The sequence below is a fragment of the Pinus tabuliformis genome, chromosome 4_2, assembly GCF_031772625.1.
Source record: "Pinus tabuliformis cultivar Carrire ecotype Pingquan chromosome 4_2, CPIR1, whole genome shotgun sequence".
NCBI lineage: Eukaryota > Viridiplantae > Streptophyta > Pinopsida > Pinales > Pinaceae > Pinus > Pinus tabuliformis.
Window position 1 is genome coordinate 449,629,786 of NC_142304.1, and position 72,089 is coordinate 449,701,874.

A 72,089-nucleotide genomic window follows, 5' to 3' on the forward strand; every position below is an offset into this window, starting at 1 on the left:
ATTTTCCAAATCAATTAGTTTATTCATTTTTTCTTTGATGGTTTTGATGTTTAATTTATTTCCCACACTACATAGGACCAAATTATTATTTAGTTGTTCTTTAACTCTTCTATTTTATTTCTCAATATACATTTTTCTTCAACAATTAATTATAATCGACCTCACATTTTTTATCATTGAATTTCAAACTGACACACACTACTTTCTATGTACTTAATATCATTATATCAATTTTTTTTTTAATAATAATATTATTAATTATATTATTGCATGAATAATTTTATTATTTAGATAACCATTATAAATTTATTATTGGTTGATAATGGTATTAATGAAATTGAACTTTCAATCCATATTACTCTAGGGTAAAATAATAATAATAAAAAAAGAAAAATAATATGAATAATAGAAAAAATAATTGTGTTCTCATGTCTAGTATGGTAGAGATGTTGTCTTGTAATGTCCTGTGGTTTTTGAGTTCTAATTTTATCAGACTTTATGATATTGAGTTATAGTATTCATGTGGAATATAGTCTAGTTAAAAGGTGGAATTAAACCAACTTTAGATCTAGACTAGTGTAGCAATAATTATGATTTTATCTATTTAAATTTAAATTAAAAACTTAAATATAAAATAGTAGATAAGTAAATTAAATTTAAAAGATAATGTTTAAGATAAATAAATGGTATAAATCATTTTGTTTTTCTTCACATTTGAAAAATAAATTATTTATTAGAAAAATATTAATAAAAGTGATAGTATAATTAATTATATAATTTATTAAATATACTTGGAAAGATATAATTCCTACTTGTCTTTGTTGTGATTCCTTCTATGTTGAGGAATTTGTTCCTAATATTTGGGACTTTGTTGAGGTCTAGTTGGTTGATAGATTCTCTCCAACTAGCTATCTCTTTAGGTTGGTGTGTGGCTGAGATATTCACTCAACCAAGAGACTGTATGTCCAAGATCAACTAACCATCTCGAGACATAGCTCTATGTATTTATATTGTATCATTATTTTCGTGTGAATACAATTTCGAGTGCATTTAGAAAATCTTTGTTGTTATTTGTTGGCCCTCATTTTTTATCTAATTTTGCTTAATTAAATACAATTAGTTTCCATGTTATCCATCCATTTACCATCCATATACACCCTATTTTAACCAATTTATGCATATTCGGGCATATAAATTAAGTTTTGCAATTGTTAGATGTTTTTACAAAAATTGGATTTTAAGTGCATTTTTGGACACAACTAGAAATTCCCATCATGGCTTCGTCGATGTCATACTTGCAGGACACCTGGGCATGAGCTGAGAACATTTATAAAAATCTTGGGAACTAATAATGGACGTGTTCCTGTTGGTGCAGTCAAACCGAGCTTAAACAGGCTCGGTCAAAGCTGGTCAAACAAGACGAGTCATTCAGGAAATCCCTAGGAAATAGGCCAAAATTAGTGATTTTTGGGGATTTTCCAAATTTTGGGTAACTGAATGGATGGATTTGACCATGATAGATGGTATTAGGATAGATAAGGTTGTTAGAGATTTTTTAGTCAAGTTTGTTTATTATTTATCTATTCAAGCCAAGGCTATTGAAGGCTTAAGCATGTAGAATTTATGTAATATGATTTTGAGACTCTTTGAAGACTGAAAGTTAATTGAAGAACCTATTTCGTTTAAATTTTATTTTCATGCTTAGTTTATTTACTGAAGTTGTTGTAGGTGAGACTTATTCAAGTGTGCAAGGCAAGGGTGGAGGGCTCCCACACCAAGCTGAGTGCACTTCTTGGTTAAATTTTCATAGTTTTCATAAATTAGTTCTTGTTTCAAATGTATTTATATGTGTTATGATTCTTGAATGAATATTGATTTAATTTTAATCTACATATGAAGCAACACATAGGAATTTAAGTTAAATTCCCCTTATATTTGATCTTGAAATAAAACTGAATTTCATTCTCCTTTTCTTATTTGAAGTTATGTCTACATTTCTCGTTTGAAGCAATGGTGATTATGGAATTGTGAAGAAGGACAACCTAGTCCTCCTTAGTTAGGAGTGTCTTCTTTTACATCTTCTGCATCATAAACAATTGTTAATTAGTTATTTTGGATTTCTCTTCATGGAAATAGTATTCTAGGGAAGGAAAACCAAGTTCTCCTAAGGTAGGACCTCATCCCACATATTATTTAAGTGAATTAGAAATTACTTAATTAGAGTTTATATTTGTAATATGAGTTTCTTTTATTCTTTCTATTTCATCTTCTAAAATTGACTACCATTGGAATCCATAGACATTGGACATGCTTCTAATCTTACAAGCTCAGATTGAAAATTAAATATTTGCGTTAATTTACACAGTAAATTGACCCAACAGTATAAGAGCCTGTAAGGGCCTGGGTCTTGGCCCCTTCTAGACTGAGATAAATAGAGATTTTGATGAGTATTTTGTTTATTTGCTCTTCTTTTTTTTTCAATCCTTTGTTGCTACTACATGGCTTATTGGAGGTGGTCAAATTTTCTTGGAGACTCAGATCAATATTTCATTGCATGTAGCTGGTGTGAATCTATTCATATTTTAGAGGAGATTGGAGCATAATGGTTGTGGGAAAGGTATCAATTCACTATCATTTTCAACCACAGGAGGAGTTGTTGTGAGAAACCAAGGTTTATGACCTCGAGATTGCGTGAGTTGAAAGTTTTAAGAGTCCTATGACTGGTAGAGCTATGCTTTTGGCATGTTAACCCCCTTAGAAACATTCAGCCTTGAATATCTTGAATGAAGAAAAGGACTTGTAGACGAAGTTTTAACATAGGTGTTTTGTTTTCAGCAAGGAAAATAAGCGCAGCTATAGAGTGGTCGCTCGAATTTTTCTTCTTTCCAATGTCAAATAGGATTCGATGAGGCACATTCACCAATGTTGTTTCGACTCTCAAGTAGCATGAATGATAATTGTAATATTTGTAAACCTCAGCCCTGTAGATTATCCATTTTGTGAAACATTCTGACGTTCCATGTGCCTAGAAAACATTTTATTAAAATAGATGGTCATTGAGAAAGAACGCATCAGAGGTATAAGACATTCATCAGTTGAGACTGGCCATCCTGCAACATTAGAGTTGACCAACCTCCTAGTGCTAAAGGATACCATCATGTTGAAAGGAAATTCGAAAACATAACTCAAGGGTGAGATATATGACTTTAATAGTTTAATGACATTGGTAAATGCATTGGAAGGGTAATAACTTCATAAGATGTCTCATAGATCACACAATGAAACGAAATGGTTTTGTTTATATTCCATCCACACATGCTATGGAAACTTATTATATATGGAATGTGATTACCCTAACTTTGGTGTATTTAATTACACAAATTCAATAGAAGTAATGTAAGGAGTTGAGGATTATGACCGGCATGATTTCATGTAAAAGAGAATTATTTTCTAAATGCACTCAAAACTGTATTATTCGCATCAAATAATGATACAATATAAATAGGGGAAATTGTGTCTTGAGATAGCTAACATATATTGGAAATACAATCTCTTGGTTGAGTGAATATATCAACCGCACACCAATCTAGGAAGCTAACTAGTTGGAGAGAATCTCTCAACCAACTAGGCCTCAAAAAACTCCCAAATCCTAGGAATAGACTCCTGTACATAGAATGAATCACAAGAAAGACAAGTAGGAATTATGTTTTTCCTTGTACCCCCCTTTAATGACTACCTGTCTCGATCTCAATCAACAAAGTATAATTGTGGTCCTAGTGTTTACAAACATGATAAAAAATAATGTGTCGACATCCACAAAGGAACAATCATCTACTAAAATGCATGAGTAACAAACACTATGACTACCATTTTACTAGGATGTCCTTCGTGTACATGGTTCAATCAACCATTATCTGCATACCTATAGCTATACCTCGAAATCTCCCTCCATCATCGTCATCATGGGTTTCTTAGATTACCCGTAACCATGCTCTAGGTTTTATCAGCTTACCCTAAACCATGCCGAGGGTTTTATGATCTGACCCTAAACCATGGCTACATAAATCCCTGTCCACTTCACTCTCACACGTAGTTTCTATCTTACCACAAACCAGCAATTCGAAGTGGTTTATGGCTTACCAGAAACCTATACTTACACACACTATCACAAAGGGTTTCTAGCTTACAACAAACCTGTACTTACATAGTGGTCCCTAGCTTACCACAAACCTGCATTTACAAAGTGGTTTCGAGATTACCTTGAACTTTACGGGGGCACACATGCCTCATCAAGCTAAGAAAACAACTTAAAGTACATAATATTATAAACCTTTCAAGGACCACTACAAAAAATCATAGACTTTCTTACAGTAAATATGTGTGACTCATAATACAACATGCTTGTGAGTCTGTCCCACAAACTCAGACTAACTCACTCAAACTTTCACTTATTTGTTCATCATCATTTAAACTTTGATGTAGCTCCAACCACCATCCTCCAATTCCATCTTCATTGTCATGTATTTATCCTTTATGGTAGTCAATAACTCCGTCAAAGAAATTTGTCTATCGTTGGAATGACTAATTCTAGTAGAGACACGAAATCGCGACAATAGTTGGCAAGACTCTTGCCACTACATCATTTCATCTAGAATTACATCAATGACATAGCACTTTCTAGAAAGTTTAAAAAATGGAAAAATAATTCTCTTTTACATGACATCATCTCGGTCATAGTCCTCAACTCCTTACATTACTTCTGTTGCATTTGTGTAATTAAATACACCAAATTTATCGCAATCATTTTCCATGGATAATATGTTTCCATATCATGTGTGGATGGAACATAAACAAAACCATTTCATTTCATTGTTTGATTTATGGGAAAACTTATGAAGTCTTCTTGTTAGCCTCATGAGGCATGTGTACCCCCTTAAAGTTCATGGTAATCTTAAAACCAATTTGCAGGGTAGGTTTGTGGTAAGCCAGAAACCATGTGTGAGAGTGAAGTGGGCATGGATTTCTATAGGCATGGTTTAATGTCAGCTAACAAAACCATGGACATGGTTTAGGGTAAGCTGATGAAACCCAGAGCATTGTTATGGGTTATATGAAAAAACCCATGATGAAGATGATGGAGGGGGATTTACAGGAGTAAATACAAGTATGCAGATATAGTGGTTGGTTGAACCATGCACACTAAGGACTTCCTAGTAGAGTTCTGGTTGGTAGTCATGCATTCTGGGAGATGGTTGTTCCTTTATATGGACATCACCATATTAGTTTTTTATCATCTATGTAAAGAAAAATACCATGGTTAGAATTTTATGATTGAGATTGAGATGAGTAGTCATTAAAGGGGTGACTAGGAAAAATATAATTCCTACCTGTGTTTGTTGTGATTCATTCTATTGTGCAGAGTCTATTCCTAATGTTTTGGAGTTTGTTGAGGTCTAGTTGGTTGAGAGTTTCTCTCCAACTAGTTAGCCTTCTATATTGGTGTGTTGTTGAGATATTCACTCAAACAAGAGATTGTATGTCCAAGATAGACTAGCTACCTTGAGACATAACATGATGTATTTATATCGTATTATTATTTTCATGTGAATACAATTTTGAGTACATATAGAAAATATTTGTAATATTAATTTTAATTTCCTCATCACATGTAGCACTATAATAACTAATTAAATTAACTATAAAACTATTTTAATTTCATAGTTCTTATAAATGCTTCAATGACATAGTTGTTCAAGCACAAAACTTTTTTAAATTGAAATACATTAAATATATACCCATATGTTGTTCATAATCAAAACACTTTAGAAATGAGATATGATTAATATATAACATTATTGATATTATATTCATGATTTGAAAATACAAGTAAAATTTTATACTTTTACAAATTTTAAGGGTAAGGAATATATAGTTTGATTGAGTATTTTTGTATTAACTTAAGAATTGATATTAAATTTCATGTATTGTCATAAAATGAAATAAATTTATCTGATTAAATTTTTACATATGAAATAAAAGATAGAGTAACTTTTATTTGATTGAGGTTATTATTATATTTTTAGATGTAAACTTATGATATAGCATTGATTCCAAATGATGTTATTTTACTTTTAGGCTTTGAAGAATGATATGGGGTTGATTATAATTACTATTACTATACCATTATGTGTATACGTATGCCACTTCTCTTAAGTATTCATGTAATATCCCTATCGTAAACTTCCATAGAAACTCATTGTGACAAACCAAGAATAGTTGCGAATGGTTGGCCAAGAAGAACTGTTGTGAATAGGTTTCTCACTCCTCTTCATATAACTAGGATTTGGGGAGAGGAGTAAGTCTCAAAGTTTAGACTATAGACGTACGATGCATCCCTATATATACAATTTTGAAAATTAAATGGAATGAGGATATTTAGATGTGTGTGACTTAGAAAAATCTTATTTAGATGTGTGTTGCATGTATATGACATGGAATTTAGCATGGATTTCATTGAATCCATGCAATCTGTAAACAATTTTAGGCTCATCAGAGCACTGGGTCATGGCGACATGAGGACCATGTATCTAGAAATACATGCGACCAACGGGAAGCTTGTGGCCATGAAGGTAATGAGAAAGGAGCTTATGCAAAAGAAGAGGAGCCACAATATGGTGTGGATTGAAGAGGAGATTTCACAAAAGCAGGATTATCCCTTATTTCCCAAGTTTTTCACAATGTTTGAGTTGGAAAACCATTGTTTCCTGCTCATGAGTTACTTCTCCAGAGGGGACCTAAATATGCTTAGGAAAAGGTAGAAGAATAGGAGGTTCTTCAATTCTATAGCAAGGCTAGGAAGATGAAATCCATGGTAAGAAGGTGTGTGCTAGAGGGAGGTTGGTGTACACTGAAGTGAACTAAGATCAGTCAGGAATGCCAAATTTTTGAGTTATGTGTTACATATTTTTTTCTCTTCAATAATTCTTGTGCAGAAAAGATAAGTTCATCGTGGCTTTTTCTCAAAAAATTTACTTTGTCTATGGACATAAAAGATAAGTAATAATGCTATTCTATTGAAAATATAACAATTGTAAACCTTGCATATAAAAAAAAGGAATTCACAATATTTTCTTGAAGATAATATGTATTTACATATGCATAAGATAATAGGTATTATTCATTTCATTTCCTGCAAATAAACATGTGTGTGCATACATGAAAAAATAGATATTATGATTTCTTGAAAAGAAACGTGTTTTTTCGTGCATGAAGTAATAGTTACTATGCTTTTTTTATTTCTTGGAAAATAAATATGTGTTTTTGCATGCATGGAATGAATGACTATCATGTTAGAATTCTTGAAAATAATATGTGATTATTTTTATATAGTCTCTTGAAAAGAACATGTTCTTATACTCACATAAATAAGAGTTACTTTGCTAAGTTCTTGGAAAAAAGATATGTGTTGATATACAAAAAACAATAGTTAGCGTGTTAATTTTTGTTGAAGAAAATATGTGTTTATATACATTAAATATTAGCTATTGTGTTAGTTTTCATGAAAATAAGAAATTATTGTATGCACAAAAGAATGGCTAATGTATTAGATTTCTTCAAAAAGAATTTGTGTTCATATGCAAAGGAATCATATCTATGGTGTTAGCTTCACTTGGAAAAGAATATGTGTTTATAAGCATCAAGATATTAGTGGTTAGACCAATTTATTTTGGAAAATAATGTGTTCTTGTGTAAATAAAATAAGATTACATATGATGCATATCTTTTGGGAAGTTTTTCCCTTTTCTTGTGTGAAGAAATAGTTGTAACCATGGCATTTCTTTAAATGCCATCCTAGTGAATATTATAGTATTATTATGCTCCAGTGGGTAGAGGTAAAATGTATTTAATCATTTTCTTATAATGCATGTGAAGAGTGGATGAATAAGTATGCATTGGTGATCTTTATACAAATTACCTTATGCATGTGGGAATTTGAATGATTAGGCATGGTTCATAACCATACACACGCATGGGTAAATAGACATGTTTGGGTAGTTATGTAAATTTGATTAATGTATGTGAAGTGTTAATAAAGAGGCAAGTCTGAATACTTTGTATATTTTTTAATTATGCATTGAAAATGTGCTTGAAGCATAACTAGTAAAGATATATTGTTTGGATGTTAGAGTTTGCTGACAATGGAAATTGTAGGAAAGGATTATAACTCATGTGAAGGATGGATTATATTTAACATTATGGCAGGTAAGGAACTAGTGCTCCATGAAAATTGAAGGAATTTCAACTACATGATAATCCACTAATGGGAAGAACCAGACCACAAAGACATAGTTTCTAAGAATTGTGGGTAAATGATATCATGATTAGTGTAATAGCTTCTAGCTAGTTATGTTGTATTTAAGATGATATTTCTTTGTAATATTTTATGAAAATAGGCAATCTATGGACTCCCTTATAGCCATTTAGTGAGGGGTGAACAAACTCACAAGATGTTTAATAAATTTAAATGTTTGTTGGTTTTTCCCTAAGATTTTTTCATGGTATATCAATGTAAGTTTATGACAAGAAGCTTATGTTAATATACTTTAACAATGGTTATTATGTTATGTAACTTACTATTCCATTTCTAAAGTTACTCAATGTAATGATGATTGTTTTATCTAGTGGTCAATTAAGGAATATGTAATAGTGAATTCATATTATTACATATTGGTAAATTCCATAAAAAAATTCTAATCCTATTTAATTTTACATGAGGTTTACTAGGGGATGTAACAAGGGGTATCAAAGCAAAAGGTTGTAGCAGTGCCGCCTTTTAGAAATCTGTAAGAAGAATGTAAGTAGAGGTATGACGCTAGTGAGAATCAGTTCAAGTATGATTCTAACAAATTACATAATGGTATAAGAATTAGACTACATTTGACATGATAAACACGATGCATCTTCATAACCGCATTAATGACTAGTAAGTGATAATCTTTTCTTTAAATTTTTTCTCATGACATATAAATTTTATGTGGATAAAAGACAATAATAATTTGTTGCAGTTATGAGAAACCTTGAGCACTCACCAGTGACAGTAAGGATTAACTACCAATTTTTGCATGCATACTATTACAATAATGATTATGGTGCATTTAAAGAATATGACTAAAGTTACAATGCATTGCATATAAAGAATGAATTCATCAATGTAAAAGTAGATGTTTTCCTTGAAGAAGACAATAAAATATTTTAAAAAGGCATTGAAAGAACCCCTTTGGATGTTAAAAATGAAAAATGATTCAAGTGGTAATAGTTGACTATAATGAATAATTGATGATTGAGTCATACCATGGATTTTGATTGAATTTAAGATGGTTGGTAGCATTGATTATTTTTGGCATGTTGAACTATTAAACTTATACGATGAATCAACTTGATTCAAGATTATCACAAGTTGTAAACAAAGTTACTGTGGTAGTTTACTTCATCTTGTTGGTCTATTGGTGACAATACATTATTCATTTTGGGCTTGTTTGAATTGTTTCTATAATTATTCTCAACACTTACACATTAATCAATGTTTTATATGAATAAAGATTTTCATATTCTTTTATGCATAATAGTATTGTATGCAAGAAATTACAATGATTAGGAATGTGAATATTGATTTAGAAATGCATACATATGAAACTAAGCTCTTAAAGGTTACAAATAACTTGGATCATGATATAATAGTGTTGTTAAAGCAACTAATTTATTGTTATGTCGGGACTTGTGGCTTTGCAAATAAACATGCACAAATGCTAGTTGGCAAGATGAGAACAACCAAGAATATTTGATAGTATTATAATATGCTGAAATGCATGAGATAAATTATGTATGTTCTATCAATTTAATGACATAACTAGTAGTAATCAGATGTTGTTGATTACCTTGTTTGTCCAAACTACACAACTTTACATATTGATGATTCCATGATGATGTTAGGTGGTATGCATATTATATTTAACAAATATGTTAATTACATATTTTAGAAATCCATCTAATGCGTGTGAATACTACGGTGAAATTACATTAAATCAAATAAATTATGTCTATTGTGTTGTGGACAGGTTGTGTCTTCATTATTATTGGTAAAAGAAATCTAGATGGCATTTTAATCCATTAGCATTACTAATTTGTTTAATTAAGAAAAGTCTGTGTGATTGACTTGAATTTGTAATGTTTCATAATGATTTCTTATTAGATGCATATGCATAAATGAAAGGTCATTTTGTAAGAGCTGGAACTATGGGAATATGAATGATTAACTATTGTTTTAGAAAAAAAAATCATGAAAGTTATGTTTAAAATTTTTGTGGATGTAGCATTTGGAAGATGTATCCTTATGTGTTATGCTTACATTTAACACATGAAAGTGGTTTATGGAAAGTAATAGGACCAATACCTTTCTACATCACTAAAATATTTAGAACATAGATGCATGTGAAAGTGAGATGCATCTTGAATGTATTTGAAAAAAAATTGTGCATACAAATATTTTGTAGAAGGTATGGTTATATTAAAAATACTTGTGACTAATGTTGCTAATGTAATTAAGCAGGGTGGCTTAATGCAACATAAGAACATGAGAAAGGTAAAATGTTGCAATGTGATTTGAAACTACAAATGAGAAGGCATAATGCTATGATATGCAAGAAACGGTTGAACTTGACCCAGCTCCGGAAGATATTCTCTCGGTCTGGGGAAAGGAGGTCACGGAGAAAAATATTGATGAGTTTTTTGGGCATTCTGTCAGCCATGCGTCCGCATTGTTCTCGGGTGGAGGTTCGTGGCGCTCAAATACTGCTAAAGGGTTACTGGACGAGAGTTTGGAGCTCGCAAGCGGCTTCGAAATTGGAGGCAGGGTTTCGGAGGAAGCAAACCCTCATGCAAGGCCAGGCTCGCTGAAAGACAAGAATACTGCCTCACCAGACAGTAAGTCCTTTTCCCCTTCAAAAATTTTCGTTTCGTCAGGTGGCCTTGAGGATATTATCAATTTTTCCCAAAATAAAGGGGTGTGGAGGTCTGTGGGGGGTGTTCAGTGTGCTGGGAAAGAATTGGGTGATAGGAACAGCCATCCGACTGTAAATAGACCCCTTTTTTCAAAGGAATCCTTGCAGAGTATTTCAAGGGCGGAGGGGGCTTTAGCGGGTTTCAGAAAGACATCGAATCCGGGGGTATTTGCTAACCCTCTTGATTCTGGAAAGGCGGAGGCAGGCGGTTTTTCGGCAGCAGGAGAAGCGGGGAGTCCGGTGGAAGGATTGATTGAAACCCCTTCCGGCAATGAGTTTCAGAGAGACGCGGAAGATGAAAGCGGCCATCAAAGGGATGCAGGAAATACGAACCCTGACTCAGGAGGCAGAGAATCAGAGCCGGAATCAGAAAAGGTAGGGGAAAAAAGGAAGAAGGCCAAACCGTTGAAAAAAAGCGGGTCACAAACTTGGTTCTAGGCATGGACGTCCAGGTTGAGGATGCTCTGGAAGTGGCAGAGTGTACCCTCGTGGGTAGAGCGAGAGGGAGGTATGTATCTGGTAAATTCTTAAAGCAGTGGGCAGAGAGTCAGTGGCTGGAGACCCCGGCAAATTCTTTCAGGACCGCCACGTTGGTAAAGGGTTGGTTCATGGTAAAATTCGACAGTAAGGAAGCAATGGAATGGGTCGAAGGGAGAAACTGGGCGTTCGGGAATCGGCCTGTCTTCTTTAAAAGATGGTCTCCTCTGTTCGATGCTTCAAAGGAGAAGGTAGACGAAATCCCCGTATGGGTTAGGGCTCCAAATTTACCTCCTTTCTTATGGGTGGATTCAGTCTTTATGTCTATTGGAAACCATTTGGGCACTTATCTGGATGCTGATAGATCCTTCCTTCATACTTTTGAAAGAGCGGTGGCGAGGATTCTTGTAAGGCTTAATCCGAAGGAAGGACTTGCAGAATCGGTCACGTTGCAGTATAAGGATTATGTTTACGAGCAGACCTTGGATTATGAACTCCTTCCCTTCAGATGCCACCGTTGTCATGAGTACGGGCATTTGGCAAGGGACTGCCCATTGGGAAAAAGAAGAAGGAAGACGAAGAGTAAAGAAGAGGAATGGGAGGGTTTTCTGGGGAAAACCGAGGAACCGGTGGAGGCGAACAGCACAGAAGCAGAACATCAGAAAGTAGAACATGATCCCCAGTCGGAAGAGGGCGTGCTGCGGGAGGAAGGGATTCCGGCTCGTGATGCAGATGACCAGTCCCTCAAGGAAAATACCTTGGATGTTCCGGCCGTCCCTCCTGAGGACGTTCCAACCGGTATGCAGTCTTCTCCACTCAATTTCTCTTTAAATTCCGAATCATTTATCGGTGGTATATCTTCGGATTTCCCTATGGCATCAAATTATGATGATACTCTGCAAAACATTGAATCCCTTTCAGAAGCTATTCCTTCTTTAAAACTGAACTGTGAGGATATCCCTAAGATGAGTCAGGATATGGGTAGTTCTTCTCCTGTCCGTCACTATAACCTCAGATCTCACAATAAGAGACCTGCATGCTCTCATGATGTCCTGGAAACGGTGGGTGGTCTTAGTACTGAGACGTCTAAGGGTCTCTTAAAGAAAGGTAGAGGGCGGAAATCTTATTTATCTAAAGCCCAAGTTAAGGCAAAATTTGATGTGGCTGATGGAAAACAAATGTCGATCCCTGGGGCGCTTAGAGCAGCTAAAACCCCTGAGACGGTTATCAAATGATCTGTCTTTCTTGGAATTGTAGGGGTTTAGCTAGTAAACCCAAAAAACTAGCTCTGAAAGATTTAATCTCTCGTCATAACCCGGATATAGTCTTCCTCCAGGAAACTCTGGGCAAAAGTGCTGAAGTCGAATCCACTCTTCGCTCTTTTTTTCCGGGTTGGGTATTCACAGCACTAGATGCTTCTGGTCACTCTGGCGGTCTTGCTATTGGTTTTAAGGAAGGAAGATTTAAGGTTTTAAATTTCTGGGGTCTGCCCCATGTTCTAGGTATGGAGATCCTTTCACCTGAGTTTGATCAGCCTTTTCTGTTTATCAATGTGTATGGACCCTGTCAGGGTAGGGTCACTTTTTGGAATGACTTTCTATCAAAAGAACTGTTAAAAAACAAAAATCTGATAATAGGGGGAGATTTAAATTTCTCTTTGGGGACCGCTGAAGCTTGGGGGCCCTCTGCGAGGGAAGACCCTTTGTCAGATTTTTTCTCAAAAGCTCTTCAGACTCATAATCTGATTGATGTAAATATCATAAAGGCTAAACCGACTTGGAGAAACAGAAGAACGGGAGAGGAGAGAATTGCAAAGAGATTGGATCGCTTTCTCATCAATGAATCGTTGGCTTCATATATTCCTCTGTTCAGACAATGGGTGGGTGAAGGGGGAAATTCGGACCATTTTCCCATATTCCTTGAATTCTCAAAGCCCCCTCCAAAGCCGGCTTCACCATTCAAATTCAATGCCACTTGGCTTCAGGAGGAGTCTTTTCATCAGCTTTTCAGGAATACCTGGAGGCATCCGGGCCCTAATCCTCCGGAAAACAAAGGAGCTCACTTTATGGAGAATTTAAAAAGGCTTAAGAGAGCAACCATTGAATGGGCCTCAGCCAGAAGGCGAAAACAAAATGAGGAGCTGGTCAAAATTGACGAGGCCCTAAGTGTGTTAGAAGATCCTGAAGCTGATGCTTATGTATCCCAGGAGTCGAAAGAAAGAATCCTGGCTTTAGAAAAAAGTAGAGCAAAGATTCTGCTGGACAGAGAAGAGGAGTGGAGGTTGAAAAGTAGGGCTATTTGGTTGAAAGCGGGGGATGAAAATACAAAATTTTTCCATAATTATGCAAAGGGCCGGAAAAATGCAAATACTATATGGAAGTTGAAGGACCCTGAAGGAAGGGAGTTTTCTTCTTTTGAGGCTGTATCTACCTTGGGAAAGAACCACTTTCAATCCCTTTTTGCTGACCCTGGGGGGATCTCATTAGCTGAAATTATCAGAACAGCCCAAGCTTTCCCTCGGTTCGTGGAGGGGGAGGAAGCCGAAAATCTCTTTAGGGAAGTGAATAAGGAGGAAGTAGAATGTATTATAAAATCAATGCCAAAAGACAAAAGCCCGGGACCGGATGGCTGGACCATAGAGCTGTTTTCTCACTTTTTTGAATTTATTGGTGAAGAGCTTACAGAAGTTGTGGAGGAGTCAAGGAAGAAAGGAGAAATCTATGGCCCTTTTAATTCAACTTTCATTGCCCTCATCCCGAAAAAAGAGGACCCGGAATCTTTTGAAGATTTCAGACCTATTTCTCTTTGCAATACCATATACAAGATTATAGCAAAAATCATTGCGGTTCGCCTGAAACCTATTCTATCTGTATGTATTTCCAGCGAACAATTTGGTTTCCTGGACGGTCGGCAAATTCATGAAGCTATAGGGGTGGCCCAGGAAACCATCCACAGTATCAGACAAGCAAAAAAGAAAGGGGCGGTGCTAAAAATTGATCTTTCCAAAGCCTATGACAGGATCAGCTGGTCGTATCTCAGACTATTATTGACTCACCTTGGTTTTAAGGTGGAGTTTATAAATTGGATCATGGGGTGCATTTCAAATGTAAGTTTTGCTGTTTTGATAAATGGGGCTGCCTCCCAATTTTTCAAAAGCCAACGAGGTTTGAGACAAGGATGCCCTCTTTCTCCTTTACTCTTCCTCCTGGCTGCTGAAGGACTCAGTAGATTGATTTCAAAAGCCAAGAGATCAGGTTTGATCACAGGTTTGGAAGTTGCTGTAAATCTTTTCATAACTCATCTCCTATTTGTTGATGATATATTGCTATTCACAAATGGGAATATAAATGAAATAAAAGAGCTTAAAGACATTCTTGATCTGTTTCTGAAAGCTACAGGGCTTCAAATCAATCCCAGGAAGTCTCATTTAATCATGGAAGGCTTCAACAGGCAAGAGGAGACTTTGATCACATCCTACTTGCCTTTTGAAATCTGCAATATGGAACGGCCTTTCAAGTATCTTGGGTTTTGGCTAAAACCGTCTTCATACCGAAAGCAGGATTGGAATTGGTTGGTGGCAAAAATTGAACAAAGGATATCCCATTGGAGCTTCAAGTGGTTATCAAGGGCTGGAAGACTGACTCTGGTAAATTCTGTTCTTCAGGCCATTCCGGTTTTTTGGGCTGCTCTGACTTGGATTCCCAAAGGGATCCTTCATAAAATCAAGCAGATATGTAGCAGATTTCTGTGGTCTGGATCTAAGGAGGACTCAGTGCTTCCCTGGGTAGCTTGGGATAAGATTGCTAGACCAAAGGAGTGGGGAGGTTGGGGAGTTAAGCATCTCGTTGATTTCAGTCAATCTTTGGCAGCAAAATCAGGATGGCGAATTATAAATGCGGAGAATCTTTGGACTAGAGTTGTCAAAAGAAAATATATTGATCCAGTTCCGCTTGAAGACTGGATTAGGAGTCCAAACAAAAAAGGTAGAAACTGCTCTGTTATTTGGAAGGCCACTACAGAGGCTTTTAAAATAATTGAACAAGGTTTAGCATGGCAGGTGGGGAATGGAGAAAATTTGCGGATTGGCAAGGATCCATGGGTAGGGTGCAACGACCTTTTTGCCTTATCTCCTGGTCTTCTCGCTCATCTAGACGCAAAAGGAATCAAAAGTTTAAATCAGATAGCAAACATGGAGCTATCTTCCATCTGGGGACAGGCATGGAAATCAGAAGAGGACCTGGGCATTGATCCCACTTGGAGAATCGAGTGGCGGGCTTTCATTCAGGAACTCAAACGATCAAATGTCAGATTAAAGGACAAACCAGACTCCCTGGTTTGGGCTCATGCTGAGTCAGGTCACTACTCCCCAAAGGCTGGTTATAATTTCCTGATGAAGAGAAAGGGTTGGGATCCTCCTACTTGGTGGGCAAAGCTTTTGTTTAAACTGAAGTGCCCCAAAAAAGCCATAATATTTCTCTGGTGTGCCTTAAAAAACAAGATTCCTTATTGGGAAATTCTTCAAGCTCGCTTCAAGCAGGGACCGAGTAGATGCCCATTATGATTTGCAGACTCTGAATCCATCCCTCACTTATTTTTGGTCTGCTCCTTTACAAGACAAGTCTGGGATGAAACAAAAAAGCTATTGAACATTAACGTAAGATGGGAAGGGGAAGATCTCTCTTCTGCTTGGGAATACTGGTGGACCCACTATCCTGAGAAGAACCTGAGGAACCTCCCTCCTATACTTTGTTGGGGCATTTGGATTGCCCGGAACCGAAGCATCTTTAAAGATAAAGCCACTCCAGCGGAAGTAATTGCAATACAAAGTTCAGCCATTCTTGCCAGCATTCCTGAGCCGGAAGGTCCCTCAACCTTGAACCAGCGGAAGGAAATCCTTATCAGAGAAGGCATCCCCTGGGCTTTCTTTGACGGGGCAGCTCAAAACAACTCTACTGGAGCTGGAATTATTATTCATCTAAGCCCCTTACACTCGCTAAAAGCCTCAGTGGGTCTTGGGATGGGCACAAACAATTTTGCAGAATTATCAGCCTTAAAACTTCTCCTTTGCTGGCTCATTCATAGAAATATCCTCACAGTTCAGATTTTTGGAGACTCTTTAAATGTTGTAAACTGGGTCAATGGGAAATATAGATGCCAGAATTATATGTTGATGCCACTATGAGAAGAAATTCAAAATCTAAAGTTTTATTTTAATGTTTTCTCCATTGAACATATTTACAGGGACAAAAATGAAGAGGCAGACAGGTATTCTAAAGCAGGTTTACAACAGGTTTTGGGTTCGTGGAGGATAACAGAGCAGTTTCAGGACCAGATCCGTGTGTCGGATCTCCCCCCTTACTCATAATATTTTTTTTTGAATATGTATGTAAATGCTCCAGGTACAAATGGACTTTTATTTGGTACTGGCAGCACATGAAAGCTTGTGTCCTTTCCTTTTTCTGTTCATCTCTTTTCAATATGAAGAAGCACGAGAGACATACTTGTTATTATGCATACTCAAAGGGTTGTTTTCCTTTAAAAAAGGAGACCCAGATACACTGAGACAGATTTGCTTATATTTTTTGGTATGGCTGTTCAGGCCGAGTTCAGGAGAACTTTTAGTTTTTGGTAAAGACATGTTTGATGGCATCACAGAGGAGGATTGTTATCTCTCTGCCTCAAGCAGAATTCTGCTGAATGTTCACTCATCTGATTGTAACTTTTTTATTTTACTAATAGAAAAGTTCGGCTTTTTTCTTCGGAAAAAAAGTCATGTACATTACAATGGGAAAATGTGCTAAAATAGAATTTCACATGTCAGACAATTATGGGATAGTTGTGAAAATGACAAGGAGGGTATGGCTTAAAGGTGGTTGTCTGCCCATATTTCCTCTTCCTATAGATAAATGACCTCAATTAAGGAAAAGAGTTGTCCAAGATGATAAGAAGGGACAAAACATAAAGAAATTTTATTAGTTTTGGAGTTGTTGAAGGAGGCCCAAAGAGTGAGTTGTTGAGCTATAAATTCCTCATAAAAAAGACACTGCTGGAGAAATAGGGAGGAATCTACCAAGAGTAATCTTGTATTGGACCTTGTGTGGTCAATTAAATTCTTGAGCTAGTTGGCTAGTGGAATTCTAGACTAAACCCTTTGTGGTCATTGAAATCCTAAGTTTGACCTAGTGTGGAAAAAGAGCCCTAGGTGGATTTGGTATGGTCTTTGTGAGAGAACTATTCTGGATGAGAAATTGGCTCACTTTGGTTGTGGAAACCAGTTCCCATTAGTTTGATGCAACATTTTTTTCCTACTATAGTTCTCATAGCACAAAAAGTTTACTAATCATATAAGAAATGTGTTAAAAATAAATTTCTATATGATTGTGTAAGAATTTTATGTACATGTTGACAATAAAGGAGCCTAGTGATCATAAAGGAATTACTGGAAGTGTAAATTCCTTTACTGTATTGCAAATCCTTCGAATGTCTTTAGCAATGGATAAGATAGTATGCACTTGTTGTAGGGATTAATCATTTTGATGATTAGAGAGCTTGGTGCTCTTTGAGTACTTGTACAAGTAGTATGATTAAAATATCATTTGACATTCTATTAATAATTAATGATTAGAAATACTATGATTATTGTGATTATATTGAATTTGGTCATACATTATAGGGTGTTTTCCATGGAGGTTATGAAACCACCCTAAGTTCTTGTTGTTAGGTTGTCAAACCACTCTTAGAGTGCTTGCTACAACAGATAAATCACATGTAATTAAAATTACTATGTAAAGTGACCATGATTTCTAGGAGTAATTCATAAGTAATAATAAGTTAGTATAAAAAATATGTTCTATTTCTATGGAAATTGATTAATGGCTAAGTGATTGAAAATGAAAATTGAATATTTTTGTAGTTGTAAATGCTTTTGATTATTGATAAAATGTAATTTTTATTCCTTATTGATATTTATTGAACATAAAATCCTTCATTTTGAAGGGGAAGGATTCCCTTTTGGTTGTTTAAATTGCCATATCATGAATACAATTTAATGATAAGCGTGGAGGATGGTATTGTATTTAGGGGGGGCGTATGTAATATCCCTACTATAAAGTTTCATATAAACTCATTATGAATATATTATTAATTTAGTAATAAATACATGGACATGCCAAGAATAGTTGAAAACAGTTTTCCACCAAGAAATGTTGCAAATGAGTTTCTCTCTCATCTTCATAGAGTTGAGATGTGGGGAGAGGAGAAACTCTCAGAATTTGGACGGCAAACCTATTATGCATATCTAAATATACCAAAAATTCAACGAAATGATGGAGATTTAGATGTGTGTGACTTAGAAGATGAAAATTTAGATGTTTGTTGCATGTATATCGCATGGAGTTGTCATTTAATTTGCATGGTATATAAACGAGTTGAGCCACATCAGATAGCTAGGTCATGGAAACATGAGTACCATCTATCTAGCAATGCATGTGACTAGTGGGAATCTTGTGGCCATGAAGGTAATGATAAAGGAGCTTATGCAGAAGAAGAGTAGCCCCAAGACAACATGGATGGAAGAGGAGATTTCACAAAGGTTGGATTATCCCTTCTTGACCAAGATTTTCATAAATTTTGAGTCATAAATCTACTCTTTCCTTCTCATGAGTTACTACTCTAGAGGGGACCTCAATATGCTCATCAAAAGACAGAAGAACATGAGTTTCTTTGAGTCTGTTGCTAGACTAGGTACAAGACATCTGTGGTAAGGAGGTGTATGTTTGACGAAGGTTGGTGTATTCCAAAATGAGCTAAGGATGGACAAAAGGTTAGTCAATAATGTCAAATTTTTTAGGTATGTGCTACGTATGTCAAACTCTTCAATAATTCTTGGGTGCAGAAAAGATAAATTCATCGTGACTTTTTCTTGGAAAATTTGCATTGTTTATTAACATAAAAGATAAGTAATAATGTTATTCTCTTGAAAAGAGAACACACGTAAACCCTGCATATATGTAACATACCTCCCGAGCCTACCCTGATATTTAGCTGCTAGGCTCACAACTTTAAATTAATTTTCATCAATAAGCTAAAATTTTATCATTTTCAACTCTATATTCAGTCCATCATTATATAAACATTGATGTTTATACAACTGTATTCATATTTTATGAAGTTCATCACACCAAAAGTGGGTCCACGATGTGTACTTGTATGTCAGGTTGACTATTAAGAATAATTTATATTTGAAGAAGGGGTTTAATCCTATCATGCAAACATTTGAATACTTGATAACCACACGCAAGTTTAAATGAACATTTATCAAATTCTAGGTTATGAATCATGTTCATCATCATACATGCATAGTAAAAATGTTTGGGGAACCATCTGTTATGTAATATGCCAATATAGTCATTGGATACACTTACTATGGCACGCATCGTATAGATAATCATGAATCAATAATTATACACATAGAATCATTATCCAATAACTGTTCTGCATGCCTTAATGTCTCATGCATAAACATCCAAGTTAAGCCAGAGAAATCACCTAAGTTTTCAAAATCATGACAACATGTAAGTTATTAACTCACATTTTATCCTCCTTTACTGAACTTTAATTGGACCTCATTAATGTACAATAATTTTCATATGCATCAATTATAAATAATGTACTAAAAAACATTAACATAAAAGAAGTCTACTGATGTATAATGGTCACGTACATCAATACTAACAGCTAACTATCACAGTTTCATCACAAACTCTACACTTGGATTCAGTAAAAGTTGCAATCATTCTCATAAATACATGTGTCACAACTCCTATACTTCTGAGATGAATTAGTAAACCATTTCAAGAGTAAGAAATAAATATAGAGGCAAGAAACCCACATACAGTACATTCCATGCCTGTGAATCATACTAAAACATCACTTGGAGAGCAGAGCACCACCACCCAACAATAAATCACCTCTGATTCCCCCCAAGCCAAGGTTCTTGTCCTGGATCAACTGCCTCCAATTATCTATGCAATGGGTATTTAATACCCTCTTTCATGATATATTTTTCATTAGCGGCCTCCCACTTTTATGGATTTTTATCCATTTGCCTAGATCTTTTTAAGAAAATCTCGCCTTTATCTCCCGTGAGTATTTTCCTCATAAAATCTTTCCTTTATTATGTTTTTCTCGATGGATATTTATCTCCAACCCATCCAATATTATCTAGAATCACATCTAGAAGCTTATCATGAAAGATTTATCCTATCCCATCCCTTAATGGGATTTGGCAAGAATCTCATCTCTTGGTGTCTCACTTTTCCAAGTGATCAATTTATTAATTATTTGATAATGTATTTGGTTTTCATTTTAAACATCACACCTAGCTTTCCTCAACTTAGGTTTGCAATAATTTAACGCATAAGGGAGGGGTGTTACATACCCCCCCTTAAATTTTACATTGTCCTCTGTGTATTACTGCATCCTCGTTCACAGGTAGTTGTTTGTAAGTCTACAACTTCTATGGCCTTTCGATCTAATGAAAATCTATCGATATACTTATCTGTTTATAAGGAGTTCTCCTAGCACATCTCCTTCCATAACTACTTTTAACATTTTTTTCAAACAATTTGTAAGAAATTTTAGATGCAAAAATTCAACTAGGTTTACCATAATCAATATCATAATTTGATACATAATACTACTAAAGTAGATATGGCTTATATTTCCCGTTATTCATTTTATTTGAAGAATGCATGATCTTGCCCTACATTCTCACAAGCCTTTGTGTTCTTGCTGAACCTTTCTTCCTATAGCTCCTCTACATATAGCAAGTCAGTTAGCATATTTTCCACATCAATACGCATAAAAAATTATAACAGCTTCGCTCACATATAATGATAATAACCATATATACTCATCATAATCATATGTATGTCAAACTGAAAATAAAAAATTTTCACTTATCCTTGAACCACTTTTTAATTTCTTTCTTTTGTGCAACCTCCAGGTCATTTTCCCTACCAGACACGCACACAGTGTCGTCATGCATACCTACACACAAAGTGTATTACACCCATATCTATACATATCATGTTTTAATCATTCCATACAAATATCCATATTAGTACCATATGTATTTCTTATATATAGTAAAATCGATACTATTTCATATTCTACCAATGTCCATCACATCACATGCATGAAATACACTTATCCATATGTTTTTAGTCATGTTAGAAGTATGCCAAACATTCCTTTATCTATTTATGGTAAGTAGAAAAAAGTGTGTTCAGTTTCTTCCTAAGGACTTTCATGGACCTATTCCATTTCTATAATAGTCATCATTCACACTATAATAGTATCGTAACAATCATCATGCCCATCAGAACAAATTTTGTTAATTCCATACTATAATATTCATTCTTCCAAAACTTTGTTCGTTATGATAAGTTTCATGCAGTCTAAACATTATGGTTAAATAGTGTGCACATGCATACAACTCCCATGTAGGAGATATAGGTGAAAGTTATAATATTCACAACTTCACACCCTTCAACTTTGTATTCAAGGGTGTGACCCCATGGTACGTTAACATCTGTGTTTAACAATAAATCACTCTTAAGACTAAGAGATCAGTTATCTTACTTGATGTAGGTGTTATTTTAATGCTAAAATTTTGTGTTTAGATAATTATGAGTGGTAATTATATAAAACCTTTTTTCTTTACCCAATTTCTACTTACTAATTTAGAGGCATTTCCCAAAGAAGCATCAAGACTTGCTTCTAGTTTTCCATTATGTATGTACAATGGATGTGATTTTGAGGTCAGTCCATTGACCTCCTTATTATATCATTAAGTATGTATACAATAGGTTGTATCATTTTTTCACACCTGCCCGAAAATCTCATTTCTGAGTTAGGTTAGATTAACATGCTCTTTATGACTCTTGCTATACTCAACCAAAATCCCATAGATTCCAACCTATGCATGTTAAATTAACTATGCATAATTTTATGATAAGGTTTTATTTCCTTCATTAAGGTGATCATTTTCTTATTAAAATGATTCATTTATTGGAAACCCATATCCAAGGCTAATTACATCATGACTTGCATGTGCACTAATTAATACAGTCATATTAAATTTGAAAGATAGTTTTTAAGGTATTTAGTCCTTTACATCTCCCATCCCTTATTATGATATTTTTAGTGTAACTTCATTTCCTTAAGTTATGTTCTCATAATTTGATTTCATATATGGATAGGATAAGATGAATTATCGCTATATTGCGTTGACGAGTTGATATTTTATTTAGACTTTGCCCATTTATTGTATTGACCCTATCATCAAATCTATCAGCTAATTTCTTAATAAACTAATTAGATTTGATCTTGTTCCATTATGGTTTTCGAGGAAGCCCCTCTCCCATACAATACAACTATCCAACAACTTGTATGTTACCATTAGAGTAATGCTTTGCTCATATATTCATTTAATTATTGTTAAGATTTCATAGTTTAATCTTTTACTTCTTATCCAAAACCAATTTCACCCCAAATTATAGTGTAACTTCTTCTTTGATTTTATCATTGTTTAAGCTATGTGAATTTATGATTCCTTCACATATTAAGGCCCAATTTTTATGGAAGAAATGATAGTTCATTTATCTGTTACTCTTGTTTCACTTCTTAACTAAGTTTTCAGATTAATCAGAAAGGAAAACCAAACCTTGTCCCTATCCATATTTATTCACCCTTTTCATCTCCTTACTAACTTCCTTCTACCAAAAAACAACTATGATAGAAATTTTTGAAAACTAGCATGAGCATATATGTTTATCCCACCACTCAGGAAAAGTTTCTTCGATCTAGATCTGTAGACACTTACCAAGCTTCATGACTTATCTTTTCATAAAGCGTTAGTTGACTTAGCTTCATGGCTTATTCCACAAACGCTATTGCAACTAAGCCCATGACATCGATGTACACATTGATTCCATTATCACAAACATTCATGATTGCAAAATAGAAAATCCTATTTCATAAATTATGCACCACAAGTAATAAAGTCTCATCTTGTGAACGGAGGATTATAAACTAAGGGAGGTGTGTGGGGTTAATGATGGTTTACATGCCCCAAAAACAATACACACGTTGATGTTGGAATAACACTGTTTTTTCTAGAGCTTTCTACTCATTTGAAGGCAGCTATGGGCTACTTTAATTACATATTTTTGATGCGATTTGAATGGAAGACACCTTACTGTAATTATTATGGTGCTACCTGTCCCCTTCATAGGAATCCTCATAGTGTGCATGGGAATGGTGTATCGACGAGATCATCCATCACTCTATTTAATATAGTGGGTATGGATTCCACCCTCCTAGAGAATAATAATTTGAAAAGTCATTATCTACAGTCACAGTTACAGGCAGAGGAATAGATGCTTTATGGGGAACCTTCTCTGCCTTTGACAGTTTCGATCTAGTGGATCCACCAAATATATGCAGGATACTGAAAGTTTGGTTGATCTAGCTTGGTTTGAAACAAACCATTGGAGCCTACTCAGTGAAGGAGTGGCGACGATCCTACAGTGAGCAGCTTGAGCGTGATGCCCTTTGGTGTGTTTTACATTTTGTGCAAGGTCGAGAGTTAAAAGGAAAAACTTTTCTAACTCTCACTTCACATCCATTAAGATTGTGAGTCATGCTTGTGCATTGAGGAATAGAGCACGTAGTTAAAAATTGGGATAAACATTATCTCCAGGTTTTTTTTCTAAGTTCATTGCATGGATAAGGCTGAATGTCGATAACTCTAAGCATTCCCACTCTTCTGGCTCATCTATGTTTTTTGTAGGGATAAGATGGATAACTTAATCCCACTGAGGGGGTCGATAATCATTATCCAAACATCTTCATCTCAATGTAAGCAGAAGGAAAGAAACAAAGTTTTTTAGCTTTTCCTCAATATTTCCATGGAAATAGTATCATTGGCATGTGGCTAACTCACCTACCTACAACAGGCACCCATAGTGTTGCGGCCATTTTTCTGTGACTTTCTATATGTATTGCTACTTTTATTTACAAAATATGATCTGTAGCTACCTCAAACGACATTTATTCTAATCCTACAAAAAAACACTACTTTTTTTTATAGTGCATGGGAAGTAAAACACCCCATCATGGATGATGGCCAGTGCATCCAACCCAATCCACAAGGAAGGAGTACACATCATCTATTTCTGTTGATTTTAACTCTTAACTCTCCTATTGGCCAAGATAAACACCACTACTCAAACTTTGAGCTGTGAAGCCTGGATGAAGCCCACTTCATCCTCATCTCACACTTAAGTGTATTTGCATCAAGCCATTATGAGAGCTTCCGCCTGTCAACATCCAAGGTTTTGTTTATATGTGGCTATCTTTCATATTTCCTTTTTGAAAGGGTGATGGGAAAAAGTATGCAGTACCTTGACTCGGTCAATTCCCAGTATAATATAATGAATCTCAATGCAAAATAGTTATTCATGGAGAGTCCTTACTAATAGTTCTAGGTGGTTTCTCATTTGCATAACCCTCATTTTCACCCGAACAACACTTTTTGAAAGTGATATTTCAGTTAGATGATTTTGTTGTTTTGACCCACCATAATTAAATAACGAACAACCCCATACTGAACATGCATATCTCATTATGCCCAAATCAGATTTTATCTCGACAGTTCAGCATTAGGGATAAGGCCAATTATATGTGACTTAATATAACATAATATTTTATATGGAGCATATACGAATGTCAGTGCTTCCATCAAGACCTTCATAAGACCAAATCCCTATTAACTACAAATGGGTTTGGTTAATACTTATAGAATTTCAGATACCCTGGTGATTAAACCAAACCTCACTTAAGCCTTGATATGTCACATGTCATTCGAGTAGGCATAGGGCATACCAAAATTAAATAATTTTCCTTTTTTTTGTGTACATCTAAAGTGTAAGGGGCACAAATGAACTTACAATATATCACAACATTGTAAATGTCGTATAAAGGGATAGTAGCTTTTTCATTTAGATTCTTAAGGGATCCTTTGACAAATATTAGAAAAAATTCAATTTTGGGGAATGAGAGTATAACAAGAAAACATGTATGTTTTTAATTTTCTATTAACACTCTGTTTTCACATTAGCTCCTGCCCATTTTGAAAATCTCACAGAAGATGAGAATTACTTTCGTCCATAGTTGAATCAAATTTTACCACTATAATTTTACCATAACAATGCTTGATTCAGTTATTCAGTTATTAGATTTCTGAAAATTGGAATGACGACAAGGTTGAGAAAAAAAATGAATGATATAGTTTCCCTTAACACTCCTTCATTTTCACATATGTAATTAGTTATCTGGTAGCTTAACAGCCAAATTTAACATCTCTCTCTTCATTAAAATATTGTTGTTTAGCTCATAATTTTCCCTTAGTTGTGAGAATCACTTTAATATTTACATGATGCAGAGTTCAGGACAGAGGTGGATTGGTCCATAGGCCTTAGTGTTTGAACCTATTCTTTGATACCATTTGTAATGTACCTCTTGAACATAACCTTACATTTAGCTGCTAGGCTGTCACCTTTAAATTAATTTTCCTCAATAAGTTGAAATTTTGTCATTGTCAACTTTGGTCCATCATTATATAAACACTGATGTTTATACAATCGTAGTCATATTTTATCAAGTTCATGACACCAAAAGTGGGTCCACGATGTGGACTTGTATGTCAGGTTGAATATTAAGCATAATTTATATTTCGAGAAGGGATTTAATCCTATCATGCAAACATCCCAATACTTGATAACCCCACACAAGTTTTAATGAACATTTATCAAAGTCTAGGTTATGAATCATGTTCATCATCATACATGCATAGTCAAAAGGTTTAGGGAACCATCTGTTATGCAATATGCCAATATAGTCATTGGATACACTTACTATGGCACACATGGTATAGATAATCATGAATCAGTAATTGTACACCTAGAATCATTATCCCATAACCATTTTGCATGCCTTAATGGATCATGCATAAACATTTCCAAGTTAAGCCAGAGAAATCACCTAATCTTTTTAAACGGTGACAACATGTAAATTATTAACTCACATTTTATGTTCCTTTACTGAACTTTACTTGGACCTCATTAATGTACAATAATTTTCATATGCATCCATTATAAATCATCTACTAAAAACCATTAACACAAAATAAGTCTACTCATGTATAATGGTCATGTGCATCAATATTAATAGCTAACTATCACAGTTTCATCACTAACTCTACACTTGGATGCAGTAAAAATCATAACCATTCTCATAAATACCTGTAACAAAATTTCTATACTTATGATCTGAATGATTAAACCATTTCAAGAGTAATAAATAAATATAGACATAAGAAACCCACGTACAGTACATTCCACGCCTGTGAAACCAACTAAAACATCACTTGGAGAGTGGAGCACCACCACCCAACCATGAATCACGTATGATTCTCCCCGAGTTGAGGTTCTTTCCATGGATCAACTGCCTCCAATTCATCTATGCAATGGGTATTTAATACCCTATTTTATCCATTTTCCTAGGTCTTTTTTGGAAAAGCTCGCCTTTATCTCCCACGAGGCTTTTCCTCATAAAATCTTGCCTTTATCTCCCACAAATATTTTATTTTTTTATCGATGGATATTTATCTCCAATCCATCCAAGCTTATCTAGAATCACATCTAGAAGCTTATCATGAAAGATTTATCCTATCCCATTCCTCAATGGGATTTTGCAAGAATCTCATCTTTTGATGTGTCTTTTTTCATGTGATAAAATTATTAATTATTTAATAATGTATTTGCTTTTCATTTTACACATCACACCTAGCTTTCCTCAGCTTAGTTTCACAATAAATTAACACACAAGGGAGGGGTGTTACAATATAAAAAATTAAGAAAGTCATGATGTTTTCTTGAGAATAATATGTATTTACTTAGACATAAGAGAATATCTATTATGAATTTTATTTCTTGAAAAGAAACATGTGATTTCATGAATTAAAGAATATCCATTATGCATTTAATTTCTTGAAAAGAAACATGTGCTTCCATGCATGAAGGAATAGCTACTATGCTTTTGATTTTTTGGAAAATAAATATGTGCTTTTTCATGCATGGAAAGAATGATTATTTTGTTAGATTTCTTGAAAAGAATATGTAATTATTTTTATATGGTCTCTCAAAGAAAACATGTTCTTATATGAATATAAATAAGAGTTACTTTGTTAAGTTCTTAGAAAAAAATATGCGTTGAGGTGCAATAAAAAATAATTAACATGTTGGTTTTTCTCGAAGAAAATATGTGTTTATTTACATAAAATATTAGTTATTGTGTTACTTTTCTTGAAAAGACAAGTGTTTTTGTGCACAAAAGAACGAATAATGTATTATATTTCTTGAGAAAAAATTTGTTCTCATATGGAAAGGAATCATAGCTATGGCATTAGCCTCCCTTGGAAAAGCATATGTGTTTACAAGCATCAAGATATTAGTGGTTAGACTAATTTCTTTTGGAAAATAATGTGTTCTTATGTAAAGAAGATAAGATTAGTTATGATGTATACCTTTTGAGAAGATTTTTTCTCTTCTTGGGTGAAAAAATAGTGGTAAACATGGAATTTATTTTAAATACTATCTTAGTGAATATTTTAGCATTACTGTACTCACATGTGTAGAGGTAAAATGTATTTACCACTTTTCTTATAATGCATGTGAAGAGTGGATTAATGAGTATACTTTGGTGACCTTTATACAATTTACCTTATGCATGTTGGAATTTGAATGGTTAGGCATGGTTCATAACCATACACATGCATGGATAAATAGACACTTTTGGGTGGTTATGTACCTTTGATTAACATATGTGTAGTGTTTATAAAGAGACAAGTCTCAATACTTTGTATGTGTTTTAAATTATGCACATGAAAGATGTTGGAAGCATAATTAATAAATATTTATTGTTTGGGTGTCAGAGATTGCTAATTGTGGAATTTACAGGAAATGTTTGTAACTCATGCAGAGGAAGGATTATTTTAACATTATGTCAAGTGAAGAACTAGTGGTCCATGTATATTGAAAAAATGTCAACTACAGGATAATCCATTGATGTGATGAACCAGACCATAAAGACATAGTGTCCAAAAATTGTGGGTAAATGATATTATGATTAATGTAATAGCTCCTAGCTAGTTATGATGTAGCTATGATGTATTTAAGATGATATTTCTTTGTAATATTTAATTAAAATGGTCAAATTATGGAATCCCTTACAACCATTGAGTGAGTGGTGAACACCCTCATGAGGCATTTAATAAAATTAATTGTTTGTTGGTTTTTACTTATGAGGTTTCAAGGGTATATTAGTGTTCAATGATGTGTTTTCCTATTATTCCATTATAATAATGTTGCTTTCTTTAGTTACATTATCAAATAATTGGTTAACTAGCCTAATTAAATGAACGACAAAAATGTTGTAAGTCCACAACAGGATGCTTATGTTAATATACTACAACAATGGTTGTTATGTTATGAACTTATTATTACACTTCTAATGTTAGTTAATGCAATGATGATGGTTTTATATAATGGTTAGTTAAGGAATATGGAATAGTGGATTCGAATTATTACATATTGGTAAATTTTGTAAAAAAAATCTAATCCTATGTAATTTTACACAAGGTTTACCTGAGCATGTTATACTTGAATAATGAAGGGGATTTGAACTTGAAGATAGTACTTCATATCACAGTGATACCCAATCTATTGTCACATACCCAGATTGGTCTAATTTGTTTTTCTCTATATACTTATCTATTTGTACGTATAATCATGCCTTCAATCACAAGGCTATCATAAGGTATCCTTAATATAGTTCTTCTCTTGTTTCAACAGTGTCAACCCACTAACCTTATGCAAAGGTATCCACTCCAAATTATTATGAATTTATATTATCCTTATTATTTAGTTCTCAAGTTTGATATACGTTGCATAGATTCCATATGACTATCCTTGTTAACATAGATATCTTACACACTAGAAAGGCGAGGTTATTTTGATCTTGGTGCAATGGTGTTAACCTTCATTTTTTATTAGAAGGTAGTGGATTTTATTGAGTACAAGTGTGTTTGGACAAATAAGAGCGATGGTTTATTAGCTTTTATGAAGCAAACTAATGTAGGTCATATCGCCATAGCCCATGTGATCTTCCTGTGATCGTAAGGTTGGTTGCACATGGATGACAAAGATCTTTTCTAACTAGACCCACAATGGAAATACCATTTTTCCAATCCCTAATCTTATGAATTGCCTTGTCTCTCTATTCATTTGGTGTTGGTTCCATTGGCTACTTCTTTTTTCAAAGACTCATTTTGATGGTGGGGAAATACTGCATTTGTGCTTTTCATTCTGGATGCATGGCATTGTCCTTTGAGATAACTTAAGGTTAATTAGTTATGCCAAAGCATCTATAATGTTTTATTGTTTTAAATGATTGGATGACCAATGAACTATTTTATAAACAGGTGCTTTAAGCTTAGATAGATTCTCAAGTAAAATAAAATCTTGTTGTTTAATTGCACATGGTTAATTTGATTTTAATGGGATGGAGAAGTAGAGTATGGAGAGGTGTAATTGATTTGATAATCAAACTGAGTATTCAACCATTTATAAGAAAAAATTAAGAAAACAATATTTTCTTAATAAAAAAAATATAATCAAATTGTTACAAAAATCTAGTATGATTTATATTTGAATAGGAACTTACAATAACAAATAGTTTTTTAAATTATTCACTTATTTAAAATCACAACTTCACAGAGGATTCAAAATAAGACTGAAACTTAGTTAAATTTTAAATCAGATAACTGTAAAAGACTTAATTTATATGGAGAAGACATAATGAATAAACAAGATGAAATACAACTCACTGAGAAACATACCATATGAGGTAAATCTAGAATCTTTAATTATTTAAAAAATGCTCCAGCCTAGTAAAAATATGCTTGATAGCTTGCTCAATCAAGGGTTCAACCCATGATAGCTCAAAGGAGGAGTTATTTATATAAAATTTGCAAAAGATCTACAATCTGTTTGGAATGGAATACCAAAATAGTACAAAATTACAAAAATAGAACCATATAATAGGAACCGAATAACTATTGAAGAGGTGGCTCTATCCTTTGGGAATTTGTTGATGATCTGGCCTAAAAACACTAGTGAGCTGTGATGCTGTTAGAATGAACAATTACTCAATTGTCTCACATAATTTATCCCATCTTTCTTCACTTAGGATTTCTACATTCACCATCTTTATAAATGTTTCACCCACCTCTGTGTATCTCTCGAAATTAGCCTTGGTGAGAAATAAATGTTTAATTTGATGCAAGATGGTTAAATCAAACTCCAAAGCTTCCAGAAAAGCCCTCCCTGTTATTTGTCCTTTAACTCTTGCAAATTTGGTTCTGTCTACTGCAATAGCATATAACTCCTTGCAATAATCATCTACTCTAATCAAATTATCATTTAAACCTACTAATCTTGGCAACCCTTTCCGATTTAAGACATTAAACTTTGAATGAAATCTTTAGACATAAATATCTAGGGTTTGTCATTTAGTTTCTAATTGATTGTACAAATTTCTTTTTTGTAATATCTTCTTCATCTGTAAGATGGTAGTTGTTCTATCAAGGATGGTTATTTCTTCTAATTCTTCTCTTTTATTTGAATTTAGAACATTGATCATATTTGTGGCTTCTGTTGGCTTGTCGTTTAGGGCTGCTTTCTATTCTTCTATCATTGCTCTACATCTAGTAATGAGTTCTTGCTGCTAAAAAATAATCTTTATGGATGGCCATACCTCTTTCATGGATTGGTTGATTTTTGTCCACATATTTCCTTGGCATGATCCAAAGTGTCTGCCCTTAGGGACTCACTCTCTAACTTCCTGATTTTAAGTTCCAATTTGTAGGTATTCTGCATTTCCTGCAGATCAAAGTATCATTTTGTACTTTCTACAACTCTATATTTTGGAATTTCTGAAGTAATTTCTCATTTTCGTGTTTTTGTATGGACAATTCCTATGATAATCTAGCTGGATTAGCTATTGTTGATGTAGACTGAATGGTTGTTCATGATGAACTAGGTGTTGTACCTACAACTGCTATTGTGACTATTGTGATTGGAACCATGGCAAGCTATGCTACTTCCTTGTCTTTTAATAACTCTTCAATATGCTCTTCCATTTTCTTCAACTGTATATTCTTCTCAATGATAATCTTGAGCATATCCTCCTTTTGTTGTTCATTCTCTACTATATCCTTGGTTAGAGGATCTTCTGTTGAAGGCAACTTTATTTGTTTCTACGATGCAATAATGTCTACATCTTTCTTTTTAAGGAGAAGCTTTGCAGCTTTCACATCTTGGGGATCATATCCCACTTCAATCACAAAATCCTCTAATGATTTTATTTTGTTGTCTTTGGCTGAAGAAGAAACCTTTTCTAACTTATGTCAGGACTGAACATTGGATAGGGCAGTCCTAAGTTTAGAAAGAGACATGGTTGTAGTTGTCATTGTAGAAAACAACATCTCACGAGTCAATCTGTGGATATCCATCTGGTCAATTGGATGAATTTCACTAGTATCAAATGAAACCACAGTCTTTTTGTAATCTAATGGTGATTTAGGAAATGGAATATGGGCTTGTAGGAATCCCGTTTCCATTCTTCCTTTCTCACTGTCAATAGCAGAAAGAAGCGTATGCTAGGAGGTTGAAGTTTGCTTCCAGAAATGGATGTACACATTGGAATTTAAAGTCTCATTTTTCTATTTGATTTCAAGGAACCTTGAAAATATATTCTAATCATCCGAAGAACTAGTTCCTGAGGACTGAATAATTTCTAGAGGTTCTCTAGAAGGTGAGGTTGTAGGAGGAGTAGTTGAAACATTGGTTGTGGGAGGAGTGGTTGAAGCACTAATCCCTACTGATGTAGACACATCTGGATCTCGAAGATCAATGATCACTGGTGGAGTTTCTTCTATTGATGTGACCAAGCTAACCTTAGGCTTCTTTTGTTGAAAAATGAATCCTTTCATAATATCTTCGGTAGATGAAGTTTCCTCTCTCAGCCTTTTCTGTTGCTTGCTCTGAGCAACTGGAGTCTATTCAGTGGGGGTAGATACAACCTGCTCATCTGCCTCTTGAAGAGTCCCATCAACCCATGTTTCTTGATTCATAAATTTTTCTATTTCTGGCCTTGGAGTATGATTATAAGGAGTCATCTTGAAATTAACTCTCAAGGAAAAGATGATGCCAAAAGGATCATAGGACTAGGTGAAGCTAGGATGAAAACTCTTCTTCCTCAAAATATATCTATCTCAACAACAACTAATCTGGTTTTGAAAATAAATGATCCAATCTATGCTTTAATTTTAAACTGAGACTTTCTTTTTCCTCACACAAAGTGTCGTTCATCGATGTGGATCATCTGCCTAATATATTCCAGAGAAAATAGTCTCATAGGAACATATTTGGGAAGCTTATATGGTGCATGCTCAGAACCATATACTCTTATCTCAATATAGTTTTGGTATAGATACTAGTCACCAGTTTTATTCTTCTCACTTAAATGTAGAATCCTTTTAATTTCATCTCCAATCCTTGGCTCTGTCTGGAAGTTGAGGAGCTGTGCCACTGGATGTATGAATGAATCTACAATTTCTGAAAAAGAGGAGGTGGTAGAATTTGTCTTGACTATTTCTGTCAGGTGAATCACTGATTGATTCACTCCTTGTTCATCCTGCTTGCTGAGTTTGATAGAAAAAAGATAAACCTGTTTAAGAAGAAACATGTGGACAATTACAAAGTTGTAATTGAACACTCCTTGTACAGTAAAGTTCATGAACTATTCATGTATATTATCAGCCAAGAACTGGATGTAATTATACATGAATGCTGGTTGTTGATCTTTATTAAATATGGATAGGAAACCAAGGGTAGTCTCATCAACAGACTAGTCATCTGGATATCCTAGTAAATAGGAAAGCAAGGAAATGCAATGTCTGGAGGCTTTAGGAAACATGGAAAATGTGTAAGGTGGATTTATTTTAGGGAACTATGCATCCTTAGGTAAAAAGATTTCAAAAGATTGGGCTCTCCATGGGAAATTTAACTTATGGTACAGATCCATAAGTGTTGCTGGTGAGAAATGAGTGAGAGAGTCAAATTGAGGGATTATGAGCATGTGGTTTATTGTTTTAGTAGAGATGGTGATCAGAATGTCTCCATTCTAGGCCATGACTACTCTTTTGATAGGGTCATATTTAGCTTGACACCAGGTAATAAGATCAGGAAATTCATGTGTTTTTGGGAAGCTAAAGAAAGGTAATAGGGATTCCCAAAATCTGATTGGGTCTTGTTTGTCAAGGTAATTCTGTTTGAGCCATAAGTGCAGTTCATAAAAATTGAACTCACACTTGGCTTCTACAATTTCAAACACTAAATCCACAAGCAGAATATGGTCAAGGTTAAGCTGGGTTGGAGTAGCAATGCTTTCCTTTGCACTCTGCATCTTAGTTTTTCCTTTTGGAGCCATGCTGGCAGAGAGGAGGAAGAGCAGTTATAAGTAACAGACTGAGTGAATGGGAAGAAGTCCTGCAAAAACTGTAAACCTGCAAATAATTGAAAAGAGTTAGAGGAAAATAAGAAAGGAATTGTTTAGCTTTATTGATAAGATGCCAAGAAGGAATAATGATTTCATTCATAACCGTAGCTACTTTAATGCTAAGGAACGAAGTTACAACGACTGGGAATAATGAACATGAAGGCAGGGTAGTGAGCATGTGAGGCGGTAGCAGATGGGAAGAATAGGCAATGGGTATGTGAGGTGGAGGCTTAGGATTGGTTGAGGGTGTAGGTTTTAACCCTGTACAGAAATTACCTGCATACAAATTCTTAAACAAAGAAAATAAACAATGCGAGAGCATAACCCATAAAACACATATGCACAGAGATTTTTCCCTGGATCCCAAAACCGGGACTACCAGCTTGATTTTTCATTATGTTCCTTTCAATGTTACAATACATATTTATACATGCCGAAGCATCCAATACCATGGACCGAAAAACCATCGCGTCCAATACCATGTGCGAAAATCATGCACAAAACCATAGGTAGGTTCGCCCAAACTAATATAGGGTCCAAAAAAAAATTTCCCGGGGCGCTGCCTCGGACCCCGTAGAGGGGGGTACCCGCCCCCCTCAAACCCCCCAGACAGGGGGGGCTGCCGCCCCTCCTGTGACCCCCCCGCTGCGCAATCGGTGCAACGAAGGGGGGCTACCAACCCCCTCTAACCCCCCGTTTAACTACGTCGGTTAGTCGTGGAAAGAATATAACACAACCCAACAGAGGGATAACAATTAAGGTGTGGGATGGAAGAGTCATTGATGGAGGGAAACCACGAGTGGTTTGCGGGGGGAGTAGCAAGTGATTTATGGTTTTGAGTGGGGGGGTGCGAAGTGATATGGTGGTGACACGTAAGGTTGGGGCATCGGCCATGGAAGTCACTTTGTGGAACCCCCCGTTGCATTAACAAGATATGGCTGAGGGGTGTGCGAATTCTCTCCCCGTTATTGATCTGGGTGAGGAGTAGATCAACCGTTAAATGATGTGCTTCGTTTATCGAAAGCCGACAAGACCTTTTGTCGTTTATTGATTTTGACCTAACCATATATGTGCTTTATAACATAATTTATAATGCCAAAGGTTTATAACGAAGAATTAATCATGATTAATGAAATTAATCATTGATTAGCAAAATTTAACACTTTTCTAATGTGGCGCATTTAGACTAGCAGCGTTTGAATTTATCTTTATATGAAAATGAAGCCTTTTTTTTCTTTTGCTACCTTAGCATTTTATTTTTCTTTTTACTTCTTTCTTTAGGGAAGCTAACTCCTATCATTTTATTGATATGGAAGCCTATAAAATATAAAATTATCCTAACATTTTAAATTTTCTTCCTTTTTCACCCACATCCTAACTTAACATTTTGAATTTATTTTTGACTAATATGCTAACTTATGAAAACCAAGTAATGTTACAGCACATGGCTCCAAGTTTTATTCCTAAATTTCTAGTTCACCCTTTTGCAGAATGCAAGTAAACCAATAAATTTTTCATAATGGTCAATCTTACACTTGTAGTTTTCTTTGCCCTATTTTCTTCTTGTTATTCTAATCCACACTATTGTTCCTCTACTACCTTAGGAAATTCTCCCAATTTCAATGTTCAAAATCTCTTAGTGTTGCTCAGTAGTGCCTCTACAACTTCCTTCGGGTTATTATCAATAAATTTTTAAGGGCGTCATTTCTCCTTTTCGTCCTTTAATTTGTATTTCCCGAGTAATGTTTTGATTAAACTTATTGGAGTCATCTCCTAATTCTATAGAAATAATTTCCCTAACATGGTGTTAATCTAATGTGGAGGGTTGCTCCAAATTTTGTTTCCACAATCCCTGCTCTACGTTACAGGTGATGGTTTTTCTCTTTTTTCCATATAACTCTTATAATTGTTTTCTTTAGGCATTTTCTTCTCATTTGACTAAGGATAACCTCATCTCTCTTGTGTCTTTTAGAGTACCTGTGAATTTAATTTAATTTGTCAAGCATAGACTGGTTTTATTTTATGTGATATAGGAACGGGCATGGACTCCTATTATTACTAGTAATTATGTCAAAGATTTTGCTGAATTGTTTTCTGATAGGGCCATGAGGTCATAACCATTTTGACCCACATTTCCTATATTTGTCTTAAGGTTTCAAACCCTCGGAGAAGGCATTTTCTTACCCATTTTGGTTCTAATTTTTTAATGTAGGTTATCATTCCTTTTATGACCCTATAATTGCATCCATTTCCTCTATACTAATGACATTATGGGAATTGTGCAGGAACAAGATGCCCAGGTGCTTCAAACTATAGGTATGATCTTATCCTATCATATATATATATATATATATATATATATATATATATATATATATGACTATATTCAGAGACTTCCAAGAGTCACTTCCTTGCTCGAATCCATGGGGGCAAGTATATTGTTGTCATGACTGAATGGCTTCAACTTCTTCCTCTAACATCTTTCCACTATGCCTATGGCTAATTTTTCCACATACTCCCCATGGATTCCTTTTTGTACAGTTCTCGAGCAGGGGTCAACAAAACCCAATTTCTATTTTGGTTATTCAATGTAGAATAGTTTCTTTTAGGAAAGAAAAAGGAAGCAGAGAATATTAGAGAGAATCACTCAAGTGGTGTGTAGCCTATCTGGGTGACTCATGGTGTATGTTTATATTATATTTTTATCATACTGTGGTTGATTACCAAAACACACTATGTGACAAGTTTTCCTCAAATTATATTTTTTAATTGAAACCTACAAAGGTTGGATCTATTTTATTTTGCGAAATTAGTGCTTCTTATGGGAATGGTTACATATTGCTTTCAGTTTCTTGTGTGTTAGTTAAATTAATGTCAGAGGTGCCTTTTCTACTTCATGTTATGTAGTTCATTTCATACTTTCCCCTGTCTATGCGTGTTCATTGTTAGGCAAAAAAGGGTTAGCCAAACTTCTCTTCTTTAATTCCTAATTGGAAAGTGTCTTTCCTCTCTGGTCTGATTACAATGTTTCTCTATTTGTTTTCCTTTGTTGCTTGTGGTTCATAACTTTTAGTCGAATTACCTCTCACAATGGTAGTTTTGGTATAATATTTTTGCATATCCTATGTAGAATTAAAAGGTTTAACTTATGAGCCAAATTTAGATAATAAGGGGAAAAAATCCATGAGTAAAATGGTACCAGCGCACACTAAATATACTCCTCTATGAGTTCCTTCCCATCTTGTAATTGATTACCTATTTATCCCTTATTGATCCACATTCTTGTTGAATATTGACTTCAGTTTGTGTTGGGTATTACTGCTTTCATTATATGAATTTCCACTAATAGATAATATGGGTTTGTTTCCAAATATTTTTCCTCTGTAAGTTAGCTTCCTCCATTGTTTAAATTGACTAAGTGTTCTCGAATGATTTATTATTGTACATGTTTTGTTATGCATCTATCTCTATTTAAAAAATGGACTACCTTTATATGTATAACCTCCTAATCCTTAGTGTGACTTGATAGTAAACTTCCTTCAAAGCACAACCTTGTTTTCCAATTGTTTTAATCATCTCAGAATTTGTCTATACACAAGGAATGTAATTTAATTCTACATTACTTAAATCTTTACGGAAACTTGATTGAGCTATAATGCGAAATTTATGGTGCACTTCCTATCCTTAAGAGGAAATCCTCATCCAAGTTGTCTACTTTCATACGGTTACTAGCCTATCAATAACTCTACTACCGAATATTTTAACCTTCATTTACCCATTTGATTTTTCTTTCGTTTGTCACTTTTCCTATACGAAGCTAAAATAACTTGTTTTAAAATGATTTTTTTTAATAAGATGTAACCAAATATACTGAATATTAAAATATTAAGGATAAACTTGACTAAATCATAGGTGTTTAATTTTTCCCTTCCTTTCCCTACAAGCAAAAAAAATATAACCAAACTTACTTAAGTAATTTCCCATTTACATGTAGATATATTTATAGTATATATTTTGGCATATCTACCTTCTAAAATCATATTAAGTTACTAGTCCATACGCACACATAGTCATAGTCAACCATATTCTTTTAATCAATAAATAACTGAGATATACAAAAATCACCTACATAAGACTTCCATTAGACCAGTAACTAGAGTGTATTTAATACTTCCACTAAACTAGTAACTAAGCATATTTAAGTATCACCTACATTCATCTACTCTAATATTTAATATACACCATTCAATCAATATAAAACATAAACATATTTCCTAATCATATCTGCTAGTGGAAATACACTTGGGAAACACACTTTCCTCCCGGCCTTGAACTGAGTCCACCAACACCCACTGAGCTAAGATATGTTTGTCAATGTAATAAAAAACCTCATTCATTCCTCAGTAGTGTATTTTATAAGTCTTCTTTCCTAGTATATTTTAGCAGCATCCCACTTTTTAGATTTGCCAACCCACTTGCCTATGCTTCTTTTCTTTTAAAAAAATATACTTTTCCCTTTTCTTTAAAGCCCACCTTTCTCTCCGTGGTGCTTTATTCCACCCATACTTAGTATCTTTCTCAAACTAAGAGATTTAATAGATCCTTTTATCCTATCATATTAAATATTTTTTATTTCCTCTTAGGGATTTTTGGGAGCTATTTAGGGGAACATTTATCTTAACTTCACCAATCAATAATGGTTTCCAATCTCGAAAGTAATCTTCTAACCCTAGTGCTTCTTTCCCAAGTAATTTCCAACATTTTATTTATTAATGGAATATATTAATTACTTCACCATAATGTCATTGTTCACATCAATTCACAAATCCAATATGGCTTCCTTAGCCATCATCTTAAAAATAGTGCAAGTCTAAAAATATCAATTCACTACATAAAAAGTAGAGGGGTATTAAATTCCCCTCCCCTTTTTATTCAATATCGTCCTTGGTGTTCATTTTCCAATTGCTTCCCTCATGAAATAGCACTGAAAATGCCTCTTGAATTTTGTTCTCTATCTCCGAGGTGGCCTCCTCAAGTATAAAGTGCTTACATTTCACTTTAACCTAAGTGATGGCTTGATTCCAAGGAAAGGTCTCTCTCTGATCTAATATGTGAAGTGGCTCTGATAGAAAGTCTCCTTCTTGTTCCACCTCTATCAAATTCCAATGAATTACGTCAGAATTATCATGGACGTATTTTTTTAACAAAGATACATGAAAAACATTGTGTACTTTTATATGGATAGGAAATGCTAGCTAATATACTATTGTCCCAACCTTGTCCAATATATCAAAAGGCCCACAAAACCGTGGGGCCAATTTGGTAGAGGTTCCTATCCTTAAGGTGATTTTTTTTCAATTTAACTCTTAACTATACATCATATCCCACCTTAAATTCTTTGTGAGTTCTCTTTTTATCTAAATAATTTTTCTTTCTATCCTGTACAGTTTTTATGTTATGTCTAGTTTTCTACACCACATGTTCCATTTCTTATAAAGCATATGGTCCCAATATTACTCTATATTTTGGTTGTCCTCATTTGAGAGGTGTTTGGCATTTTCTGCCATATAAGGATTTGAAAGGGATCATTTTTATTGAATCTTGATAACTGTTATTGTAGGAAATTTTTTCTAAATGTATAAAATCTTCCCATTTAATAGGTTTGTACATGAAATACATTCTTAGCATGTCCTCTAAAATATTATTTTTTCTCTTTTCCTTCCCACCAATTTGGGAGTGATATGAAGTAGTAATATTTAGTTGTGACCCCATACCTCCAAATAAAGCTTTCCAAAATTTGGAAGTGAATTTAGCATCCCTGTCAGACACTACCACCTTTGGTATTCCATGCAATTAGACAATATCCTTCATAAAAATGTGTTCAATTTGAGATGTTCCATATGAAGACTATATAAGTATAATGTTACTTAAGGTGTCCATAGCTACCATGATGGAGTCATGCTGTCATGTTCTTTTCAACAGTCCTGTAATAAAGTCCAATGATATCACTTCCCATTTCCATTCAAGAATGGGTAGCGGCTTTAATAGTCCTCCTAGGTTTTGGTGTTCTACCTTCATGTGCTTTCATTCTAATAATTTAGACAAGTATTTTTCTACCTCCTTTTTCATGCCAACCAAGTAGAATTTTTTCCTTAGTGCAGTTATCATATTTTGATATCTAGGGTGTCCACCATATATTCATCTAATATTATCTATTTTGGAACACTTACATTTGGAACATACAATCTATTTCTGTAAGTTAGCAACTTTTCTGATTTTTTACCATAACCTAAAATTTATGTTTGATGCAGTTTTTGTTGAATTTCTAGGTACTTACGATATTCTTGTATTGAATTTCTGATATGGTCCACGAAATTTGTACTAACACTACTAACAAATACTCCCATTAGAGCATGTTCATTTCTACTTGAATCATTTTCTATCTTATTATCTTTTCTTTTATGTGCTTAATATCAAATTCAAATTCACTAAAAAAGGTCGTCCACCTAGCTTGTATAGGATTAAGATCTAGTTGAATGAAAAAATATTTAAAGATAATATGATATGTTACCAAGGTGAAATTTTTTCCCAATGGGTAGTGTCTCCACATAGTTAAACCATATATTACAACAACCAACTCTAAATCATATATTGTATAGTTATTTTCATGTGTTTTTATATTTCTAGAATCATAAGCCACTAATGAATTTTCCTGCATCAAAACTCCTTCTAAACTGTCCAAGAAAACATTTTTGCACACAAAAAAATCTTTATCAGAATCTGTAATTTTTAAAATAGCAACCACTATCAACAAATGTTTCAATTTTTCAGCTTTCTTGGAATTTAGATGTCAACTCAAACTTTGTTCCTTTCTTTTGTAAGGATGTGATAGGGTTTGCTAGTTTAGAGAACCCTTCTATGAAAATTCAGTAATATCTTCTAATTCCCATAAAGGATCGGGAAATTGACACATATTTGGGTCTGGGTCAATTCAAAATAGCCCTCGTCTACTCAGGATCAACAGACAGTCCCTCCTTTGAAATGACATGGCCAAAATATTGTATTCAGTCCTTATAAAGCTCACATTTACTAAACATAAAATATAATTGATGTTCTCTTAATTTGTGTAGCACCAATATCAAAATTTCCTTGTCATCTTCTTCATCTTTAGAACACACTAGAATGTCATCTATAAATACCAGGACAAATTTGTCAAGGTACTTACTAAGTACGTTGTTCATTAAGCACATAAATGTTGCTGGTACATTGCTAAGGCCAAATGGTAGCACTAAAAATTCGTAGAGACCATATCTATTTAGGAAACTTGTTTTATAAATGTCCTCATCCTTTATTTCCCAGTTGGTGATACCCAGTCCTCAAATCAATTTTTGGGAATATAGTTTCACCTCTTGATCAAAGAAATCATCAATTTGGGGCAGTGGGTATTTTTTTTTTAATAATTAGTTTATTTAATTGTCCATAGTGTATGCACATTCTAAATGTGCCATCCTTATTCTTGAAAAATAACACAAGAGCCCCCCATGGAGAAACATTGGGTCTAATATAGCCTTTATCAAGCAGTTCTTGCAAGTGCATCTTCAATTCTAATATTTTTGGAATACTCATTCAATAATGCGCTCTAGACACTTGGGCTTCTCCTAGTAATAGATCAATGCAAAAATCTATGTCTCTACTCGGAGGTAAACCCAGAATATCATTTAGAAAAACATCCTGAATACCCTAATAATTAGCATATTGTCTAATTTTTGTTTTATTTTTGTTGCTCATTTGTCTCAACATACACTGGGGATAAATGACACCATTTATAAAACTCTGTTTTAGTTGTACAAATGAGATTTTTCTAACTAATATTGGTTTTGGTATACCTCTTATTAACAGAGTTTGTCCCTCCTAACCTATACGGCTTACTATTTTCTCTAAACAGTTTATGACAACTCCATGATTTTCTAACTAGTCCACACCTATTAACACATCCTATGACCCTATAGTAATTAGATTGAAGTTTAGTTATGTAGGAAAACCATTTGAATCTATGCTACACTTTCACTTCCCTAGTTACCCTTCTCTTAGTGCCAGTTACTAACTGTACTAACCATGCAGTATTAAAGTTTTCAATTTTCAATTTGCATTTTTCCACATCTTGAGTATTAATATAACGTAAGCTAGTGCCTAAATCAATTACAAAAACAAAATTCACTTGAAATGGTACCTTCACCCTCGATCATAGTGGATTGGTGCTTCGCGTGCCTACCCTCCATTGTTGCACTTATCCTTGGAATATATCTTGCAATATCATTCATTGTTATTATTGCATTAATAACATGCATGTTTTGAATATACCCTTTGTTATGGCGACAATCCCTCAACAAATGAGGTTCCCCACACCCCAACATTTTAGTGGTTCCTTCTCTCTAAGTCCACCCATATTTTTATTATTCAAATGCATAGGTTTGCATCTAGTTTGAGGTGTTGGCTGGTTTGAAATCTATTTGTTGAATTTCCTTCACTGATGGTCATTTTCAAAAATTTTAAGCTATGTAGGATTTTGTCTTTTTGTTCCCATTGCAGGTTTATTTTTTTCCTTACTTTTCCAAGGTTTGTAGCCTTCTCCTTTGTTCCTAAATTATTGATAACATAGTCAATATTTTCTCACTGCTCCATCCATTATTTTAGGATTGTCAAACTCAATCCTTTCTTTGTAAGGGAATGGAAGACAATTCAAAAATATTTAAACTTTGTATTTTTCTTCCTTAATATAAGGGAGATACCACATAAAATTTATGAATTTAGCCAAAAACGCATCCATAATTAACTGTACTAGTCATAATTCATGGAACGATTTTCCCGATCATCATAGTATCACTCATTCAATGATATGGATTTAAATTGTTTTCGGAACTCTTCCCAAGAAACTTAATTTTCCTCCAAAATATGTACAATTTTTACGTGCTCCGACCAGGGGGAAACCTTCCCTTGTAATTGATAAATGGAAAGTCTAGCCTTCAAATAATTCTCACACTCGTAGACTTGGAAATACTTTGTCATATATGGAGTCATGCTTCTGCATCCTCCTCCTTTTCACCTTCAAAGGTAGGGGGTTTTATTTTTCTGAACTCCCCTTGCAACTTCGTGTTCTTCTTCCTTTTCTATGTTTTTGGGGAAGTTTTGTATGAATCATCTCCACTTTCATACTTTTCTGATTCTGTCTCTACATTTTTTATTTTCAATTATTTTGATTCTATTATTCTATGACTAAACGTTTCATTTAAATCCCTTATCATCCATTCTTGCTCTTCACTAGATTTTAGTAGACACTCATTGATGGTTCTAAGGTGAGATAAATCTTGTTGTAGATTTATAATAATCTCCATAAACTGTGTTTTTTGCGGGGTATTTCCTCCACCCAACTCCACATATAGTCCCTCTCCCTCTACCATTGATGGAGTATGATCATCAACCATGTTGCGGTGTAACCTTGCTTCACTTGAGTGCCTTATAGCTAACACAAACTAGTATTAACATAACAATTCTTAAATCAGATTCCTAATTATGCACAGAACCTTATTTTAGTGTGGGGTTTCCATGCAAGCCAAGTGTTGAAACTGGTGCTCGAATACCATATGTCACATACCTAGATTGGTAAAAAAAAAAAAAATCTCTATATACTTATCTGTTTCTACTTATAGTTATGCCAACAATCACAAGGTTACCTTAAGGTATCCTTAATATAGTTCATTTCTTGTTTGAGTGGTGGTAACCCACTAACCCTATGCAAAGGTAGTCACTCCAAATTCTTATGAATTTGTATTATCCATATTGTGTAGTTCTAAAGTTTGGTATATGATGCATAGATTCCATATGACTATCCTTGTTAACATAGATATCTTGTGCACTAGAAAGGTGAGGCTATTTCAACCTTGGTACAAAGGTGATAAATTTAATGTTTTTTTAGAAGGCACTAGAGTTTATTAAGTACAATTGAGTTTGTACAAACAAGAATGATGGTTTATTAGGTTTTTTGAAGCCAACCAGTAGAGGCCATGTTGCCATATCGCATGTTATCTTCATATGATCACCATGTCTGATACATGTGGATGCTAAATATTTATTCTAGCCATATCAATGGTGGAAATACCATTTCACCAAACCCTAATCTTATGAATTTCCTTGTCTCTCCATTCATTTGGTTTTGGTTTTGGTTCCGCCTAGTGCATTGTTTTTCTTTCGAAAGCCGTTGTGGTGATGAGGAAACATGGTAGTTGTGTTTTACTTTTTGGGTGTGTGGATGCAAGTTTTCTTCCTAAATTTCTACTTCACCCTTTTGTAAGGTATAGCAATAAATTTTCATGTGGTCAATCTTACCCTCATAGTTTTCTTTACTCTATCTGCTTCCTGTTATTCTAATCCACACTATTTTTCCTCTGTTACCTCAAGGTTCTCTCCATGTTTCAATGATAAAAATCCCTTAGTGTCACTCAATAGTCCCTATGTAACTTCCTTGGGGTTACTATTAATGAATTTTTCAAGCAGGTAATTTCGCCTTTTCCTCCTTTAATTTGTATTGCTTAAGTAATGTTTCCAATAACCTGCTTGGAGTCATCTCCTAATTCCATAGAATACTTTCCCGAACATGGTTTTAATTTAATGTGCAAGGTCGTTCAAAATTTCGTTGTCACAGTCCCTTCTCTATGTCATAGGTGATGGCTTGCCCCTTTTCTGCGTATAACCCTTATAATTTTTTTCTTTAGGTTTTTTGTTTTCATTTGACTAAGGATAGCCTTGCCTCTCTTGTTTCCTTCCTACTTCTTTTAGAGTACTCGTGAATTTAATTTAATTTCTCAAGTGTAGAATGGTTCTATTTGATGTGATATAGGAATGGGTATGGAATCCTCTTATTACTGGTAATTAAGTAATTTTTTTCTGAATCATTTTCCAACAGTTTCGTGAGGTCATAACCATTTCGATGCATAATTCCTATAATTTTCTCAGGCTTTCAAACCCTTAGAGAAGGTATTTACTTACCCATTTTGGTTCCAAGTTTTTTAATGTACATTATTATTCCTTTTATGACACCTATATATGAATTTATCTCCATTGTACCAATGACGATATGGGAATTGTGCATGAACAAGATGCCCAGGTGATTTAAAACTATAGGTATGATCTTAAACTATTATATATATATATATATATATATATATATATATATATATATATATATATATATATATATATATATATATATATATAGATATCTATATATATATATATATATATATATATATATGTATATGTATATGTATGTATGTATGTATGTATTCGAATCCATGGCAACAGGTATCTCGTTTTCATGACCCATTGACTTCATAAAGAAACAAAATTCCACCTCTGACATATTTCCACTGTTCCTATAGGTCAGCTTTCCACATGCTCCCCATGGATTCCTTGTTGTACAATTTTAGCGCATGGATCAATTGAATCCAATTTTTTTTTGGTTATTCAATGTAGAATAGTTTCTTTTAGGAAAGAAAAGGGAAGTAGATAATATTGGAGAGAATCATCAAGTTGGCGTGTGCCCTATCTAGACAACCTCTGGTGTACGATGTTATTATATGTGTATCAAATTATGGCTAATTATTAAAACATGCTATGTACAGATGTGTCATAAATTTATATATTTTCAATTGAAACCTTCAAAGGTTGGATATGTTTTCTTTTATGTAACTGGTGCTTGTTATGGGAATGGTTACATATTGCTTTCAATTTCCTATGTGTTGATCAACTTAATGTCATAGACAATTTTTTTGTTGCATGTTTTGTAGTCCATTTCATACATTCCCCTATCAATGCATGTGCAACCTCATAGAAAAAAGTGTTAGACAGACTTATCTTATTTAATTCGCAATTGGAAAGTGTCTTTCTTCTTTGGTTTGATTCCAATGTTTCCCCATTTTTTTTCCTTTGATATTCAAGATTTATAATCTCTAGATGAAGTGCCTCTCATAAATGTATTTTTGATATAGTATTTGGGTATATGTGGTGTAAAAGTAAACAATTTAACTTATGAGTCTAATTTAGATAATAAGGGGCGAAACTCCCTATGTAAAATGGTACCAGTGTGTACTAAATCTACCATTTTGTAAGTTCCTTCCCATTTTATAATTGGCTAACTATTTATCCCTAAATGATCTTAATTCTTGTTGAATAATAGCTTCAATTTGGTTTGGGTAGTACTACTTTCAATTATGTGAATTTCCACCAATAGATAATATGGGTTTGTTTCCAAAGTTTTTGTCTTTGTAAGTAAGTTTCCTCCATCATTTACACTGACTAGGTGTTGTCGATTCATTTATTGCTATACGGGTTTTGTTATGGATCTATCTCTGTTAAAAAATTATACTTCCTCTATATGTATAACTTCCTAATCCTTGGCAGGACTTGATATTCAACTTCCTTCAAAGCACAACCTTGTTTTCCAATTCTCTTAATTGTCTCAGAATTTGTTTATAGATAGGGAATGCATTTTAATTCTCGCTACTTGAATCTTTATGGAAACTTGATTGAGCTATAACTCATAATATGTGGTGTCCTTCCTCTGCTTAATAGGAAATCCTCATCCAAGTTGTGTAGTTTCATATGGTTACCAATCTATCAATAACTTTATTGCCAAGTATTTTAACCTTCGTTTACCCTTTCAATTTTTTTTTCATTTGTTACTTTTCCCATATGAAGGTGCAGTAACTTATGCTAAAATGATTTTTCATTAGGGGAATTTTAAGGCCTAAAATGGCCCTCCTAAGAAAAATTTACAACCAAAACAAAATTTATAAGAACCAATAAGATTCAAGATGATGACGTCAACCATGGGGGATGATTCACCTTTTTTGGAGTAAAAAAGTAAAAGGATTAAAAAATAATAAAATAATAAAACTACTTTTCAACTCATATTTTCAACTTATCTCCCTAAGGTTTTACTAAAATTTCAAGCGGGATTACCCATTGGATGCAATATTTAATTCCTCATCTAAGGATTACCCATGTTGCATACTTTTGATGGACCCCGCTACACGAAAAATGAGAAATTCATGAAGAAACATTATTGCAATCACTTTTTTCATGTATTTCTCCTTTTTCATATAAGAGGGGCCATCGAAAGTATGCAACATGGGTACTCCTTCAATTAAGAATCAAATTATGCATCCAACGAGTGTTGTTTCTCAAAATTTGAGTAAACCCACAGGGAGATAAGTTTAAAATATGAGTTAAAAAATTGTATTTTATATTTTTCCTCTAAAATTTGATGATGTAATCTAATCTTATTTTATTATTTCCACTATTATTTTATAATTTCCTTAGGAGAACCATTTTAGACCTCAAAATTCCACTAGTTTTTTAAACATGACACAGCTAAATATATAAATAATAAAATCTCATAAGGATACACTCTACCAAATCATTAGTGTTGTATTTGTCCCTTCTTTTCCTTACAATAAAAAACAATGTAACCAAACTTACTTGAGTAATTTCCCATTCACATGTACATATATCTATAGTATATATTTCAACATATCTACCTTATATCACCATATTCATCATAAGAATTTGTATTAGATTCGGTTAATATTCCATAGGCATACAGAGACATAGTCAACCATAATTTTTTTAGCCGATAAATAATTGAGATACACAAAAACTACCTACATAAGACTTCTACCAAACCAATAACTAGATCATATTTAACACTTCCACTAGACCAGTAACTAAGCATATTCAAGTACCACTTGTATGCATCTACTCTAATATTTAAGATACACCATTTCATCAATCAAAAACCTAAATAGATTTCCTAATCATATCTGCTACTCAAAATACACTTGAAAAACACACTTTCCTCCCAACATTGAACTGAGTCAACTAGTTTACCTCGAGCCAAGATATGTTTGCTAATGGAATCAACAACCTCATCGATTCCCAGGTAATATATTTTACAACCCTTCTTCCCTAGTAGATTTTAGCAGCATCCCACTTTTTCGGTTTGCTAATCCACTTGCCTAGTTTTCTTTTTTCTTCCGAAAAGGGTACTTTTCCTTTTTTTTTAAAGCCTCCTTTTCTCTCCTACAGTGATTTATTACATCCATAGTTAGTGTATGTCTCCAACTAAGTGATTTAATAGATATTTTTCTCCCATCATATTAAATCGTGTTTATTTTTTCCTAGAGATTTTTATGTGATATTTAAAGGAAGATTTATCTTAATTTCATCCATCAATAATGGTTTCTAATCTTGGCAAGAAACTTCTAACTCTAACAACGCTTTCCCAAGTAATTGCCAACATTTTATTTATTAATGAAATATATTAATTACATCACCATAATTTCATTGTTCACATCAATTGAAAAATCCTAGATGATTTCATTGTTCACATCAATTGAAAAATCCAACATGATTTCCTTAGCGGTCATCTTAAAATAGTCCAAGTCTAAAAACCCCAACTCACTACATAAAGATGAGAGGGGTATTAGAGGGGTATTACATTGATCGTAAAAGATAAAGTATTTTGAAACTTAATATATTAAATTTTATTATGTTTTTATATATTGGAAAATTAGTTAAAAATTAAAATTCAATTAATTTTTATAATTTATAATTTTAATAATTAATTTAAATTTAATTGAGATAAATATATTTTTATTATTCTTTATCTAAACAATTATATATATATATATATATATATATATAATATGACTTCTTTTAAGTTAAAAATAAAAACAATTATTAAATTAAAAGAAAAAATAACTTTAATACAATATATATTTTTTTATTAATTTATTAATTTAAATTATTTTTTAAATAAGTTTTTTATCAATATCATTCATTTTTTTAAAGTGGTTTTAATTAACAATGTGCACTGAAAATGAGTAATTTTGGTCTTGTATTATATACTAGAATAGCTATATAATTTAAATGGCAAGTAAATACTAATAGGCGTCAATCCATAGTAAACACTAAAATAATTATTTCATCACAAGTTACTAAAATAAAAGTAAACTAGTACAACCACATAAAGTTATTAATGTGGTTGATATAACAAACTATTTATAAATATAACAAAAAAAACTATTGCAACATGAATAATTATAAATATAATGCCTTACCAGATTATTGCAACATAAATATAATGCCTTACTAATGCACAAATTTACTTGATTCACTATGTATAAAAGGATTATGGGTCAACTTTAACTTAGAAAAAGAAGGAATGACACATCTTATTGTAAAATGAACCATTTTTCTAAATAAAATTTGCTTAAATATTAATTTCCACATCTAATTAGAATATGAACTTATTAGCATTGAAATAATCTCAAATATCTAGGAAATGGGTGGGTGAGGAGACACATTGCAAAAATCTAATTTAACTTGAGAAGAAAAACTACACATCTTATTGTAAAATGGACCATTTTGCTAAATAAAAATTGCTTATATATTAATTCTGATCTAATTATAATATGAACATATTAGAATTGGAACAATATCAGATCCCTAGGGAATATGATTTTTTTTAATTTATTAAAAGTCAATGCAACCTAAAACACTCTGTAACACACTAGAGTCATTAATAAACATTAAGACTAAGCATATGTTGAGCATATTCCCTTCAGAATCAATCTAGCCCATCAATTCTAATAAAAAATGTCAACAAATCCTCATTCACCATAAGATGAAATAAGAAGCCTTGGCAAAAATCATGAGAATTAACTAAATTATAATCATATTTTAAATAATAATTGTTATTATATCTTTCACAGACATGGTATTACACATTCTATTTTTCCTTTGAGTGAGTATTTCTTTTTGTTTTTGACAAAACAAAATTGTAGCATTTACTTTTATATTTTTCATTGTGAAGCTTCATAGGAAACTACCAAAAATTAAAATCCTTAAAAATATTTCATACTCATGTAAATAACATATTTACCATCAATTCCTACCCACCATAATTTAAGCAAATATTTGCATAAAAAATAGATAGCAAGAAGATGTAAATAAATATGTTACGAGGCGCTGCTAGTGCCCACCAATATTTATGTTTTCTTTAAAAGTTTAATAAGTGAGACCAAAAATATAAATGTTTACACTTAATAAGCACAATTAAACATGTAAATATTCATAATTATTAATGGTTACTACCCACCAAAATTTATACAAGTCTTTTCCCTATAGTGGACAATTATTTTTCAGTTTCATATATCAATTTAAATTTTTCTTGAAACCTTTCTAACCATTAATTAATTAAAATGTAACTTAATTATTTTGTAATATTTAAATTTAAAATTTTATTATTCAAATTAAATAACTTTATTCATTACATTTTACATTATTCAATAACTTTATTGATTACATTTTACTTTATTCACTAAAAAAATGTAATGGGATAAATCATTAATAATTAAATAAAAGTTAATTCAATATCTTGCAAGAACAACTACCTTTTAAAATATGTTCTTAGGCTTAATTCTTATATGGGTGGTAAAAATAACAGTCTTCAATGGTGGTAACATCTACGTGGTAAAACAATAACTCAGAATCTGGACTAGGGTTCTGAAAACCCTACGACGGTGCTGCTTGCGCTCCCTGCACTCCTCCAAATCCTTCCATAATGCTCAACTGCCATCAACCGGCAAACCGAATTTGGTTCTCCGCCGAGGTAATGGGATTTTCCCGGGGAGGGCCTCAACGCCCTCCCCGTCGTCCACTCGTAACCCTCAAGGGCATTCTGGCTTTCTGACTTCTGAGCTAGGGCATGATGCAGAGAATAGTGATCGTCGTCAAGGGCAGAAGAATACAAATCAATCCACACATGCGACAAAAGTAGCCAACGGGAAATCAGAGGGATCTCGAGAAACATCGGATAGGCTCAGGATCACATCGAAAACCTGCAAGTCAGTGGCTGCTAAATGGCCCCAGATCGAATTGCTGAGCCATAGGGTCAACGGACAAATCCAGTTCATGAAGGACCATGCGCTTATTGGAAATTTTATTGGCTTTTGGCTGACGGAAAAGGCACTACGTGGTTGTATCTCAGCCAAATGGAAGCCTAAAGGCCATGTAACCCTGCAACTAGGACCTAAAGGGTTCTTCACAGCGATCTTTCTGTGCATAGAAGATAGAAACCATATCATGGATCAAGGACCCTACCTCTTCAATTCAGCAAGCCTCTACCTAAGAGCATGGGTGGAAAGGTTCAACCCAGAGAAGGAGGACCTTAATTGGGCTCCAGTATGGATCAGGATGTAATCGCTTCCGATGGAGTACTGGGATGAAGATTCTCTCAAGGACATAGGAAATGGATTGGGGGAGTATGTAAAATCGGCGGAGGAAACGAAACTGCGCAGATACACCTCCTACGCCCGTATTTGTGTCTTCATGCATTTGGACAAACCCCTGCCGGACTCGGTAAGTCTTCTTCATGATGATTTCGAATGGGTTCAACCCCTAGATTATGAGCATGTCCCATTTCGCTGCCGTAGATGCCATGCATTGGGTCATCTCTTCAGAGATTGTCCTCTCAATCTCAACTCTGTCAATGCTGCACCGTCAGGGCAGACCAATCAAGAAGGATTTACTAAAGTAGCCTCTCGTAAAAGATCTCACAAGAAGCCCCCCTCAGGGAAAAAACCCTTGCCGGATGCCGCCTCCCTCCCCTCTACCAGCAACAGTTTTGAGGTCCTCGCCGATCCCTCAGCTGACCATCTCCTGCATACCCCCCCTGATCCTGCGCCCTCAGCCCCCCCCTTGCATGTCAGTTCCCCCCCGGACTCACCCTAGAAGGAAAGCAAGAACTCCGAGAAAAAAGAGAAAGATATGGAGGTGGATGACATTCCCAGTCAATCCTTAAGCCCTGCTTTCATTGTGGATGAGGAAAATCAAGTACACCAAATGGAGGAAGAGCCTAAGAGCATTGACCTAAATGGTCTTAATATCTTGGCAATGGAGCAATTTTGTAGGAAAAGGGATTATGACAAAATATCAGAGCTCCAGATCAGCAAACTGGAAGTCAGCATCGCTAGAGCTTACCAGCAGCAGCAGCTTGGCATCCAATCGGGTAGTTAATGGGATGTAGGCTTACCCCCCAAGGATTCCAAAAAGCGAGGGAGAAGAACAGATCTCCAGTGGACAATTGCGTTAGGGAAAATTCTGGTGGAATTAGGCACGTATGTCAAGCTAACTAAGTACTACAAGCCCACCCACAACAATGAACCATGAAGCTGATCTCTTGGAATATAAGAGGGCTCAACAACCCTGCGAAACAAAGACTAATAAAAGATATGATTAAGCAGGAGAAACCACAAATTTTCTTTCTACAAGAAACTAACTGTAATAATAGTGCTATAGAAAATATTCTATCTAAAGCTTGGCCAGGATGTCACTCGGTGGCACTGGATGCCACACAGTCTTCGGGAGGTTTGCCAATTGCTTGGAGCACCCAAGCGATTGAGCTGAAAGACATTCATGAAACACATCACATTATTCAAGCAACCTTTCACATAGTAGGCACTAATGTGTATGGTCACTTGACCAACGTTTATTTTCCCCAAATAGCCAGCAAAAAAATTGGAGCTCTTAATACAATGGAATAAATCAACAGCAACAGAGTCCATCCACTGTGGATCATAAGAGGGGACTATAATATGATAACCAAGATGGAATAAAAGAAAGGGGGGTGCGTGAGACTGGAGCAGGAGGTTTCCCACTTCAAGGATTTCATATATAACAATGCTCTCATAGATATGCAATTTTGCAATGGTACGCATACATGGAGTAACCACAGGACGACAGCAAATAGCATCCAAACATGATAGATTCCTCCTTTCTGACAATATAGTGCATCTAGCAGAGATATATCAACTTCAATTCTCCCATACTCAGGCTCAGATCATTGGCCGATCGCCCTCCAATGGCAAAGACCAGGTGATGTAAAAAGGTGACCTTTTCGCTTCGAGGCTTTCTGGCTCTCACACCCCGCATTCAAAGACTTCATCAAATCTGTATGGACATCCTTTCCCCCACCAGGCAGTTCAAAAATGTTTCAGTTCCAGCAAAAACTCAAATTCCTTAAGGCCCAAATCAAGATTTGGAACAAAGAGACATTTGGCAACATCTTTCAAGCTTAGCAGAGTTTAAACAAGGAGATGGCAGAGCTCCAGCAACATATCATCTCAGAAGGACACAACGACGAAACCTTGGCTCAGGAACTGCGCATTCATAACTAATTAGAGGAGTGAAGGAAGCAGGAGGAAATCCTATGGAGAAAAAAATCTAGGATTAAATGGCTGAAAGAGGGAGAGAGGAACACTAAATTCTTTCATTGAACCACAATACAATGAAGGATGTACAACACTATCTCATTCATTCAGAATCCAGAGGGGGAGAGATTGGAAAATCATGAGGAGATAGAGCAGGAGTTCCTTAGGCATTTTCAGCAGGTTCATCAAGAACCCCAACTGGATAGAACTCCGGCCATAGATAAAATCATCACTAATGTGCCCAAAATCATTACAGCAGAGCACAATGAACTTCTCCTACATCCTATCATGCAACAGGAGGTGGATACAACAATGCAACAGCTCAAGGAAGGTAAGGCCCCTGGACCGGATGGCTTTACCACAACGTTCTTCCACTCCTTTTGGGATCTGATAAAAGAAGAGGTTTGGCAAGTGGTGGAGGAATCGCGCACCCAACACTGGCTTCTTCCCTCCCTTAATTCTACCTTCATGGCGCTTATCCCCAAGGAGGAGATCACCAGAACACCGGACAAATTTAGGCCAATTGCACTTTGTAATGTCATATACAAGGTGATATCCAAGGTGATTGCCAACAGGCTGAAACCGTTTCTACCCATGCTCATCTCACCGGAACAGTTGGGCTATGTAGAGGGGCGGCAGATCCTGGATGGAATCATTCTCTCTCATGAAGTCATACACTCCCTCAAGCACTCCAAACAAGCAGGTATGATCCTCAAGCTCGATCTCTCAAAAGCTTTTGATAAGCTTAATTGGTTATACATTCAAAAAATGCTATCAGCTTTCGGTTTCTCACATATGTGGGTGCGCTGGGTGATGAGCCTCATATCTTCCTCTTTTTTCTCCATCCTCATTAATGGCATCCCCTCCCGTCCCTTCAGGCCTTCCAGAGGAATCAGACAAGGTGATCCCCTTTCACCTTTCCTTTTTGTATTGATGGCGGAAGGCCTGGGTCGTCACATTAAGCAAGCCCTCCTCTCCAATCGACTCAAAGGTCTGTCCATCCACAATCTGCCTGCGATTTCCCACCAACAGTTTGTGGACGACAATATGCTGTTTGGGTACCCCTCTGTTCAGGAAGCCTCTCTTTTCAAAACCCTGCTGAATGATTTCTCCGAAGCCTCTGGCACTTGCATCAATACGGCTAAATCTCAGATCTACTTCTTCCACACCCCCCCGGTCACTCAATTTTCCATTGCGCGTATTCTGGGTTTTACCATTGACACCCTTCCCTCCAAATATCTGGGCGCCCCTCTAATAGCCTCCGCCTTAAAGCACGCCTCTTGGCGCACTCTCCTTGAGAAGCTAGAATCACGTTTAAATCTATGGACTCATAGAACTTTGAACATTGCCAGTCGATTGGTCCTAATCAAAGCGGTCCTTCAGTCTATGCCTCTATACCTTTTTTCTATCTTGGCAGCGCCCAAATGGGTAATTAAAAAAATAAAATCCCTTCAGCACAACTTCTTATGGGGAGCCACTGGAACCAATCACAAATGGGCCTTGGTGAGATGGACAACAGTCTGTAAGCCTAAAGAAAAAGGAGGCATTGGTCTAAGGGACCCAAGTCACAGCAACTCAATCATGTGTGCCAAAATATGGTGGCAATGGGTAACCACGCCCAACAAGCCATGGGAAACCATCTGGATAGCCAAATATGCCAACCTTAGGCCGCTAGAAAATCTGATCAGGTACACCCCCACAGTGAAAGGTTCCTTAATCTAGAATGTCGCCAAACAACACTACCTAATGACCAACAAGATAGTTTTTGGGAAGTGAGGAATGGATGATCTGCGCGATTCTAGATGGACGCGTGGAACCAGCTGCCAAAACTCCATAACATCCTTGAACATCATCCACACAGATACAGGGAAGGACAGTTACGAGAAGAAGTATGGCAGAATTGGACCCAAGACATGGATCAAGGATACCGACAACGGAAGAATAGCAATAGAAAAATTGAGCATGCGGATCACCAAAATCAGCAGCTTCTCAAGGGGGAGCTCGAAAGTCGGCCAATCAGATGCTCAGAGGACAAAGATATCCTCCATTAGGGCTACACGCCCAGGGGAATCTTCACAACCAAAGAGGCCTACAAGCTCTTATGAATCGACTCAGACCCGCTAGATCCCATTTGGAGCCAAATTTGGACTCCAGGCATTTGGCCCAAGGTCTTTCTTTTCCACTGGCTAGTGGGGCATCGCAAGATTCTTACCTGAGATAATCTTAGACACAGGAATTTTCATGGACCCTCCAGGTGAATCAACTGCAAATATCATGAAGAAACCTTTCAGTACCTCCTCGCTTCCTGCCCTCTGGCCAAACAACTGTGGGAGAAAGCTAGCTTCCGATGTCAAAGAAATTGCAGAGGTTCAATTGACATCCCCGACTCCCTTCGTCAATGGCACCGGACCCCCTACGAAAGCGGGATTCTCAATCACCTGTGGAGAATAATCCCTGGACTCCTCCTCTAGATGATTTGGAAGGAAAGGAGGAAGCGCATATTCAAGGATCAAAGTTCCCCTCCAGAAATCATATGGGGCAATTTCTGTCACAATCTCCAGGAGACCTTGGCGATAGGCAAATGGACGCAGGAAGATCTTCCCTCCACCGACGCTGAAAAATCCATCTGGGCAAATTGGAATCTGAACCTCCAACTGGATGCTCACTCACCTACCATGATGATGAGCAGTAACAGCCGGAAGGACTCTTGGACCCCTCCCCCTAGGAACTCCATCAAGCTCAATTTCGATGGCGCCTCCAAGGGCAACCTTGGAAATGCAGGATTTGGGGGTGTTTTTAGAGACTACAAAGGGTTTCCAATCCTCCTCTACTTTGGGAATATAGGCTGGGACACCAATAACTCAGCGGAACTGGAAGGGCTTTGGCAAGGGCTCCTCCTCTCCAAGAACTTCAACTTCCAGCCCCTGGAGATTGAAGGGGACTCCCAAATCCTCATAAACATGGCCAAACAACTTCAAAACGGGACTCATGCGAGGAAAATTGCTAATAGCTGGAGGCTTGAGGCCAGACTGGAGGCCATAGAACACCTCCTCCACAACAATCAAGCCATTATTTTCAATCATACCAAGAGGGAAGGGAACAAAGTCGCGGATCTCCTAGCTAATTTGGGAGTGGAAGCAAGACACACCATGTTATTAGGCACAACTAACATAATTCAAAACCATGACCATGCCCAGGAATTCACCAAGTTGGTTCAAAGCGATGCAGCCCCCCCCGATGCGGGTGAATAGGGAGGCGATCAGCGTGATGGGACAGGGGTGGTGGGAGGCGGCTCGACACCTGCCCACCCTGTACGTGAAGAGTAATGTCAATCGGGGGAGGGTAGCCTGGCATGCAGGCCATTACATTCTCCCGTTAAGTGCTACAGGATCCGCTGTTATTGCTTCGGCTCTCGCATGCTGTGACCTGCAAGCGATGGCGGCCTCCATCAATGAGGCAGTTATGGTGTGGGTTAATCGAGAAAGGGCAGACAATTATAAGGAGGGGCAGGGTAATGCTAGCGCGATGCAGCTAGGTGAGGTGTTAAGCTGGGTCCTCTCTGTCAATTCTGAGCCTGAAGCGGAGTTGCTGTGTCTGGTTTGTGCTAATTCTCTCTGGGGCACTGGCCAGAGTTCGGGCTCTGGGAAGTGGCCTCTGATTTCGAGTCTCGGGTGCATTGGTCCTGTTTCGCATAAAGATTTTGAAAAGGAGGGGGGGACATTGTAGGAAACTGCCTCTCCGCTCCCGTTCAGTCCTATTCCATCTCTATTGGCTCTGAGGTTTTTAGTCTCAAGGTTGGCGGCATTCCTTCTGTTATGTTATCCAGCTCTGGAAGGAGGCCTCTGTATTTTTCTTCCCTTAGCTCGAACCTCCTGTACATTGGCCCTGTTCTGTGCGTGGTCCTGGAAAGGGGTGGGTGGAAGACAGGGGAGAACAAGCCATCTTGTCTCGTTCGGTCCTCTCCCACCTCTGTGGGCTTTCAAGGTTTCAGTGTGGTGTTTGGTGAATATCCATCTGAGGCCCCTCCTATTATGGCCCGCCTTCGACAGAGAATGGGTTGCCGTCGAGGCCAACCCAGGCGTGCCCCCAATGACTCCACTTCAGACTCGCCGGCCACCAACGAGCTGTTCACTGGGCGTTATCCGAGTACCCGTAGTGGGTGAGGAAGGCGCCGCGCATCCAATCTGCCTCCAGGGCCACCCTCGACAACTGGGTCTGCCATTTTTACTTTCAACAGTTCGCTTCATCGGCCACGGGTCACTGCACACATCTCGGTGGTGTTTTACGAAACCACGCAATTGGAAGGCACTGATAGTCATACGGGAGGTTCGGGAGCTACTGATGGTCCTCCCCCTACGTTCCAGCTTGGCATTGGTATGATGCCACAGCCTGCACAAGCGGAACCAGGGAGAGGTATTCAGGACACGGAGATGCAGCCTGCCAATCCCGGTCCCTCTGCTCAGTTCAACGCTCCTGCTGAGGATGAACAGGAATTCGGCTGGTGCCGAATTGTGGAGGAACAGCCTGATGAGTAGCATGCTTCTGCTGGAGGTAATCCTCCTTCTTTTTGATCTAGTTTTGGCTATCCTCGGCTGCTTCTTAGTCATCTGGGTTTTGGGTCTCTTCCGGCTGCTGACGAATGGATCTCCTGGTTTTGTTTGGGATGTATGGGACTCCATGGGTGGTTTTAGAACTTGGTCATGTGTTTCTTCACCTCTGGAAGGAGGCTTAAGTTGGTTTTTTTGGAATGATGGCTCTCTTCAGAGCAATGTACTGACTTCGGTCACCCTGTAAATACCTTCTCTTCTTCTTAATAGAATTAATTTTACATAGAAAAAAAAAACTACCTTTTAAAATATATCTATCTATACTTTACATCGAAAATTTAAAACCTTCTAGACAACCTTCTCAGCAAAAACATTATCACTACGATAAGACATTATTATTGTTGCTAGTAGGACTGGATTCTCTACTATCACAATGCATATTTATAATTAAAAAAATACCTCAATTACCAATCAATAAAACCTGAATTTACTAGATCCTTCCCACTATCACAATGCATAACTATAATTAACAAAATACCTCAATTTACCAATTAATAAAACCTAAATTCACTACATCCTAAAACTTGATGTTAGCTTGAATTAAACATTTTTTTTTATTTAGCTATATTTAAACTAAGAAGTAGTTACTAGCTACTATGTAGCACTTGTTATAAATGATAAAATGAATTAAAATATAAATTAAACTTATATACATTGTAAAATAACATCTATCAATATCTTTATCCATGGAGGTTCAACCCCACTTTATCATGAAGATTCTTAATATGTAAATACTCTTTGCTACAATGCCATGAGCTAATACCATGGATTACCAATACCACATGCCCAAAAAAATAATTCATTTCACATAATACTTGGCATTTTTTTAATAAATGAATTTAATTAAAAGGATGGAAATAATTTTTGATAAATACTTTTAAGATTATTCTAGAATATTCTATGGTGTGTAAATATCTACCATCCACTTGATAATTATTGATAATTAAATTAAAATTCTAGAAGCTCCGTTCCAAAATAAGAATGTCTATCAACTTAATAATTAAATAACTAAAACAATTAAAAAATATACGTACTATAGGAATACACAAATAATAGGCATAAAAAGGTTCACACAATCATTATAATACTAAAAAAAAATTAGAGCAAAGGAAAACAAGTGATAAATTTGATTAAGTTGCTAATGTAATTAAAACTATTTCTAAAGAAAATCAATTTTTATTTTAATCATAAATTTATTATTTTTTGGATTTAAGACCTCTGTGGTTAATTATTTTCGACTTTGTTACCGGAGAATCCACAGTAAGAACCATTTTCTGCCAACGTTTCAAATCCCAACTGGGATCCATCATCAGGACAACTTGAATGCTGGATAGAAGAAGAGCAAGATTGAGGGATAAATAGTAATGAGGAGGAGAGAAAAAGAGAAGGAGGTCGGCTGTCAAAATTTTTGAATGTCGGTTGTCTCAGATTAATTAATTTTAATTTAATTATTATTATTTTTTTAAATTAATTAATTAATTAATTTATTAATAATTTTTTTTTATCAATCCTATTATTAATTATTATTAATATACTAATTAAAATAATTAGTATTATAATAATTAATAATAATTAGAATAAATGATATTATCTTGATTAAAATTAATGTTAAAAAGTAGTAATCTTAGAAAATTTGAATTAATATTTAATATTTATAATAAATGATTGATCACTAATAATTATTATTATTTATTTAAAATTAATTGTAATTATTATTATTATTATTATCATTAATTATTATTATTAATATAATAATTAATAATAATAGAATTATAATAATTAGTAATAATAATTATTAGAATTAATGAAATAATAATGATCAAAATTAATGTTTAAAAATATTAATTTTGGAAAATTGAATTAATACTTAATTATTATAATATAAGTCGGTATAATTAATATTAATAAATTTTTAAGAAAAGGTTACTATTTAGCCTAGAAAAGAAATTTATTGTTAATAGGAATATTATTGATAATTATTTATTAATATAATAATTAATAATAATAATTAGAATTAATAAAATTAAATTCATAATTAGAATTGATCAAAGAAATCCTAGAATATTGATTTATTTAGAATAATGAGATAATATTAAAACTAGTTAAACAATTTAAATGTATAATATTAATAATAACTATTATTATATTAAAAATATTTTAATGTTAAGAATTAAAGAAATTAATAGGGTAATTAATAGATTAATTAATCAGAAATGATAAAGGACATTATCAAAATAAATAATGTAAATGATTAATTTTAGTTAAACTATTTAAATGAATAAATATTAATAATAATTATTATTATATTAAAAAGATATTTTAATATTTAAGAATTAAAGAAATTAACATGGGTAATTAATAAATTAATTAATTAATAATGATAAAGGTCATTATCAAAATTAATAATGTAAATGATTAATGATTAATGGTGTACTCAATATTATTATTATTATTATTATACTAATACTAATAAACCGAGTTAATTTCTCTGATTAGTGGAAGCCAACTTCCACTAATCTCCATACCATTGTCTCTGTTGAGATTATGCGGGTGTTTGATAATCTCAAGAGCTTCTCTGATCTTTCGCCTGTGGTGTTGCTCTTCCCTAGCGATAATAGAGGCGCTTTCCAAGCAAACATGGTGCTTAGTTTTTAATGAGTGTTCTGCCAGGGCGGAAGTACGAGACCTTCCATTCTTAATATCAGCGCCATGTTCCTTGAGCCTGGTCTGTAGGGAGCGACCTGTTTCACCAATGTAGCTTTTCCCACATGAGCAATCAATTTTATAGACCCCTTTAAGTTGATGTCTATCAATATTATCTTTGACAGATCTCATACCTTGCCTAATAGTTCCGGGCGCTGAGAATTGTGTGCTTATGTTTTTCCTTCTTAGGATTTTCGCAATCTTATATGTAACTCCATGAATGTAAGGTAGAAAAACCCTACCACCCTCAGGTCGATCTCAGGCCTTAGGTTCATGAGATCACATCCTTTTCTCGGCTTTATGAATTGCTCTTTTGATCTCATTTTCTTTGTAGCCTATACCTTTAAAGGTTGAGACTAAATGTTTCTTTTCTTCATTCAGATGATCAGCGTCAGAAATTCGAAGGGCCCTGATAGCAAGAGTGTTTAGGACACCAAATTTTTGGGCTGGATGATGGTGGGAATCAGCGTGGAGGTAGTTTTCTGTGTGGGTTGACTTTCTGAAGACTTTGTGTCCTATGGAGCCGTCCTCTTTTCTCATGATGAGGATGTCTAAAAAAGGGATGCTCATGTTTTCTTCAAGCTCCATAGTGAATTTTATTTCTGAAGAGATGGAATTAAGGTGAATAAAAAACTTGTCAAGCTCTGCTTTACCATGTGTCCATTTTATATTAGTATCATCGACGAATCGCTTCCACCATGCTGGTTTCAAAGGGTAGGATTCCAGGGCCTTCTTTTCAAAATATTCCATGTATAAGTTGGCCATGATTGGCGAAAGGGGGGATCCCATTGCCACTCCAGATGTCTGCTCATAATATGTTCCTTGAAAGGTGAAAACTGTTGATCGCAAACAGATTTCGGCCAACCTTGCAGTCCCTGGATCAGTAACATCTTTTATAACCTGAATGGCTTCTTCGAGAGGAATCTTGGTGAATAAGGACACCACGTCAAAGCTAACAAGGATGTCATCACGTTCTAACTTCTCATTCTTAATGAGATTCACGAAGTCATGGGAGTCTTTGATGAAAGAATCAGTGTTTCCGACAAGGGGCTTGAGGATTTTTGCAACATACTTGGCGAGCTCATAGGTTGGGGATCCAATGGTATTGACTATTGGTCTGAGAGGGACTCCTTCTTTATGGATCTTGGGTAACCCATAAATCCTAGGGATGCATTCACTAGAGGGAATTAATTTCTTTTTTAATTTATCATCAAGGTTGGATTCCAAAATTGCCTTTTTCACCTCTTTCATAATCTTGGGGATGGGGTTATTGCTTAGCTTCTTATAACTACCACATTTGAGGTGATCGTTCATTTTGTATATATAATCTTCTTTATCCAAGATCACGGCTGCTCCTCCCTTATCTGCCTTGAGAACCACAATTTTATCATTGTTACGCAGGGATTTGAAGGCCCTTTGTTCTGCTTTACTCAAATTACTTCTGGGAGCTTTGGCCTTTCTCATAATAAGGGAGCAATCTTGTCTTAATGCTTCCTTATCTTCCAAAGGAAGGTTGTTAATCCCATCCTCTATGTTGCATATCATTTTCTCAATAGGAAGGTTTTTCGGGGCAACAGCAAATCCCAGACCTTTTCTAAGGACATTAATGACCTCGGGTTCTAAATCTTGAGAAGACAGATTTACAACTTTCCTTTTTAATTTTGATTCGGAGGTGTTGACCGAAGATGTTTCATCTTTCTTTAAACCTTGATTGTTGTTAATACTAATTATATCAGTGTTCTCCAACTCTTGATTGCTGATAATTATGTTTACACCCGAGCTATGTGAATTACATCTGTCCACCTGAATGTGCACATCATGATTGTCTACATTCATCGCATACTTATCAATGCTGCCCACGGAGTTATATAAAATGGAGTCAGTTAAATTTTGTTTCAGCGCAAGACCATTCATGTTCACAACATCAACCTGCTTGCTGCCCATCGAGTTACAATCACTTTGATTCTGCGCAGGGTTTTGCGAGTTTTTGCTGCCAATCGAGTTATATCCGTCCACCTGAATGTGCGCATCATGATTGGCCGCATACATATCTATGCTGCCCACGGGGTTACATAAAATGGAATTTTGTTTCTGCGCATCATGATTGTCTACATTCATCGCATACTTATCAATGCTGCCCACGGAGTTGTATAAAATGGAGTCTGTCAGCGACAGTTTATTCATGTTCACAACATCAACTTGCTTGCTGCCCATCGAGTTACATTTCTGCGCAGGTTCTTGCGAGTTTTTGCTGCCAATCGAGTTATTATTTTTTATTTACATTTTAATAATTAATTAAATATTTAATTAATAAATAATAATTAATTTATAATAGCCTAGATCCATCTTAGCCTTGGATCTACCAAGGGTTGACATGGATCAAACCTCTTGATATGCAAACCTCTTGGTAGATACAGAGTTAAGATGGATCTTAGTTGGTTTTATTTCCCCCTTTAAATGACTACATTTTACATGAATACTTTGTGTTTCTCAATAACATGGGCCATTTTTTTTTTTGATTTTTATAGGGTTATTTTTATTTTGACTTAGTTAAAATGCTAAATATTACATTACAACATCTCTACCATATTGGGTGGAGAGCCCCTAGTTATAGTCTTTTAATCAAAATTTAACATAATAAATTTGATTTTAATAATAAATCAATATGTGTTATTTAGTATTTTTTAACGAGAATTTAATTTAACAAATTTAAATTTTGTTGTGATGCATCTACAAGTGAATATGAAGGATATGTGTGACCTGTTTCTTTTAAAATAAAATATTCCCTAAATAAAAGAAAAAAATAAATGTATATGTTTGGCTAGTTTTAATTAAAAGTATTATAAAATATTAATATTCTCACTATCAATGTGATGTTCTCATTAAGTTTGTTGTTGATATCACAATAGATTATGAAGGAGATGTAAAAATGTATAATTGCTAGGTGTTGTCATTAGTGAGACTTTTTGGGAGCTTTTCCAGTGGGTTTTTCGGTCTTATTTCTCTAAAATGAAGCAACAATTTATTGAAATCACAAGATTGATGGGTAACCCCTACACAATTGAAGTGCCCTAGGGGTTTTTTAGGGTGCTGAATCCATATATACAGTCACATAAATAACACAAATCAAGATTTCAAGTCCAAAAGGTCACATTAAAGGAAAATCCTAATTATTATACATTTTTAAAATATTAAATTTATTACAATGTCCAAAGAGAAAGTAATTGAAAATAAGAAAAAACATATTACTTTGTAATAAGTCTAATAATAGGGATATGTGCAATTCATTTAATTCTTAATATCAAATTAATGCGTGGAATTTAAAAATATTATTAATAATAATATAAAATTCAATGTAAGTAATAAATAAAATAATATGTAATATTAAGTAATATTGAGTGGTATTAAAATATATATTAATGACAAAATAACATTTTAATACGAACAATGTAATCCATAAATAAAATACTTCAATGCCAATGTTAAATAATATATTTCAATTTCTACTGATTATATATTTTATTTGGGTTATATATTTTTGGTCAAGTTTGTGTAAAATCTCACTAAAAGATTTGGAATTGCAAGTTTGAATTATTTAATTTACACAATCTAAGTGCGCAATTTTTTTTTAAAGGGGTTGAATAAATTTATGCATTCATATATATATATATATATATATATATATATATATATATATATATATATATATATATATATATATATATATATATATATATATATATATATATATATATATATATATATCTATTCAATCATAAAAAAATATTAAATCTTTCGAGGTGTGTAATGTACCCACCTACATGATATAAACTTACCCTAATAAAAATTTTCTTACATGTTTGTCAAACCCAATTCAACCCCAACATGCATATTAAATATTACATATTGACCTTACATAGCTTTCAAATATCAAATACACCATTCTGGAAATATCAAAGAGTTTTGTTTTGTGTTGTCGGAAAAACTTTACAGTAGAAGTTTTGTTTGATGACAGCTTTAATGTTGTTGTTGTCTACTCTTAACATCTGGCTTGGGAATTTATTTACCACCGTTTCTGTCACGTGATGGGGTATGGCCAGAGTACACTATGACTTTGCACCTCTCAGGCTTCTCCCCTCATCGACGGTGTGGATGCATCTACGCCCCTCCGAGGGCTATGCTAGCACAATGTACTCCACCCTTGTTTATCTGGTAGCGTGGAGGCTCCCTATCCATTTGCACAAGGTTTGTTTCAACTTCGTCTTTCTCCCTGGCATTGAATGGTCTACAACTCCTTCACGCCAAATGAATTCCTCATGGTCTATGGATATCGCCAAGCTCTGGATTGTAATCGACCCGGTCATTGCAGCAGTCATCTTGTAGTAACGGTTTATCCATGCAAGTTCTTAAATTCTTCTATTTTTTTCTCTTCTCAGGTTATCGTTACATTTTCTGTCCAAATCCCTAATAGTTTTCCTTGCTTGCCTTTGTTCTATGGTTGAGGGGTCATGCTATTGGCCTTCAGAAGTCACCAAAGGTTCTAAATGATGCTTCCCATATTTTCTAGGTTTTACCCCTTCTGCGCAAGCTATCAGGTAAGTTTCCTGTAATTCTTCTCTTGAAGGTTTCAATTTCTAGATCTACTGAATGTTGCCCACTTTGGGTTGTTGAAAGGAAGGGGCGGTTCTTCCAACTTATTTTTATAAGCCCTCCGACCCAAGTCTTTATGACTCCTACTTCTTTTATTGTATCAGATTGGTGGCGATTTCTATATGCTAGTCAGGGTTTACTATGCTCTTTTCAGGGTTAAGTTAATGGAATTTTCTTTTCCGGATTGTTTCTCAGAACCTAAGCCTCGGAAATCCTGGCGCATTGTGAGTTTTGATATGCCCTTGAGCTTTTCTTTAATTTGCTAATATGCTGTATATTTCATTCGTTTAAAAGAAATAACAGTTCTGGATATAATTCCTGGGTTGAACCCACTGGAGCATACTTCAATTTATGTTTTTGCTAGGCACAATTTTGTATATTTTCTAGTTTCTGTTAGGGTCCTTGAGACCAGAGTATATGTTAAGATTTAAAATGCATACTAGAATTGTTGAGCATTGCGACTTCTCTTTATGCTATAATGATCTAGCCTCTTCAGGGTTCCTTGAGTTATAAAACTCCTATGGTTTCTACTGTGTATTTAAATGCACAGTTTTTGATTCCAAGGAATGTTATTATGTATGTTCTGCATATTTTATGAGATTCTGAGTACGCAATCTCTAGCATGGCTAATGATGGTTTAAGTTTAGCAAGGTTTTGATGAATTTTGGCATTTGCTTTCAAGTCTAACCCTATGGCACTACTATTCCCTTTTGAGCGTACAACATTCATGATTTTTTTTATGCTTTAATCGCTCCTCAGAGCTCTGGATATGTTGTTTTTCTAACTTTATCATGAATGCTTTGCTTTAGCATGTTTATATAGCTACAAGATTCGTTCTAGTATCAATGTTAATATATCTACATGATTTGCACTATTGTCAAATGTTAATATAGCTGCATGATTTGCCCAGCTATCAAATGTTAATTATAGCTACATGTTTTGCGCTGCTGTCATATATTATTATAGTTGCATGCATGTAGAGAAAGAAATAGTTTTGGGTTTGGATTGGTTATGAATGTGGAACTGTTTTTCCTCTCTGCATTTTCTTTAAAATCTTTCATAGTTGTCTCTCTGTTGTTTGTGCTCCGAGGGTTTGTATTTTCCCTCAAGATTTTTTCGGGATTTTCTTTATGTTTGGCATAACTAAAGAAAGAGCTCTTATATAGTCCGTTAATTTCTATATGGATTCTTGTCTTCTACAAGGACAGTCTTTTGCTCATTTGAGTCTGTTATTTTTCTGAACTTTCTAAAAATAGCTTATGGATAGTTTTTCTACAGACTTCTCTTGCAGTTATTCCGAGTAAAACTCTTACACATACTACTAGTTCATACTTTGTAAAGATATACAGAAGAGGACTCCCATCTCTCCTCTCGAGTTCCTCTACTATTCACTGCAGAGAAAGCCTTCCACTCCTCTTAAACAGAATTACAATACATGATAAATTTCATACAACAATTTTCCCTGAGAGGTTTCTTTACATACCTGGTTCTCCAGCTCGTAAAGACCTTCTTGAAGGTTCACATGAACATGGGACTTCTGCTACCTCTCAACCACCTGACCATGAGATTCGTCTTTCAGGACCAGAATCTGACCCCTTGCTTACTTGCTAGACAACAGTCTTCCACAAGTTACTTGCATAATGTGCAGGGCTATCTGATCATCACCAGACTTAGCCTACTTTCTCTTTTTTCTGCATGTCCCTACAACGCAGATTTTTCCTCCCCTCCCCTCCTTTTCTCTAGAAACTCTTCCAGTTAGGGGAGGTAGTTAGGGTTGCACCCATAGCAACTATCTTTTCCCAAGAGAAAAACTTCCTCCTTGAGAAGTTACCAACTTTTTTTAAAAGAAACATTTCTTATCTCTCATAATAAAACAAATGTTATTAAATTTCAAACAGATAATAATATCAGGTTCAGTTTATATTTACCATAGTAAACCAAATATTTACATTTTTTTCCCAGGGAATTACATCTCCCCCTCCTGAAATTGGACACCATCTCGATGTCTTTTGGCCATGAATATCCCCGGATAAGCTCTTTTCATGAGCTCTTCAACTTCCCAAGTGGCCTCATCAGGCCCAAGTGCTATCACTGCACTTTAACTTGGGTAATATCTCATTTCTGTAGCATTACTTCTCTCCGGTTGAGGATGTTTAGCGGCTCGACCAAGATTTCTCCTTTCGGATCGACCTAAAACATGTAACATCTTAAATCAATTTTTATTTAATAAAAACTCATTTTGATTGATCTACCGAATCTATTCCTTACCTGTATATCCTGCTAGCTCATTACATGCTTAGCATCATTAAAAAAAAAAAATTAGCATGCAAACATGAAAAATGTTGTGGACCTATATATGACTTGGTAGAGTGAGCTGGTATGCTACCAGCCCGATTCTTGCCAAGATCTGAAAAGGTCCACAAAATCGGGGTGCCAACTTAGCACACCTGCTCCATTGTAACGCGCTCCTTTTTGTTCGAATTCTCACATACACATGATCACCGACTTGATACTCCTTAAACTTCCTTTTCCAGTCAGCAAAGTTCTTTTGCCTATCCTGAGCTGCCTTTAGATTGGACCATACCTTCTTAACCATTTCCTCCATTTCCTTAAGCATTTTGGGACCTAACATCAATCTATCTTTCAGTCCACCCCAGCTTGAGGGTGTGTGACACTTCTACCCATACAATACTTCAAATGGGCTCATTTGAAATGATGTGTGATAGCCATTATTGTACGCGAACTTGACCAAGTGTAGATAGTCTTCCCACTTGGTTAGTTGCTGCATTACATATGCTCTTAACATGTCTTCCACCACCTGGTTCACTCGTTTAGTTTGTCCGTAAGTTTGAGGGTGATAGGCTGTACTGAAATTCAGTTGATTCCCCAATTCTTCAAACAATGTTTTCCGAAAGACCAATGTAAATTTTACATCACGGTCTAAAATTATTGTTTTTGGTAACCCATGTAGCTTAAATATATTCTGCATGAAAACATGGGAGATCTGCACAGCTCTATAAGTAGATTGCATAGGTATAAAATGTGCTCACTTACTTAACTTGTCTAGGACCACCATGATGGATTCATTATTTTTCTTTGACTTAGGCAAACCCATTATGAAGTCCATAGAGATAGTTTCCCACTTCCATTCTGGAATGGATAATGGTTGTAATAACCCTGCAGGGTGTTGGTGTTCTACCTTAATTTGTTGGTACTCCAGACAATGTGCCAAGTATCCAGCCACATATTTCTTCACACCGAGCCAATAATATTCTTTTCGGAGTGCAGTGATCATTTTCTGATACCCTGGGTGTCCAACGTAATGACTCTTACGATATTCATCCAAAATCAAGTTTTTAATGCTGTTCTGATTGGGCACATACAACCTTTTCTTGTAATACAACATTCCAGCAACATCCAAGGCATAACTTGGTTGTCTTTCTTTGCTGGATGGGTGTTGAACTTGCTGTTTTATTTGTTGATATGTAGTATCTTGTTCTATTTCCATTTCAATGATTTCTTCGAAGGGGATTTTCCCTTCACTGCAAGAAATTTCATATAGACATTGCAATTTCTGACTTAAAGCGTCCGCCACTCAGTTCTCTTTCCCTTTCAAATTCTTGATCTCAAAATCAAAACTACTTAAGAAATCCACCCACCATGCTTGTCTAGCATTTAAGGCGGGTTGGCTAAAATAATTGGTCAGACTGTGGTGATTTGTCAATAATAGAAATTTTCTTCCCATAAGATAATGTCACCACATTTTTAAAGCATGAATGATGGCTGCCAACTCTAGACCATAAGCAGAATATTTCTGCTCATGCTCTTTTAATTTTCTTGGCTCATAAATAGTTACATTCCCTTATTACATCAACACACCTCCTACCCCTTCCTTACTTGCGTCCATGCACACCACATAATCCTTACTAGGATCGGCTATGCTTAAAATGGGTGTGGTGGTGAGTAGATGTTTAAGTTGTTTGAAACTTTTTTGGCATTAAGGGGTGTACCTAAAGGTTCTTCCCTTTTTCTATAAGGAAGTGATTGGATAAGCTACTCTTGAAAATCCTTCCACAAACAATTTTTAATAACCTACTAGCCCCATGAAGGATCTGATGTCTGCAACATCCTTTGGTACCAGCCATTCCATTATGGTCCTTATCTTTTTGGGATCCACTATGATCCCTTCTTTAGTGATTATATGGCCCAAATATTGTATTTGTTCCTTAAAGAAATCACATTTGCTAAACTTAGTGTATAATTGGTGTTCTTGGAGGGTTTCCAATACTAATCTGAGGTGCTCCTGGTGCTCCTCCATAGTTCAGGAATATATTAGTATATCATCAATAAAAATTAGCACAAACTTATCCAAACACTGATGAAATATGTTTTGAATTAGACACATAAAGGTTGCATGGGCATTGGTTAACCCAAAGGATAACATCACAAACTCATAATGACTATATCGTGTTCTAAATGCTATCTTAGCTATGTCTTCCTCTTTAATCCTGATTTGGTGATACCCTGATTGCAGATCAATCTTTGAGAATACTGTTGCTCCTTTTACTTGATCAAATAGTTCATCAATACAGGGTAGAGGATACTTATTTTTCATCGTCAAATTATTCAATTGGCGATAATCCATACACATGCGAAGGGTCCCGTCTTTCTTCTTAACGAATAACACTAGGGCTCCCTACGGTGAAACACTGGGGCGAATGTAGTTTTTGACTAACTGCTCCTGTAATTGCATTTTTAACTCTGTCAAATCTGGTGTGCACATTCTGTAGGGTGCTCGGGACACCGGGGCTACTCTTGGCACCAATTCAATGGTAAAATCTATGTCTCTCTTGGGTGGCAGTCCAGGAATCTCTTCTGGAACACATCAACAAATTCTTGTATCACAAGAATGTTTTCCAATGTGGCTGTTTTATTTTTCGAGTTGGCATAACCCACTTGGATGGCATAAATATGACATCCTTTCCTAATGCATTTTGCTAACTGAGAGGCGGTTATTGGCCGAATCTGCACTGGCCGCTTAATTCCTTGCATCTCTTGCTTTGTTCCAAGCTCATCTTTATAACAGATAGTCTTAGTTTTACAGTTAATTATGGACCAGTGTTTTTCTAACCAGTCCATACCAATCAGTACATCATATGAACCAAGGGGAAGCACATTTAAATCTACCGTTACTGGCTATCCTACTATATTTAAAGGGCGGTTATTGACCTTAGGAAGCACTCATCTCTTTGCTCCTATTGCCAGATGTACTTGCCAAGGGTCCTTAAATTTAACAGTTTACAATTTACAATCCTCCACAACCTTAGGACTAATATAACTTAAGGTAGCTCCATGGTCAATTAAAATAGTTACAGCAAGGTCTAAGAGCATACCTTCAAATTCCACCATGGTTGGCTGGTACTCCGCTTGACGATCTTCCAGGGCAGCATTAATCTTTGGTAAACTCTGTCCTACATCGCCAACTGTAGATGCTTCATAGATCTGGGAAACCTATTCAGTTCCTTTTTTTTTAGTGTATTTTTTTACATAATGAGGTCCACCACAACCCTAACATTGCACTGGAGGCCTTGCTATCCCTTTGTTGTCAATTTTTCGAGATTGTTCACTGGTTCTGGACTCAACGGGGGGCTTTAATCAGAGTGGATTCTTTTGTATATTTCTGTTTTTTTGCCCCTTGGAAAATCCTTTGTTACCACCACCTCGATTTCTTTTAGTATTTCTAGCCAGTTTGATGCTTTTCTTATCAACCCATTTCTTACGCATGATTTCTCCCCTCTGCTTGCTTTGCTGGTAGAAAATCAGGGATTTACGTATGGCCTCGTCCATCATCTTTGAGTTGTCAAACTCAATTCTTTCCCTCATTTTCCAAGGTAAACTACTAACGAACCTCAGTACTTTAGCCTTTTCCTCTCGGTTATAAGTCACATAATGGAGCAATGAAGTAAAATGAGTGATAAATTCATCCATAGTTTGCTATCCCAATTGCAGGTCATGGAATTTTCTTGCTTTTTCGTCATAGAAACATTCGGTCAGGTATCTTTCCTTAAAGTATTTTTGAAATTTTTCCCAAGTTATATTCTGTTTACTTACTCCTCTTACCATCTTGACTTCTTCCCACCACAACATGGCTTTTCCTTATAATTGGAAAATTGCCAACCGTACCTTGAGGTTGTGATCATATTCATATAGCTGGAAGTATGTGTTCATATTAATCAACCATTCCTCGGCTGCTTCCTCCTGTTCTCCATCAAAATGTGGTGGTTTAATCTTATAGAACTCCCCTTGCAACTCTACCCATTGCCTTTTTGATGTCTGTTGCTCGGAAGCATTATCAAATCGTTCCTCCTCCCTTCCTTCTGACTCTTCTGGTTTTGTTGGTGATTCTGCTCCTTTGACACCCTTTGCTGCTCAGTGCTGGGATTCAGCAGTTGTTGATTCTGCTTGTCAAATAGGCTCTTTATGATCCTTTCCTGTTCCATGGTTAACCTCGCGTTATCCTC

General features: G+C 35.1%; 1 protein-coding gene across 1 annotated transcript; it reads left to right on the forward strand.

Annotated features, from left to right (window-relative positions):
- Window positions 1-11,497: 11,497 nt before the first annotated feature.
- On the forward strand, window positions 11,498-51,599 carry LOC149169901 (uncharacterized). The gene is made up of 5 exons (XM_089425374.1): window positions 11,498-12,757; window positions 12,871-14,220; window positions 14,359-16,013; window positions 16,776-16,799; window positions 50,888-51,599. Exons 1-5 carry the CDS (start codon window positions 11,498-11,500, stop codon window positions 51,597-51,599), a joined length of 5,001 nt encoding a protein of 1,666 aa, XP_089281500.1.
- Window positions 51,600-72,089: the final 20,490 nt, after the last annotated feature.

What these genes read in the sequence shown, in the direction of transcription:
- LOC149169901 (XM_089425374.1), top strand. Translation starts at nt 11,498, where the DNA reads ATGGACGTCCAGGTTGAGGATGCTCTGGAAGTGGCAGAGTGTACCCTC. An exon ending in TTGGTGAAGAGCTTACAGAA is followed by an intron (nt 14,221 to 14,358) that starts GTTGTGGAGGAG and finishes ACCATATACAAG; the next exon opens with ATTATAGCAAAAATCATTGC. An exon ending in AAAGCCATAATATTTCTCTG is followed by an intron (nt 16,014 to 16,775) that starts GTGTGCCTTAAA and finishes ACATATTTACAG; the next exon opens with GGACAAAAATGAAGAGGCAG.